Raw genomic sequence first — 72,089 nt, 5'->3', positions numbered from 1 at the left:
ATTGCACCATTTGATCATTTCATTTCAGAGAGCCCCCAGTCCATTTCATTTCAGGCCAGCATTGCACCATTTGATCATTTCATTTCACAGAGCCCCCAGTCCATTACATTTCAGGCCAGCATTGCACCATTTGATCATTTCATTTCACAGAGCCCCCATACCGTTTCATTTCAGGCCAGCATTGCACCATTTGATCATTTCATTTCAGAGAGCCCCCATACTGTTTCATTTCTGGCCAGCATTGCACCATTTGATCATTTCATTTCAGAGAGCCCCCATACTGTTTCAATTCTGGCCAGCATTGCACCATTTGATCATTTCATTTCAGAGAGCCCCCAGTCCATTTCAATTCTGGCCAGCATTGCACCATTTGATCATTTCATTTCACAGAGCCCCCATACCGTTTCATTTCAGGCCAGCATTGCACCATTTCACCTCTTTTCATTTCAGAGAGCCCCCACTCTGTTTCATTTCTGGCCAGCATTCCACCATTTCATCATTTCATTGCAGAGAGCCCCCAGTCCATTTCAATTCTGGCCAGCATTGCACCATTTGATCATTTCATTTCAGAGAGCCCCCAGTCCATTTCAATTCTGGCCAGCATTGCACCATTTGATCATTTCATTTCAGAGAGCCCCCAGTCCATTTCAATTCTGGCCAGCATTGCACCATTTGATCATTTCATTTCAGAGAGCCCCCAGTCCATTTCAATTCTGGCCAGCATTGCACCATTTGACCATTTCATTTCAGAGAGCCCCCATACCGTTTCATTTCAGGCCAGCATTGCACCATTTGACCATTTCATTTCAGAGAGCCCCCATACCGTTTCATTTCAGGCCAGCATTGCACCATTTGACCATTTCATTTCAGAGAGCCCCCATACCGTTTCATTTCAGGCCAGCATTGCACCATTTGACCATTTCATTTCAGAGAGCCCCCAGTCCATTTCATTTCAGGCCAGCATTGCACCATTTGATCATTTCATTTCAGAGAGCCCCCAGTCCATTTCAATTCTGGCCAGCATTGCACCATTTGATCATTTCATTGCAGAGAGCCCCCAGTCCATTTCAATTCTGGCCAGCATTGCACCATTTGATCATTTCATTTCAGAGAGCCCCCAGTCCATTTCATTTCAGGCCAGCATTGCACCATTTGATCATTTCATTTCACAGAGCCCCCAGTCCATTACATTTCAGGCCAGCATTGCACCATTTGATCATTTCATTTCACAGAGCCCCCATACCGTTTCATTTCAGGCCAGCATTGCACCATTTCACCTCTTTTCATTTCAGAGAGCCCCCATACCGTTTCATTTCTGGCCAGCATTGCACCATTTGATCATTTCATTTCAGAGAGCCCCCAGTCCATTACATTTCAGGCCAGCATTGCACCATTTGATCATTTCATTTCACAGAGCCCCCATACCGTTTCATTTCAGGCCAGCATTGCACCATTTCACCTCTTTTCATTTCAGAGAGCCCCCATACCGTTTCATTTCTGGCCAGCATTGCACCATTTGATCATTTCATTTCACAGAGCCCCCAGTCCATTTCAATTCTGGCCAGCATTGCACCATTTGATCATTTCATTTCACAGAGCCCCCATACCGTTTCATTTCAGGCCAGCATTGCACCATTTCACCTCTTTTCATTTCAGAGAGCCCCCATACCGTTTCATTTCTGGCCAGCATTGCACCATTTGATCATTTCATTTCACAGAGCCCCCAGTCCATTTCAATTCTGGCCAGCATTGCACCATTTGATCATTTCATTTCAGAGAGCCCCCAGTCCATTTCATTTCAGGCCAGCATTGCACCATTTGATCATTTCATTTCAGAGAGCCCCCATACCGTTTCATTTCAGGCCAGCATTGCACCATTTGATCATTTCATTTCAGAGAGCCCCCAGTCCATTTCAATTTTGGCCAGCATTGCACCATTTGATCATTTCATTTCACAGAGCCCCCAGTCCATTTCAATTCTGGCCAGCATTGCACCATTTGATCATTTCATTTCAGAGAGCCCCCAGTCCATTTCAATTCTGGCCAGCATTGCACCATTTGATCATTTCATTTCACAGAGCCCCCATACCGTTTCATTTCAGGCCAGCATTGCACCATTTCACCTCTTTTCATTTCAGAGAGCCCCCACTCTGTTTCATTTCTGGCCAGCATTCCACCATTTCATCATTTCATTGCAGAGAGCCCCCAGTCCATTTCAATTCTGGCCAGCATTGCACCATTTGATCATTTCATTTCAGAGAGCCCCCAGTCCATTTCAATTCTGGCCAGCATTGCACCATTTGATCATTTCATTTCAGAGAGCCCCCATACCGTTTCATTTCAGGCCAGCATTGCACCATTTGATCATTTCATTTCACAGAGCCCCCATACCGTTTCATTTCAGGCCAGCATTGCACCATTTCACCTCTTTTCATTTCAGAGAGCCCCCATACCGTTTCATTTCTGGCCAGCATTGCACCATTTGATCATTTCATTTCAGAGAGCCCCCAGTCCATTACATTTCAGGCCAGCATTGCACCATTTGATCATTTCATTTCACAGAGCCCCCATACCGTTTCATTTCAGGCCAGCATTGCACCATTTCACCTCTTTTCATTTCAGAGAGCCCCCATACCGTTTCATTTCTGGCCAGCATTGCACCATTTGATCATTTCATTTCACAGAGCCCCCAGTCCATTTCAATTCTGGCCAGCATTGCACCATTTGATCATTTCATTTCACAGAGCCCCCATACCGTTTCATTTCAGGCCAGCATTGCACCATTTCACCTCTTTTCATTTCAGAGAGCCCCCATACCGTTTCATTTCTGGCCAGCATTGCACCATTTGATCATTTCATTTCACAGAGCCCCCAGTCCATTTCAATTCTGGCCAGCATTGCACCATTTGATCATTTCATTTCACAGAGCCCCCAGTCCATTTCATTTCAGGCCAGCATTGCACCATTTGATCATTTCATTTCAGAGAGCCCCCATACCGTTTCATTTCAGGCCAGCATTGCACCATTTGATCATTTCATTTCAGAGAGCCCCCAGTCCATTTCAATTTTGGCCAGCATTGCACCATTTGATCATTTCATTTCACAGAGCCCCCAGTCCATTTCAATTCTGGCCAGCATTGCACCATTTGATCATTTCATTTCAGAGAGCCCCCAGTCCATTTCAATTCTGGCCAGCATTGCACCATTTGATCATTTCATTTCACAGAGCCCCCATACCGTTTCATTTCAGGCCAGCATTGCACCATTTCACCTCTTTTCATTTCAGAGAGCCCCCACTCTGTTTCATTTCTGGCCAGCATTCCACCATTTCATCATTTCATTGCAGAGAGCCCCCAGTCCATTTCAATTCTGGCCAGCATTGCACCATTTGATCATTTCATTTCAGAGAGCCCCCAGTCCATTTCAATTCTGGCCAGCATTGCACCATTTGATCATTTCATTTCACAGAGCCCCCATACCGTTTCATTTCAGGCCAGCATTGCACCATTTCACCTCTTTTCATTTCAGAGAGCCCCCACTCTGTTTCATTTCTGGCCAGCATTCCACCATTTCATCATTTCATTGCAGAGAGCCCCCAGTCCATTTCAATTCTGGCCAGCATTGCACCATTTGATCATTTCATTTCACAGAGCCCCCAGTCCATTTCAATTCTGGCCAGCATTGCACCATTTGATCATTTCATTTCAGAGAGCCCCCATACCGTTTCATTTCAGGCCAGCATTGCACCATTTGATCATTTCATTTCACAGAGCCCCCATACCGTTTCATTTCAGGCCAGCATTGCACCATTTCACCTCTTTTCATTTCAGAGAGCCCCCATACCGTTTCATTTCTGGCCAGCATTGCACCATTTGATCATTTCATTTCAGAGAGCCCCCAGTCCATTACATTTCAGGCCAGCATTGCACCATTTGATCATTTCATTTCACAGAGCCCCCATACCGTTTCATTTCAGGCCAGCATTGCACCATTTCACCTCTTTTCATTTCAGAGAGCCCCCATACCGTTTCATTTCTGGCCAGCATTGCACCATTTGATCATTTCATTTCACAGAGCCCCCAGTCCATTTCAATTCTGGCCAGCATTGCACCATTTGATCATTTCATTTCACAGAGCCCCCATACCGTTTCATTTCAGGCCAGCATTGCACCATTTCACCTCTTTTCATTTCAGAGAGCCCCCATACCGTTTCATTTCTGGCCAGCATTGCACCATTTGATCATTTCATTTCACAGAGCCCCCAGTCCATTTCAATTCTGGCCAGCATTGCACCATTTGATCATTTCATTTCACAGAGCCCCCAGTCCATTTCATTTCAGGCCAGCATTGCACCATTTGATCATTTCATTTCAGAGAGCCCCCATACCGTTTCATTTCAGGCCAGCATTGCACCATTTGATCATTTCATTTCAGAGAGCCCCCAGTCCATTTCAATTTTGGCCAGCATTGCACCATTTGATCATTTCATTTCACAGAGCCCCCAGTCCATTTCAATTCTGGCCAGCATTGCACCATTTGATCATTTCATTTCAGAGAGCCCCCAGTCCATTTCAATTCTGGCCAGCATTGCACCATTTGATCATTTCATTTCACAGAGCCCCCATACCGTTTCATTTCAGGCCAGCATTGCACCATTTCACCTCTTTTCATTTCAGAGAGCCCCCACTCTGTTTCATTTCTGGCCAGCATTCCACCATTTCATCATTTCATTGCAGAGAGCCCCCAGTCCATTTCAATTCTGGCCAGCATTGCACCATTTGATCATTTCATTTCACAGAGCCCCCAGTCCATTTCAATTCTGGCCAGCATTGCACCATTTGATCATTTCATTTCAGAGAGCCCCCAGTCCATTTCAATTCTGGCCAGCATTGCACCATTTGACCATTTCACTTCAGAGAGCCCCCATACCGTTTCATTTCAGGCCAGCATTGCACCATTTGACCATTTCATTTCAGAGAGCCCCCATACCGTTTCATTTCAGGCCAGCATTGCACCATTTGACCATTTCATTTCAGAGAGCCCCCATACCGTTTCATTTCAGGCCAGCATTGCACCATTTGACCATTTCATTTCAGAGAGCCCCCAGTCCATTACATTTCAGGCCAGCATTGCACCATTTGATCATTTCATTTCACAGAGCCCCCATACCGTTTCATTTCAGGCCAGCATTGCACCATTTCACCTCTTTTCATTTCAGAGAGCCCCCATACCGTTTCATTTCTGGCCAGCATTGCACCATTTGATCATTTCATTTCACAGAGCCCCCAGTCCATTTCAATTCTGGCCAGCATTGCACCATTTGATCATTTCATTTCACAGAGCCCCCATACCGTTTCATTTCAGGCCAGCATTGCACCATTTGATCATTTCATTTCACAGAGCCCCCAGTCCATTTCAATTCTGGCCAGCATTGCACCATTTGATCATTTCATTGCAGAGAGCCCCCAGTCCATTTCAATTCTGGCCAGCATTGCACCATTTGATCATTTCATTTCAGAGAGCCCCCAGTCCATTTCAATTCTGGCCAGCATTGCACCATTTGATCATTTCATTTCAGAGAGCCCCCAGTCCATTTCAATTCTGGCCAGCATTGCACCATTTGACCATTTCATTTCAGAGAGCCCCCATACCGTTTCATTTCAGGCCAGCATTGCACCATTTGACCATTTCATTTCAGAGAGCCCCCATACCGTTTCATTTCAGGCCAGCATTGCACCATTTGACCATTTCATTTCAGAGAGCCCCCATACCGTTTCATTTCAGGCCAGCATTGCACCATTTGACCATTTCATTTCAGAGAGCCCCCAGTCCATTTCATTTCAGGCCAGCATTGCACCATTTGATCATTTCATTTCAGAGAGCCCCCAGTCCATTTCAATTCTGGCCAGCATTGCACCATTTGATCATTTCATTGCAGAGAGCCCCCAGTCCATTTCAATTCTGGCCAGCATTGCACCATTTGATCATTTCATTTCAGAGAGCCCCCAGTCCATTTCATTTCAGGCCAGCATTGCACCATTTGATCATTTCATTTCACAGAGCCCCCAGTCCATTACATTTCAGGCCAGCATTGCACCATTTGATCATTTCATTTCACAGAGCCCCCATACCGTTTCATTTCAGGCCAGCATTGCACCATTTCACCTCTTTTCATTTCAGAGAGCCCCCATACCGTTTCATTTCTGGCCAGCATTGCACCATTTGATCATTTCATTTCAGAGAGCCCCCAGTCCATTACATTTCAGGCCAGCATTGCACCATTTGATCATTTCATTTCAGAGAGCCCCCAGTCCATTTCAATTCTGGCCAGCATTGCACCATTTGATCATTTCATTTCAGAGAGCCCCCAGTCCATTTCAATTCTGGCCAGCATTGCACCATTTGACCATTTCACTTCAGAGAGCCCCCATACCGTTTCATTTCAGGCCAGCATTGCACCATTTGACCATTTCATTTCAGAGAGCCCCCATACCGTTTCATTTCAGGCCAGCATTGCACCATTTGACCATTTCATTTCAGAGAGCCCCCATACCGTTTCATTTCAGGCCAGCATTGCACCATTTGACCATTTCATTTCAGAGAGCCCCCAGTCCATTACATTTCAGGCCAGCATTGCACCATTTGATCATTTCATTTCACAGAGCCCCCATACCGTTTCATTTCAGGCCAGCATTGCACCATTTCACCTCTTTTCATTTCAGAGAGCCCCCATACCGTTTCATTTCTGGCCAGCATTGCACCATTTGATCATTTCATTTCACAGAGCCCCCAGTCCATTTCAATTCTGGCCAGCATTGCACCATTTGATCATTTCATTTCACAGAGCCCCCATACCGTTTCATTTCAGGCCAGCATTGCACCATTTCACCTCTTTTCATTTCAGAGAGCCCCCATACCGTTTCATTTCTGGCCAGCATTGCACCATTTGATCATTTCATTTCACAGAGCCCCCAGTCCATTTCAATTCTGGCCAGCATTGCACCATTTGATCATTTCATTTCACAGAGCCCCCAGTCCATTTCATTTCAGGCCAGCATTGCACCATTTGATCATTTCATTTCAGAGAGCCCCCATACCGTTTCATTTCAGGCCAGCATTGCACCATTTGATCATTTCATTTCAGAGAGCCCCCAGTCCATTTCAATTTTGGCCAGCATTGCACCATTTGATCATTTCATTTCACAGAGCCCCCAGTCCATTTCAATTCTGGCCAGCATTGCACCATTTGATCATTTCATTTCAGAGAGCCCCCAGTCCATTTCAATTCTGGCCAGCATTGCACCATTTGATCATTTCATTTCACAGAGCCCCCATACCGTTTCATTTCAGGCCAGCATTGCACCATTTCACCTCTTTTCATTTCAGAGAGCCCCCACTCTGTTTCATTTCTGGCCAGCATTCCACCATTTCATCATTTCATTGCAGAGAGCCCCCAGTCCATTTCAATTCTGGCCAGCATTGCACCATTTGATCATTTCATTTCAGAGAGCCCCCAGTCCATTTCAATTCTGGCCAGCATTGCACCATTTGATCATTTCATTTCAGAGAGCCCCCAGTCCATTTCAATTCTGGCCAGCATTGCACCATTTGACCATTTCACTTCAGAGAGCCCCCATACCGTTTCATTTCAGGCCAGCATTGCACCATTTGACCATTTCATTTCAGAGAGCCCCCATACCGTTTCATTTCAGGCCAGCATTGCACCATTTGACCATTTCATTTCAGAGAGCCCCCATACCGTTTCATTTCAGGCCAGCATTGCACCATTTGACCATTTCATTTCAGAGAGCCCCCAGTCCATTACATTTCAGGCCAGCATTGCACCATTTGATCATTTCATTTCACAGAGCCCCCATACCGTTTCATTTCAGGCCAGCATTGCACCATTTCACCTCTTTTCATTTCAGAGAGCCCCCATACCGTTTCATTTCTGGCCAGCATTGCACCATTTGATCATTTCATTTCACAGAGCCCCCAGTCCATTTCAATTCTGGCCAGCATTGCACCATTTGATCATTTCATTTCACAGAGCCCCCATACCGTTTCATTTCAGGCCAGCATTGCACCATTTCACCTCTTTTCATTTCAGAGAGCCCCCATACCGTTTCATTTCTGGCCAGCATTGCACCATTTGATCATTTCATTTCACAGAGCCCCCAGTCCATTTCAATTCTGGCCAGCATTGCACCATTTGATCATTTCATTTCACAGAGCCCCCAGTCCATTTCATTTCAGGCCAGCATTGCACCATTTGATCATTTCATTTCAGAGAGCCCCCATACCGTTTCATTTCAGGCCAGCATTGCACCATTTGATCATTTCATTTCAGAGAGCCCCCAGTCCATTTCAATTTTGGCCAGCATTGCACCATTTGATCATTTCATTTCACAGAGCCCCCAGTCCATTTCAATTCTGGCCAGCATTGCACCATTTGATCATTTCATTTCAGAGAGCCCCCAGTCCATTTCAATTCTGGCCAGCATTGCACCATTTGATCATTTCATTTCACAGAGCCCCCATACCGTTTCATTTCAGGCCAGCATTGCACCATTTCACCTCTTTTCATTTCAGAGAGCCCCCACTCTGTTTCATTTCTGGCCAGCATTCCACCATTTCATCATTTCATTGCAGAGAGCCCCCAGTCCATTTCAATTCTGGCCAGCATTGCACCATTTGATCATTTCATTTCAGAGAGCCCCCAGTCCATTTCAATTCTGGCCAGCATTGCACCATTTGATCATTTCATTTCAGAGAGCCCCCAGTCCATTTCAATTCTGGCCAGCATTGCACCATTTGACCATTTCACTTCAGAGAGCCCCCATACCGTTTCATTTCAGGCCAGCATTGCACCATTTGACCATTTCATTTCAGAGAGCCCCCATACCGTTTCATTTCAGGCCAGCATTGCACCATTTGACCATTTCATTTCAGAGAGCCCCCATACCGTTTCATTTCAGGCCAGCATTGCACCATTTGACCATTTCATTTCAGAGAGCCCCCAGTCCATTACATTTCAGGCCAGCATTGCACCATTTGATCATTTCATTTCACAGAGCCCCCATACCGTTTCATTTCAGGCCAGCATTGCACCATTTCACCTCTTTTCATTTCAGAGAGCCCCCATACCGTTTCATTTCTGGCCAGCATTGCACCATTTGATCATTTCATTTCACAGAGCCCCCAGTCCATTTCAATTCTGGCCAGCATTGCACCATTTGATCATTTCATTTCACAGAGCCCCCATACCGTTTCATTTCAGGCCAGCATTGCACCATTTCACCTCTTTTCATTTCAGAGAGCCCCCATACCGTTTCATTTCTGGCCAGCATTGCACCATTTGATCATTTCATTTCACAGAGCCCCCAGTCCATTTCAATTCTGGCCAGCATTGCACCATTTGATCATTTCATTTCACAGAGCCCCCAGTCCATTTCATTTCAGGCCAGCATTGCACCATTTGATCATTTCATTTCACAGAGCCCCCAGTCCATTTCATTTCAGGCCAGCATTGCACCATTTGATCATTTCATTTCAGAGAGCCCCCAGTCCATTACATTTCAGGCCAGCATTGCACCATTTGATCATTTCATTTCACAGAGCCCCCATACCGTTTCATTTCAGGCCAGCATTGCACCATTTCACCTCTTTTCATTTCAGAGAGCCCCCATACCGTTTCATTTCTGGCCAGCATTGCACCATTTGATCATTTCATTTCACAGAGCCCCCCGTCCATTACATTTCAGGCCAGCATTGCACCATTTGATCATTTCATTTCACAGAGCCCCCATACCGTTTCATTTCAGGCCAGCATTGCACCATTTCACCTCTTTTCATTTCAGAGAGCCCCCATACCGTTTCATTTCTGGCCAGCATTGCACCATTTGATCATTTCATTTCACAGAGCCCCCAGTCCATTTCAATTCTGGCCAGCATTGCACCATTTGACCATTTCATTTCACAGAGCCCCCATACCGTTTCATTTCAGGCCAGCATTGCACCATTTCACCTCTTTTCATTTCAGAGAGCCCCCATACCGTTTCATTTCTGGCCAGCATTGCACCATTTGATCATTTCATTTCAGAGAGCCCCCATACCGTTTCATTTCAGGCCAGCATTGCACCATTTGATCATTTCATTTCACAGAGCCCCCATACCGTTTCATTTCAGGCCAGCATTGCACCATTTCACCTCTTTTCATTTCAGAGAGCCCCCACTCTGTTTCATTTCTGGCCAGCATTCCACCATTTCATCATTTCATTTCACAGAGCCCCCAGTCCATTTCAATTCTGGCCAGCATTGCACCATTTCATCATTTCATTTCACAGAGCCCCCAGTCCATTTCAATTCTGGCCAGCATTGCACCATTTGATCATTTCATTTCACAGAGCCCCCATACCGTTTCATTTCAGGCCAGCATTGCACCATTTCACCTCTTTTCATTTCAGAGAGCCCCCATACCGTTTCATTTCTGGCCAGCATTGCACCATTTGATCATTTCATTGCAGAGAGCCCCCAGTCCATTTCAATTCTGGCCAGCATTGCACCATTTGATCATTTCATTTCACAGAGCCCCCAGTCCATTTCAATTCTGGCCAGCATTGCACCATTTGATCATTTCATTTCACAGAGCCCCCAGTCCATTTCATTTCAGGCCAGCATTGCACCATTTGATCATTTCATTTCAGAGAGCCCCCATACCGTTTCATTTCAGGCCAGCATTGCACCATTTGATCATTTCATTTCAGAGAGCCCCCAGTCCATTTCAATTTTGGCCAGCATTGCACCATTTGATCATTTCATTTCACAGAGCCCCCAGTCCATTTCAATTCTGGCCAGCATTGCACCATTTGATCATTTCATTTCAGAGAGCCCCCAGTCCATTTCAATTCTGGCCAGCATTGCACCATTTGATCATTTCATTTCACAGAGCCCCCATACCGTTTCATTTCAGGCCAGCATTGCACCATTTCACCTCTTTTCATTTCAGAGAGCCCCCACTCTGTTTCATTTCTGGCCAGCATTCCACCATTTCATCATTTCATTGCAGAGAGCCCCCAGTCCATTTCAATTCTGGCCAGCATTGCACCATTTGATCATTTCATTTCACAGAGCCCCCAGTCCATTTCAATTCTGGCCAGCATTGCACCATTTGACCATTTCACTTCAGAGAGCCCCCATACCGTTTCATTTCAGGCCAGCATTGCACCATTTGACCATTTCATTTCAGAGAGCCCCCATACCGTTTCATTTCAGGCCAGCATTGCACCATTTGACCATTTCATTTCAGAGAGCCCCCATACCGTTTCATTTCAGGCCAGCATTGCACCATTTGACCATTTCATTTCAGAGAGCCCCCAGTCCATTACATTTCAGGCCAGCATTGCACCATTTGATCATTTCATTTCACAGAGCCCCCATACCGTTTCATTTCAGGCCAGCATTGCACCATTTCACCTCTTTTCATTTCAGAGAGCCCCCATACCGTTTCATTTCTGGCCAGCATTGCACCATTTGATCATTTCATTTCACAGAGCCCCCAGTCCATTTCAATTCTGGCCAGCATTGCACCATTTGATCATTTCATTTCACAGAGCCCCCATACCGTTTCATTTCAGGCCAGCATTGCACCATTTGATCATTTCATTTCACAGAGCCCCCAGTCCATTTCAATTCTGGCCAGCATTGCACCATTTGATCATTTCATTTCACAGAGCCCCCAGTCCATTTCAATTCTGGCCAGCATTGCACCATTTGATCATTTCATTTCACAGAGCCCCCATACCGTTTCATTTCAGGCCAGCATTGCACCATTTGATCATTTCATTTCACAGAGCCCCCAGTCCATTTCAATTCTGGCCAGCATTGCACCATTTCACCTCTTTTCATTTCAGAGAGCCCCCATACCGTTTCATTTCTGGCCAGCATTGCACCATTTGATCATTTCATTTCACAGAGCCCCCAGTCCATTTCAATTCTGGCCAGCATTGCACCATTTCATCATTTCATTTCACAGAGCCCCCAGTCCATTTCAATTCTGGCCAGCATTGCACCATTTGATCATTTCATTTCACAGAGCCCCCATACCGTTTCATTTCAGGCCAGCATTGCACCATTTCACCTCTTTTCATTTCAGAGAGCCCCCATACCGTTTCATTTCTGGCCAGCATTGCACCATTTGATCATTTCATTGCAGAGAGCCCCCAGTCCATTTCAATTCTGGCCAGCATTGCACCATTTGATCATTTCATTTCACAGAGCCCCCAGTCCATTTCATTTCAGGCCAGCATTGCACCATTTGATCATTTCATTTCACAGAGCCCCCAGTCCATTACATTTCAGGCCAGCATTGCACCATTTGATCATTTCATTTCACAGAGCCCCCATACCGTTTCATTTCAGGCCAGCATTGCACCATTTCACCTCTTTTCATTTCAGAGAGCCCCCATACCGTTTCATTTCTGGCCAGCATTGCACCATTTGATCATTTCATTTCAGAGAGCCCCCAGTCCATTACATTTCAGGCCAGCATTGCACCATTTGATCATTTCATTTCACAGAGCCCCCATACCGTTTCATTTCAGGCCAGCATTGCACCATTTCACCTCTTTTCATTTCAGAGAGCCCCCATACCGTTTCATTTCTGGCCAGCATTGCACCATTTGATCATTTCATTTCACAGAGCCCCCAGTCCATTTCAATTCTGGCCAGCATTGCACCATTTGATCATTTCATTTCACAGAGCCCCCATACCGTTTCATTTCAGGCCAGCATTGCACCATTTCACCTCTTTTCATTTCAGAGAGCCCCCATACCGTTTCATTTCTGGCCAGCATTGCACCATTTGATCATTTCATTTCACAGAGCCCCCAGTCCATTTCAATTCTGGCCAGCATTGCACCATTTGATCATTTCATTTCACAGAGCCCCCAGTCCATTTCATTTCAGGCCAGCATTGCACCATTTGATCATTTCATTTCAGAGAGCCCCCATACCGTTTCATTTCAGGCCAGCATTGCACCATTTGATCATTTCATTTCAGAGAGCCCCCAGTCCATTTCAATTCTGGCCAGCATTGCACCATTTGATCATTTCATTTCACAGAGCCCCCAGTCCATTTCAATTCTGGCCAGCATTGCACCATTTGATCATTTCATTTCACAGAGCCCCCAGTCCATTTCATTTCAGGCCAGCATTGCACCATTTGATCATTTCATTTCAGAGAGCCCCCATACCGTTTCATTTCAGGCCAGCATTGCACCATTTGATCATTTCATTTCAGAGAGCCCCCATACCGTTTCATTTCAGGCCAGCATTGCACCATTTGATCATTTCATTTCACAGAGCCCCCAGTCCATTTCAATTCTGGCCAGCATTGCACCATTTGATCATTTCATTTCACAGAGCCCCCAGTCCATTTCATTTCAGGCCAGCATTGCACCATTTGATCATTTCATTTCAGAGAGCCCCCATACCGTTTCATTTCAGGCCAGCATTGCACCATTTGATCATTTCATTTCAGAGAGCCCCCAGTCCATTTCAATTTTGGCCAGCATTGCACCATTTGATCATTTCATTTCACAGAGCCCCCAGTCCATTTCAATTCTGGCCAGCATTGCACCATTTGATCATTTCATTTCAGAGAGCCCCCAGTCCATTTCAATTCTGGCCAGCATTGCACCATTTGATCATTTCATTTCACAGAGCCCCCAGTCCATTTCATTTCAGGCCAGCATTGCACCATTTGATCATTTCATTTCAGAGAGCCCCCATACCGTTTCATTTCAGGCCAGCATTGCACCATTTGATCATTTCATTTCAGAGAGCCCCCATACCGTTTCATTTCAGGCCAGCATTGCACCATTTGATCATTTCATTTCACAGAGCCCCCAGTCCATTTCAATTCTGGCCAGCATTGCACCATTTGATCATTTCATTTCACAGAGCCCCCAGTCCATTTCATTTCAGGCCAGCATTGCACCATTTGATCATTTCATTTCAGAGAGCCCCCATACCGTTTCATTTCAGGCCAGCATTGCACCATTTGATCATTTCATTTCAGAGAGCCCCCAGTCCATTTCAATTTTGGCCAGCATTGCACCATTTGATCATTTCATTTCACAGAGCCCCCAGTCCATTTCAATTCTGGCCAGCATTGCACCATTTGATCATTTCATTTCAGAGAGCCCCCAGTCCATTTCAATTCTGGCCAGCATTGCACCATTTGATCATTTCATTTCACAGAGCCCCCATACCGTTTCATTTCAGGCCAGCATTGCACCATTTCACCTCTTTTCATTTCAGAGAGCCCCCACTCTGTTTCATTTCTGGCCAGCATTCCACCATTTCATCATTTCATTGCAGAGAGCCCCCAGTCCATTTCAATTCTGGCCAGCATTGCACCATTTGATCATTTCATTTCAGAGAGCCCCCAGTCCATTTCAATTCTGGCCAGCATTGCACCATTTGATCATTTCATTTCAGAGAGCCCCCAGTCCATTTCAATTCTGGCCAGCATTGCACCATTTGACCATTTCACTTCAGAGAGCCCCCATACCGTTTCATTTCAGGCCAGCATTGCACCATTTGACCATTTCATTTCAGAGAGCCCCCATACCGTTTCATTTCAGGCCAGCATTGCACCATTTGACCATTTCATTTCAGAGAGCCCCCATACCGTTTCATTTCAGGCCAGCATTGCACCATTTGACCATTTCATTTCAGAGAGCCCCCAGTCCATTACATTTCAGGCCAGCATTGCACCATTTGATCATTTCATTTCACAGAGCCCCCATACCGTTTCATTTCAGGCCAGCATTGCACCATTTCACCTCTTTTCATTTCAGAGAGCCCCCATACCGTTTCATTTCTGGCCAGCATTGCACCATTTGATCATTTCATTTCACAGAGCCCCCCGTCCATTACATTTCAGGCCAGCATTGCACCATTTGATCATTTCATTTCACAGAGCCCCCATACCGTTTCATTTCAGGCCAGCATTGCACCATTTCACCTCTTTTCATTTCAGAGAGCCCCCATACCGTTTCATTTCTGGCCAGCATTGCACCATTTGATCATTTCATTTCACAGAGCCCCCAGTCCATTTCAATTCTGGCCAGCATTGCACCATTTGACCATTTCATTTCAGAGAGCCCCCATACCGTTTCATTTCAGGCCAGCATTGCACCATTTGATCATTTCATTTCACAGAGCCCCCATACCGTTTCATTTCAGGCCAGCATTGCACCATTTCACCTCTTTTCATTTCAGAGAGCCCCCACTCTGTTTCATTTCTGGCCAGCATTCCACCATTTCATCATTTCATTTCACAGAGCCCCCAGTCCATTTCAATTCTGGCCAGCATTGCACCATTTCATCATTTCATTTCACAGAGCCCCCAGTCCATTTCAATTCTGGCCAGCATTGCACCATTTGATCATTTCATTTCACAGAGCCCCCATACCGTTTCATTTCAGGCCAGCATTGCACCATTTCACCTCTTTTCATTTCAGAGAGCCCCCATACCGTTTCATTTCTGGCCAGCATTGCACCATTTGATCATTTCATTGCAGAGAGCCCCCAGTCCATTTCAATTCTGGCCAGCATTGCACCATTTGATCATTTCATTTCACAGAGCCCCCAGTCCATTTCATTTCAGGCCAGCATTGCACCATTTGATCATTTCATTTCACAGAGCCCCCAGTCCATTACATTTCAGGCCAGCATTGCACCATTTGATCATTTCATTTCACAGAGCCCCCATACCGTTTCATTTCAGGCCAGCATTGCACCATTTCACCTCTTTTCATTTCAGAGAGCCCCCATACCGTTTCATTTCTGGCCAGCATTGCACCATTTGATCATTTCATTTCAGAGAGCCCCCAGTCCATTACATTTCAGGCCAGCATTGCACCATTTGATCATTTCATTTCACAGAGCCCCCATACCGTTTCATTTCAGGCCAGCATTGCACCATTTCACCTCTTTTCATTTCAGAGAGCCCCCATACCGTTTCATTTCTGGCCAGCATTGCACCATTTGATCATTTCATTTCACAGAGCCCCCAGTCCATTTCAATTCTGGCCAGCATTGCACCATTTGATCATTTCATTTCACAGAGCCCCCATACCGTTTCATTTCAGGCCAGCATTGCACCATTTCACCTCTTTTCATTTCAGAGAGCCCCCATACCGTTTCATTTCTGGCCAGCATTGCACCATTTGATCATTTCATTTCACAGAGCCCCCAGTCCATTTCAATTCTGGCCAGCATTGCACCATTTGATCATTTCATTTCACAGAGCCCCCAGTCCATTTCATTTCAGGCCAGCATTGCACCATTTGATCATTTCATTTCAGAGAGCCCCCATACCGTTTCATTTCAGGCCAGCATTGCACCATTTGATCATTTCATTTCAGAGAGCCCCCAGTCCATTTCAATTCTGGCCAGCATTGCACCATTTGATCATTTCATTTCACAGAGCCCCCAGTCCATTTCAATTCTGGCCAGCATTGCACCATTTGATCATTTCATTTCACAGAGCCCCCAGTCCATTTCATTTCAGGCCAGCATTGCACCATTTGATCATTTCATTTCAGAGAGCCCCCATACCGTTTCATTTCAGGCCAGCATTGCACCATTTGATCATTTCATTTCAGAGAGCCCCCATACCGTTTCATTTCAGGCCAGCATTGCACCATTTGATCATTTCATTTCACAGAGCCCCCAGTCCATTTCAATTCTGGCCAGCATTGCACCATTTGATCATTTCATTTCACAGAGCCCCCAGTCCATTTCATTTCAGGCCAGCATTGCACCATTTGATCATTTCATTTCAGAGAGCCCCCATACCGTTTCATTTCAGGCCAGCATTGCACCATTTGATCATTTCATTTCAGAGAGCCCCCAGTCCATTTCAATTTTGGCCAGCATTGCACCATTTGATCATTTCATTTCACAGAGCCCCCAGTCCATTTCAATTCTGGCCAGCATTGCACCATTTGATCATTTCATTTCAGAGAGCCCCCAGTCCATTTCAATTCTGGCCAGCATTGCACCATTTGATCATTTCATTTCACAGAGCCCCCATACCGTTTCATTTCAGGCCAGCATTGCACCATTTCACCTCTTTTCATTTCAGAGAGCCCCCACTCTGTTTCATTTCTGGCCAGCATTCCACCATTTCATCATTTCATTGCAGAGAGCCCCCAGTCCATTTCAATTCTGGCCAGCATTGCACCATTTGATCATTTCATTTCAGAGAGCCCCCAGTCCATTTCAATTCTGGCCAGCATTGCACCATTTGATCATTTCATTTCAGAGAGCCCCCAGTCCATTTCAATTCTGGCCAGCATTGCACCATTTGACCATTTCACTTCAGAGAGCCCCCATACCGTTTCATTTCAGGCCAGCATTGCACCATTTGACCATTTCATTTCAGAGAGCCCCCATACCGTTTCATTTCAGGCCAGCATTGCACCATTTGACCATTTCATTTCAGAGAGCCCCCATACCGTTTCATTTCAGGCCAGCATTGCACCATTTGACCATTTCATTTCAGAGAGCCCCCAGTCCATTACATTTCAGGCCAGCATTGCACCATTTGATCATTTCATTTCACAGAGCCCCCATACCGTTTCATTTCAGGCCAGCATTGCACCATTTCACCTCTTTTCATTTCAGAGAGCCCCCATACCGTTTCATTTCTGGCCAGCATTGCACCATTTGATCATTTCATTTCACAGAGCCCCCAGTCCATTTCAATTCTGGCCAGCATTGCACCATTTGATCATTTCATTTCACAGAGCCCCCATACCGTTTCATTTCAGGCCAGCATTGCACCATTTGATCATTTCATTTCAGAGAGCCCCCATACCGTTTCATTTCTGGCCAGCATTGCACCATTTGATCATTTCATTTCACAGAGCCCCCAGTCCATTTCAATTCTGGCCAGCATTGCACCATTTGATCATTTCATTTCACAGAGCCCCCATACCGTTTCATTTCAGGCCAGCATTGCACCATTTCATCATTTCATTTCAGAGAGCCCCCATACCGTTTCATTTCTGGCCAGCATTGCACCATTTGATCATTTCATTTCACAGAGCCCCCAGTCCATTTCAATTCTGGCCAGCATTGCACCATTTGATCATTTCATTTCACAGAGCCCCCAGTCCATTTCATTTCAGGCCAGCATTGCACCATTTGATCATTTCATTTCACAGAGCCCCCAGTCCATTTCATTTCAGGCCAGCATTGCACCATTTGATCATTTCATTTCAGAGAGCCCCCAGTCCATTACATTTCAGGCCAGCATTGCACCATTTGATCATTTCATTTCACAGAGCCCCCATACCGTTTCATTTCAGGCCAGCATTGCACCATTTCACCTCTTTTCATTTCAGAGAGCCCCCATACCGTTTCATTTCTGGCCAGCATTGCACCATTTGATCATTTCATTTCACAGAGCCCCCCGTCCATTACATTTCAGGCCAGCATTGCACCATTTGATCATTTCATTTCACAGAGCCCCCATACCGTTTCATTTCAGGCCAGCATTGCACCATTTCACCTCTTTTCATTTCAGAGAGCCCCCATACCGTTTCATTTCTGGCCAGCATTGCACCATTTGATCATTTCATTTCACAGAGCCCCCAGTCCATTTCAATTCTGGCCAGCATTGCACCATTTGACCATTTCATTTCAGAGAGCCCCCATACCGTTTCATTTCAGGCCAGCATTGCACCATTTGATCATTTCATTTCACAGAGCCCCCATACCGTTTCATTTCAGGCCAGCATTGCACCATTTCACCTCTTTTCATTTCAGAGAGCCCCCACTCTGTTTCATTTCTGGCCAGCATTCCACCATTTCATCATTTCATTTCACAGAGCCCCCAGTCCATTTCAATTCTGGCCAGCATTGCACCATTTCATCATTTCATTTCACAGAGCCCCCAGTCCATTTCAATTCTGGCCAGCATTGCACCATTTGATCATTTCATTTCACAGAGCCCCCATACCGTTTCATTTCAGGCCAGCATTGCACCATTTCACCTCTTTTCATTTCAGAGAGCCCCCATACCGTTTCATTTCTGGCCAGCATTGCACCATTTGATCATTTCATTTCACAGAGCCCCCAGTCCATTTCAATTCTGGCCAGCATTGCACCATTTGATCATTTCATTTCACAGAGCCCCCAGTCCATTTCATTTCAGGCCAGCATTGCACCATTTGATCATTTCATTTCACAGAGCCCCCAGTCCATTTCATTTCAGGCCAGCATTGCACCATTTGATCATTTCATTTCAGAGAGCCCCCAGTCCATTACATTTCAGGCCAGCATTGCACCATTTGACCATTTCATTTCACAGAGCCCCCATACCGTTTCATTTCAGGCCAGCATTGCACCATTTGATCATTTCATTTCAGAGAGCCCCCAGTCCATTACATTTCAGGCCAGCATTGCACCATTTGATCATTTCATTTCACAGAGCCCCCAGTCCATTTCATTTCAGGCCAGCATTGCACCATTTCACCTCTTTTCATTTCAGAGAGCCCCCATACCGTTTCATTTCTGGCCAGCATTGCACCATTTGATCATTTCATTTCAGAGAGCCCCCAGACCATTTCAATTCTGGCCAGCATTGCACCATTTGACCATTTCATTTCACAGAGCCCCCATACTGTTTCATTTCAGGCCAGCATTGCACCATTTCACCTCTTTTCATTTCAGAGAGCCCCCATACCATTTCATTTCTGGCCAGCATTGCACCATTTGATCATTTCATTTCAGAGAGCCCCCAGTCCATTTCAATTCTGGCCAGCATTGCACCATTTGATCATTTCATTTCACAGAGCCCCCAGTCCATTTCAATTCTGGCCAGCATTGCACCATTTCATCATTTCATTTCACAGAGCCCCCATACCGTTTCATTTCAGGCCAGCATTGCACCATTTGATCATTTCATTTCAGAGAGCCCCCAGTCCATTACATTTCAGGCCAGCATTGCACCATTTGATCATTTCATTTCACAGAGCCCCCATACCGTTTCATTTCAGGCCAGCATTGCACCATTTCACCTCTTTTCATTTCAGAGAGCCCCCATACCGTTTCATTTCTGGCCAGCATTGCACCATTTGATCATTTCATTTCACAGAGCCCCCAGTCCATTTCAATTCTGGCCAGCATTGCACCATTTGATCATTTCATTTCACAGAGCCCCCAGTCCATTTCATTTCAGGCCAGCATTGCACCATTTGATCATTTCATTTCACAGAGCCCCCAGTCCATTTCATTTCAGGCCAGCATTGCACCATTTGATCATTTCATTTCAGAGAGCCCCCAGTCCATTACATTTCAGGCCAGCATTGCACCATTTGACCATTTCATTTCACAGAGCCCCCATACCGTTTCATTTCAGGCCAGCATTGCACCATTTGATCATTTCATTTCAGAGAGCCCCCAGTCCATTACATTTCAGGCCAGCATTGCACCATTTGATCATTTCATTTCACAGAGCCCCCAGTCCATTTCATTTCAGGCCAGCATTGCACCATTTCACCTCTTTTCATTTCAGAGAGCCCCCATACCGTTTCATTTCTGGCCAGCATTGCACCATTTGATCATTTCATTTCAGAGAGCCCCCAGACCATTTCAATTCTGGCCAGCATTGCACCATTTGACCATTTCATTTCACAGAGCCCCCATACTGTTTCATTTCAGGCCAGCATTGCACCATTTCACCTCTTTTCATTTCAGAGAGCCCCCATACCATTTCATTTCTGGCCAGCATTGCACCATTTGATCATTTCATTTCAGAGAGCCCCCAGTCCATTTCAATTCTGGCCAGCATTGCACCATTTGATCATTTCATTTCACAGAGCCCCCAGTCCATTTCAATTCTGGCCAGCATTGCACCATTTCATCATTTCATTTCACAGAGCCCCCATACCGTTTCATTTCAGGCCAGCATTGCACCATTTGATCATTTCATTTCAGAGAGCCCCCAGTCCATTACATTTCAGGCCAGCATTGCACCATTTGATCATTTCATTTCACAGAGCCCCCATACCGTTTCATTTCAGGCCAGCATTGCACCATTTGATCATTTCATTTCAGAGAGCCCCCAGTCCATTTCAATTCTGGCCAGCATTGCACCATTTCATCATTTCATTTCACAGAGCCCCCATACTGTTTCATTTCTGGCCAGCATTGCACCATTTGATCAATTCATTTCAGAGAGCCCCCAGTCCATTTCATTTCAGGCCAGCATTGCACCGATTGATCATTTCATTTCAGAGAGCCCCCAGTCCATTACATTTCAGGCCAGCATTGCACCATTTGATCATTTCATTGCAGAGAGCCCCCAGTCCATTTCATTTCAGGCCAGCATTGCACCATTTGTTCATTTCATTTCAGAGAGCCCCCATACCGTTTCATTTCAGGCCAGCATTGCACCATTTGACCATTTCATTTCAGAGAGCCCCCATACCGTTTCATTTCAGGCCAGCATTGCACCATTTGATCATTTCATTTCAGAGAGCCCCCATACCGTTTCATTTCAGGCCAGCATTGCACCATTTCACCTCTTTTCATTTCAGAGAGCCCCCACTCTGTTTCATTTCTGGCCAGCATTGCACCATTTCATCATTTCATTTCACAGAGCCCCCAGTCCATTTCAATTCTGGCCAGCATTGCACCATTTCATCATTTCATTTCACAGAGCCCCCAGTCCATTTCAATTCTGGCCAGCATTGCACCATTTGATCATTTCATTTCAGAGAGCCCCCATACTGTTTCATTTCTGGCCAGCATTGCACCATTTGATCATTTCATTTCAGGCCAGCATTGCACCATTTGATCATTTCATTTCAGGCCAGCATTGCACCATTTGATCATTTCATTTCACAGAGCCCCCATACTGTTTCATTTCTGGCCAGCATTGCACCATTTGATCAATTCATTTCAGAGAGCCCCCAGTCCATTTCATTTCAGGCCAGCATTGCACCATTTGATCATTTCATTTCAGAGAGCCCCCACTCCGTTTCATTTCAGGCCAGCATTGCACCATTTCATCATTTCATTTCAGAGAGCCCCCACTCTGTTTCATTTCTGGCCAGCATTGCACCATTTGATCATTTCATTTCACAGAGCCCCCAGTCCATTTCATTTCAGGCCAGCATTGCACCATTTGATCATTTCATTTCACAGAGCCCCCATACCGTTTCATTTCAGGCCAGCATTGCACCATTTCACCTCTTTTCATTTCAGAGAGCCCCCACTCCGTTTCATTTCTGGCCAGCATTCCACCATTTCATCATTTCATTTCAGAGAGCCCCCATACCGTTTCATTTCAGGCCAGCATTGCACCATTTGATCATTTCATTTCACAGAGCCCCCATACCGTTTCATTTCAGGCCAGCATTGCACCATTTCACCTCTTTTCATTTCAGAGAGCCCCCATACCGTTTCATTTCTGGCCAGCATTGCACCATTTCATCATTTCATTTCACAGAGCCCCCAGTCCATTTCATTTCAGGCCAGCATTGCACCATTTGATCATTTCATTTCAGAGAGCCCCCAGTCCATTTCATTTCAGGCCAGCATTGCACCATTTGATCATTTCATTTCACAGAGCCCCCATACCGTTTCATTTCAGGCCAGCATTGCACCATTTGATCATTTCATTTCAGAGAGCCCCCATACTGTTTCATTTCTGGCCAGCATTGCACCATTTGATCATTTCATTTCAGAGAGCCCCCATACTGTTTCATTTCTGGCCAGCATTGCACCATTTGATCATTTCATTTCACAGAGCCCCCAGTCCATTTCATTTCAGGCCAGCATTGCACCATTTGATCATTTCATTTCAGAGAGCCCCCATACCATTTCATTTCAGTCCAGCATTGCACCATTTGATCATTTCATTTCAGAGAGCCCCCATACTGTTTCATTTCAGGCCAGCATTGCACCATTTGATCATTTCATTTCAGAGAGCCCCCATACTGTTTCATTTCTGGCCAGCATTGCACCATTTGATCATTTCATTTCACAGAGCCCCCAGTCCATTTCATTTCAGGCCAGCATTGCACCATTTGATCATTTCATTTCAGAGAGCCCCCATACCGTTTTATTTCAGGCCAGCATTGCACCATTTGATCATTTCATTTCACAGAGCCCCCAGTCCATTTCATTTCAGGCCAGCATTGCACCATTTGATCATTTCACAGAGCCCCCAGTCCATTTCATTTCAGGCCAGCGTTGCACCATTTGATCATTTCATTTCAGAGAGCCCCCAGTCCATTTCATTTCAGGCCAGCATTGCACCATTTGATCATTTCATTTCACAGAGCCCCCAGTCCATTTCATTTCTGGCCAGCATTGCACCATTTGATCATTTCATTTCAGAGAGCCCCCATACTGTTTCATTTCTGGCCAGCATTGCACCATTTGATCATTTCATTTCAGAGAACCCCCACTCCGTTTCGTTTCTGGCCAGCATTGCACCATTTCATCATTTCATTTCACAGAGCCCACACTCCATTTCAATTCTGGCCAGCATTGCACCATTTGATCATTTCATTTCAGAGAGGCCCCATACCGTTTCATTTCAGGCCAGCATTGCACCATTTGATCATTTCATTTCAGAGAGCCCCCATACTGTTTCATTTCTGGCCAGCATTGCACTATTTGATCATTTCATTTCACAGAGCCCACACTCCATTTCATTTCAGGCCAGCACTGCACCATTTGATCATTTCATTTCAGAGAGGCCCCATACCGTTTCATTTCTGGCCAGCATTGCACCATTTGATCATTTCATTTCACAGAGCCCCCATACCGTTTCATTTCAGGCCAGCATTGCACCATTTGATCATTTCATTTCAGAGAGCCCCACTCCGTTTCATTTCTGGCCAGCATTGCACCATTTCACCTGGTCTCATTTCAGAGAGCCCCCATACCGTTTCATTTCAGGCCAGCATTGCACCATTTGATCGTTTCATTTCAGAGAGCCCCCAGTCCATTTCATTTCAGGCCAGCATTGCACCATTTCACCTGGTCTCATTTCAGAGAGCCCCTACACCGTTTCATTTCTGGCCAGCATTGCACCATTTCACCTGGTCTCATTTCAGAGAGCCCCCAGTCCATTTCATTTCAGGCCAGCATTGCACCATTTGATCATTTCATTTCACAGAGCCCCCAGTCCATTTCATTTCAGGCCAGCATTGCACCATTTGATCATTTCATTTCAGAGAGCCCCCATACTGTTTCATTTCTGGCCAGCATTGCACCATTTGATCGTTTCATTGCAGAGAGCCCCCATACCATTTCATTTCAGGCCAGCATTGCACCATTTGATCATTTCATTTCAGAGAGCCCCCATACTGTTTCATTTCTGGCCAGCATTGCACCATTTGATCATTTCATTTCAGAGAGCCCCCAGTCCATTTCATTTCAGGCCAGCATTGCACCATTTGATCATTTCATTTCACAGAGCCCCCAATCCATTTCATTTCTGGCCAGCATTGCACCATTTGATCATTTCATTTCAGAGAGCCCCCAGTCCATTTCATTTCAGGCCAGCTTTGCACCATTTGATCATTTCATTTCACAGAGCCCCCAGTCCATTTCAATTCTGGCCAGCATTGCACCATTTGATCATTTCATTTCAGAGAGCCCCCATACTGTTTAAATTCTGGCCAGCATTGCACCATTTGATCATTTCATTTCAGAGAACCCCCACTCCGTTTCGTTTCTGGCCAGCATTGCACCATTTGATCATTTCATTTCAGAGAGCCCACACTCCATTTCAATTCTGGCCAGCATTGCACCATTTGATCATTTCATTTCAGGCCAGCATTGCACCATTTGATCATTTCATTTCAGAGAGGCCCCATACCGTTTCATTTCTGGCCAGCATTGCACCATTTGATCATTTCATTTTAGAGAGCCCCCATACCGTTTCATTTCAGGCCAGCATTGCACCATTTGATCATTTCATTTCAGAGAGCCCCACTCCGTTTCATTTCTGGCCAGCATTGCACCATTTCACCTGGTCTCATTTCAGAGAGCCCCCATACCGTTTCATTTCAGGCCAGCATTGCACCATTTGATCATTTCATTTCAGAGAGCCCCCAGTCCATTTCATTTCTGGCCAGCATTGCACCATTTCACCTGGTCTCATTTCAGAGAGCCCCTACACCGTTTCATTTCAGGCCAGCATTGCACCATTTCACCTGGTCTCATTTCAGAGAGCCCCCACACCATTTCAATTCTGGCCAGCATTGCACCATTTGATCATTTCATTTCAGAGAGCCCCCAGTCCATTTCATTTCAGGCCACCATTGCACCATTTCACCTGGTCTCATTTCAGAGAGCCCCCATACCGTTTCATTTCAGGCCAGCATTGCACCATTTCACCTGGTCTCATTTCAGAGAGCCCCACACCAGTTCATTTCAGGCCAGCATTGCACCATTTCACCTGGTCTCATTTCAGAGAGCCCCCACATCGTTTCATTTCAGGCCAGCATTGCACCATTTCACCTCTTGTCATTTCAGAGGGCCCCCACACCACTTCATTTCAGGCCAGCATTGCAACATTTCACCTCTTGTCAGTCCAGAGAGCCCCCACAACCAGTTCATTTCAGGCCAGCATTGCTCCATTTCACCTGGTCTCATTTCAGAGAGCCCCACACCACTTCATTTCAGGCCAGCATTGCACCATTTCACCTGGTCTGATTTCAGGGAGCCCCACACCATTTCATTTCAGGCCAGCATTGCAACGTTTCGTCTTTTCGTTTCAGAGAGCCCCGCATCGTTTCGTCAACAGAAAATCCTGCTAAAAATACCTGCTTTTTCTGTGGATAGTCAAGAGTATTACCAATTGCTACATAAGAAGCTTTGCAATTGCCCCCGTTGGATCTGTCCTGTTAAATACCAAGGCTTCCGTAATGTAAAAACGAATTCCAAATACAGTAACGCACGGCTTGAAAACATCTATGAAATGTGTAACGATTGCTCAGGAACGGGGGGTCTTCCTTTGTGCCGCGAGGGTCGTCGCTTTGCTTTGGGCTTTTTTACGTCATCTGGGATTTTTTGGCTCCTTAGTTTACATGCCGATAGGAACCGTTTTCCCCCTCGCCCGCCGATTGCGCAACACATACCCTACGACTGAAAACCGACTGAAAAAATAAAACAACTGTTTACATCGACAGGAAAGAATGGGATCGATTGCTAAGTAGATACTTCGCAGCCGCCGAGCCGCGCCGAGCCGAGCCGCCGAGCCGAGCCGCCGAGCCGCGCCGCGCCGCCGAGCCGCGCCGCGCCGCCGAGCCGAGCCGCGCCGCCGAGCCGCGCCGCGCCGAGCCGAGCCGCGCCGCCGAGCCGAGCCGCGCCGCCGAGCCGAGCCGCGCCGCCGAGCCGAGCCGCGCCGCCGAGCCGAGCCGCGCCGCCGAGCCGAGCCGCGCCGCCGAGCCGAGCCGCGCCGCCGAGCCGAGCCGCGCCGCCGAGCCGAGCCGCGCCGCCGAGCCGAGCCGCGCCGCCGAGCCGCGCCGCGCCGCCGAGCCGCGCCGAGCCGCGCCGCCGAGCCGAGCCGAGCCGCGCCGCCGAGCCGAGCCGAGCCGCGCCGCCGAGCCGAGCCGAGCCGCGCCGCCGAGCCGAGCCGAGCCGCGCCGCCGAGCCGAGCCGAGCCGCGCCGCCGAGCCGAGCCGAGCCGCGCCGCCGAGCCGAGCCGAGCCGCGCCGCCGAGCCGAGCCGAGCCGCGCCGCCGAGCCGAGCCGAGCCGCGCCGCCGAGCCGAGCCGAGCCGCGCCGCCGAGCCGAGCCGAGCCGCGCCGCCGAGCCGAGCCGAGCCGCGCCGCCGAGCCGAGCCGAGCCGCGCCGCCGAGCCGAGCCGAGCCGCGCCGCCGAGCCGAGCCGAGCCGCGCCGCCGAGCCGCCCTTTTAGGGGAAGAAAACCCTCTCGTTTGCCTGAGAGCGCCGAGGCGACTCGCCCCGAGACTATATATCCAACTACAATCCTCTCCTCTCTATAGAGATATTCAGGAATGGTATTCATTGCGACGGTAAAGAGGCTCTGAAGTTACCCCCCCCACACCGGATCTCCTCTCTGAGATGCAAGTGATGCCGGAACGGAAAAGCGATTTGCGCGTAGAGCAAAGCCAATTTTGGTAACGTACCTACCAAAGGGGAATCGATTGAAAGCGGCGGACTTACGCTGAGCGGTCGGGGGGGCGTCTCTTGCCGCCGCGCGTGGGAAGCGCCCCGCCGGCCTCCGCTCGGCAGGTTTTCCGTTGCGAGAAAAACCAACCCGACGCCGAAACCGGTGAGTGTTCAAAAACCCTACAACGCAAAGGAAAATCCGTGAGCTGTTGTGTACTAGAGATACGCACTGTAAGTTTACGTCTTTCAGAACCCCATGCAGCGCATTTCAAAGCCTCTTTTCAGACAAATTAATACCAGACTGCTGCGCCTAGTTAAACAGCAGAGCTATGAAGTTGCAAGAGAGGGGTGTCAGGGTTAGCTGGCCTCTTAGGGATTTTAATCCCCTCCGAGAAGGTGCAAGCGTTTCAAACGAGCTGCTACGTAAGAACCCCCGAGAGCGGCAGAGGCTGGCGCTTACCTGGAAGGGAGCCCGAGGAAACCGGGAAGAATCTGAGCGAGGAGCTGAGCCCCGCCAAGCCCCCAACGTGCCGGTTCCTTCCGCCTCGCCTCGGGGAGCCCCGCGCCGGTTCCGTCCGATTCCGTTCGCCTCGGTTCGCCTCTCCTCGTCTCGGGGGGCCCCGTGGGTGAGCTGCCGCGGGGAGTTTGAGTCGCCGCCGGCTGAGGCGAGGAAAAATCTTTTCCTTCGCTGAAAGCGCTATGCCGACTCACCCTAAAACTGAAACTTTCCTGTGTACATGGATAGTAAAGAAGAGGGTCAATTGCTATATGAAAACCTTTCCAGTCTCCCCCATTGGAATGCTTAGTGGAACCCCCTGGTTCCACCCCGAGGGCTCTTACCTGTGGCAGCGACTTGCCTTTCTCCCTTGTGGGACGCCCCCTTAGGGCTTACACGTTACCCCTTTCCCTTGCCAGCAGTCCTTTTCCTGCCTGAAGGCTCTTGTCTCTTCCTGGGGTGATCTGAGTTAAAAGAGCTCTGCCTGAGAAGCCTCTAAGGGGGCGCCCGGAGAGGTCCTGCGCCTCGGCGGGCCCCGCGGCCCGACGGAGAGGGGTCCCGCCGCGGTCCTCGGAAACCGATCTGGGGGAAAAGACGAACGCCACGGCTCGGGTAACTGCCGGAGTTCTATAGGGCTCGCTACAGCCCTGGACGGCTGTGGGATCTCTCCTAAAGGTCTTGGAGCCGAGCGGTTTCACAAACTCACCTTACTTCTGTGAAAGAGGAGGTTGGACTATTTCCCAGAAGTCTGCTGCACGTTTTCCTGGTTTCTGCAGATAGTTTTCCTCCTTTTCTTACCAGCGACTTATGTGAAGTCTTAGGGCTTTTAATCCCCTCCTAGAACATTCAGGCGTATCGAACCTTCAGAGCACCTACACGGGAACCGCGGACAGCGACAGAGGCTGGCACTAACCTGGTGCGGAGCTCAGCCGGACGAAGGGAACCCACGGAAGCTAAAGGAAGACGAGCTGAGAGCAGACCTCGGCGGAGCCGGCTGGCGCCCGGGGGAGCCGAGCCCCGGCGCGCCTGGTGAGAGGCAGCCCGGCTGGGCGGAGCCGCCGTCTGTTCGGGGGAAGGAAATCCTCCGGCTTCACAGAGAGCCGAGCCGACTCGCCCTAAGACTGCCAATCTCTCCTGTTCATATAGGTAGTCAGGACTGGCACTAAGTGCCAGGTAACAAGGCTCTGAACTCACCCCCGCTGCGTCTCTTCCGTTACACGCAAAGGCTGCTAGCAGGTAGAAGCCGATTGCAAGCAGAGCAAAGCAGTTTGAAAACAGAACTACGAAATGGGTCTCAAGGAATTAAAGAGGGGGAACCCTCCTCAGTGTGTGTTGGGGGGGGGGATCCTTTGTTTCTTTTGCCTTTATTCTTTGTCCTGAGGTTTCTTTGGGTTTTGGTCTCTTTAATTTGAATGGAAGTAACCTCTGAGGAGAGCCCAGCGAAGCCTCCCCCCACACACAGGGGTGAGAATCCCCTACCTGGTCAGTGCTGCCCCCACTCTTAAGGGGCCTGCTAGCATCTAAGGTGGATCTGGGGGTATCAAAGGGGAATTCGGGCACACAGAGAGGTATATGGGGAGGCTCTGGAGGGGCTCCAAAAGGACCTTTCAGTTGGATCCAACTGAGGCCACTGCCACCAAGCCACGCCCCCCAAACTGAGGCCGCCACCAAGCCAGCCCCCCCACCCACCCAAACACATAGGCCGCCGGCAAGACAAGCAACCCCCCCACCCCCCCCCCCCAGCAACAGAAGCTGCCGCCAAGCCAGCCAAACCCCCACCCCAGCAACAGAAGCTGCCGCCGCCAAGCCGGCCACCCCCCAACCCCCCCCAAACCACAGAGGGCGCCGCCACCAAGCCAGCCACCCCCAACCCCCACCCAATAACAGAGGCCGCCGCCAAACCAGCCACGCATCCCACCCACCCCAGTCACAACAGAGGCCGCCGCCACCAAGCCAGTCCCCCCCCCCAAACACAGGCCACCGCCGCCAAGCCAGACCCCCCCCAACCACAGAGGCCACCGCCGCCAAGCCAGCCCCCCCCCAGCCACAGAGGCCACCGCCGCCAAGCCAAGCCAGCACCCCCCCACGGCCCACCCAGTAACAGAGGCCGCTGCCAAAAAGCCAGCCACCCCCCACACACCCAAAAACATGGGCTGCCGCCAAATCAGCCACCACCCCTATCCCCCACCCAACAACAGAGGCCACTGCCAAGGCAGCCACGCATCCCACTCCCCGCCCAACAGAGGCCGCTGCTGCCAAGCCAGCCAAACCCCCAACCAACAAAAAATGCTGCTGCCGCCAGGCAGCCAGCCCACCACCCCATAACAGAGGCCGCTGCTGCCAAGCCAGCCACCCCCCCACCCACCCAACGCCAACAGAGGCCACCGCCAAAAAGCCAGCCACCACCCCCAACCACATAGGCCGCCGCCGCCAAGACAGCCACCCCCCCACTCCCCCACCCAATAACAGAGGCTGCCGCCAAACCAGCCACGCATCCCACCCCTCCCACCCAATAACAGAGGCCACCACCGCCAAGCCAGCCACCCCCCCACTCCACCACCCAATAACAGGGGCCGCCGCCAAGCCAAGCCAGCCCCCACCCCACGGCCCACCCAGTAACAGAGGCCACTGCCAAAAAGCCAGCCACCCCCCTACCCACCCACAATCAACAGAGGCCACCGCCAAAAAGCCAGCCACCCCCCCAACCAACCACAGAGGCTGCTGCCGACAAGCCAGCCAACCCCCCCCCCACCCCAGCAACAGAAGCTGCCACTGCCGCACCAGCCACCCCTCAACCCCCCCAAACCACAGAGGGCACCGCCACCACGCCAGCCACCCCCCCAACCCCCACCCAATAACAGATGCTGACACCAAACCAGCCACGCATCCCACCCACCCCAGTCACAACAGAGGCCGCCGCCGCGCCAGCCACAGCCCCCCCACCCAGCCACATAGGCCGCCGCCAAGACAAGCAACCACCCCATACCCCCCAGCAACAGAAGCTGCCGCCAAGCCAGCGACGCATCCCACCCCAGCAACAGAAGCTGCCGCCACCAAGCCGGCCATCCCCTAACCCCCCCAAAAAACAGAGGCCGCTGCCACCAAGCCAGCAAATTGCCCCACACCCCCCAGCAACAGAAGCTGCCGCCGCCAAGCCGGCCATCCACTAACCCCCCCAAAAACCAGAGGGCGCCACCACCACGCCAGCCACCCCCCCAACCCCCACCCAATAACAGAGGCCGCCGCCAAACCAGCCACGCATCCCACCCACCCCAGTCACAGAGGCCGCCGCCACCAAGCCAGTCCCCCCACACCCAACACAGGCCACCACCGCCAAGCCAGCCCCCCCCCCCAACCACAGAGGGCACAGCCACCAAGCCAAGCCAGCACCCCCCCACGGCCCACCCAGTAACAGAGGCAACCGCCAAAAAGCCAGCCACCCCACACACACCCAAACACATGGGCTGCCACCAAACCAGCCAACACCCCTACCCCGTACCCAACAACAGAGGCCGCTGCCAAGGCAGCCACGCATCCCACCCCCCGCCCAACAGAGGCCGCGGCTGCCAAGCCAGCCAAACCCCCAACCAACAACAGACGCTGCCGCCGCCAAGGCAGCCAGCCCACCACCCCATAACAGAGGCCGTCGCTGCAAAGCCAGCCACCCCCCCACCCACCCAACACCAACAGAGGCTGCCGCCAAAAAGCCAGCCACCCCCCCCAACCACAGAGGACGCTGCCGCCAAGCCAGCAAATCCCCTCATGCCCCCCAGCAACAGAAGCTGCCGCCAAGCCAGCCAACCCCCCCACCCCAGCAACAGAAGCGGACGCTGCCAAGCCAGGCAGCCCCCAAGCCCCCCAAAACACAGAGGCCGCCGCCACCAAGTCAGCCACAGCCCCCCCACCCAACCACATAGGCCGCCGCCGCCAAGACAGACACCCCCCCACTCCCCCACACCCCCACCCAATAACAGGGGCCACCGCCAAGCCAAGCCAGCCCCCCCTCACGGCCCACCCAGTAACAGAGGCCACTGCCAAAAAGCCAGCCACCCCCCTACCCACCCACAACCAACAGAGGCCGCCGCCAAAAAGCCAGCCAACCCCCCAACCAACCACATAGGCCGCTGCCGCCAAGCCAGCCAACCCCCACACCACCCCAGCAACAGAAGCTGCCGCTGCTGCACCAGCCACCCCTCAACCCCCCCAAACCACAGAGGGCGCTGCCACCACGCCAGCCACCCCCCCAACCCCCACCCAATAACAGAGGCCGCCAACAAACCAGCCACGCATCCCACCCACCCCAGTCACAGCAGAGGCCGCCGCCACCAAGCCAGACACAGCCCCCCCACCCAGCCACACAGGCCGCCGCCAAGACAAGCAACCACCCCATGCCCCCCAGCAACAGAAGCTGCCGTCGCCAAGCTGGCCACCCCCCACCCCCCCCAAAAAACAGAGGCCACTGACAAGCCAGCCACGCATCCCACCCACCCCAGTCACAACAGAGGCCGCTGCTGCCAAGCCAGCCACCCCCCAGCCCCGCAACAGAAGCTGCCGCCACCAAGCCGGCCATCCCCTAACCCCCCCCAAAAAACAGAGGCCGCTGCCACCAAGCCAGCAAATTGCCCCACACCCCCCAGCAACAGAAGCTGCCGCCGCCAAGCCGGCCACCCACTAACCCCCCCAAAAAACAGAGGGCGCTGCCACCAAGCCTGCCCCCCAAACTCCCACCCAATAACAATGGCCGCCGCCAAACCAGCCACGCATCCCACCCACCCACCCCAGTCACAACAGAGGCCACCGCCACCAAGCCAAGCCAGCACCCCCCCACGGCCCACCCAGTAACAGAGGCAACCGCCAAAAAGCCAGCCACCCCACACACACCCAAAAACATGGGCTGCCACCAAACCAGCCAACACCCCTACCCCCCACCCAACAACAGAGGCCGCTGCCAAGGCAGCCACGCATCCCACCCCCCACCCAACAGAGGCCGCCGCTGCCAAGCCAGCCAAACCCCCAACCAACAAGAGACGCTGCCACCGCCAAGGCAGCCTGCCCACCACCCCATAACAGAGGCCGTTGCTGCAAAGCCAGCCACCCCCCCACCCACCCAATGCCAGAGGCCGCCGCCAAAAAGCCAGCCACCCCCCCAACCACAGAGGACGCTGCCGCCAAGCCAGCAAATCCCCTCATGCCCCCCAGCAACAGAAGCTGCCGCCGCCGCGCCAGCCACCCCCCAACCCCCCCAAACCACAGAGGGCGCCGCCACCATGCCAGCCACCCCCCCAAGCCCCACCCAATAACAGAGGCCGCCGCCAAACCAGCCACGCATCCCACCCACCCCAGTCACAACAGAGGCCGCTGCCACCAAGCCAGTCCCCCAAACTCCCAACACAGGCCACCGCCGCCAAGCCAGCCCCCCCCCCAACCACAAAGGCCACAGCCACCAAGCCAAGCCAGCACCCCCCCACAGCCCACCCAGTAACAGAGGCTGCCGCCAAAAAGCCAGCCACCCCACACACACCCAAACACATGGGCTGCCACCAAACCAGCCAACACTCCTACCCCCCACCCAACAACAGAGGCCGCTGCCAAGGCAGCCACGCATCCCACCCCCCGCCCAACAGAGGCTGCCGCTGTCAAGCCAGCCAAACCCCCAACCAACAAGACACTGCCGCCGCCAAGGCAGCCTGCCCACCACCCCATAACAGAGGCCGTCGCTGCAAAGCCAGCCACCCCCCCACCCACCCAACGCCAACAGAGGCCGCCGGTAAAAAGCCAGCCACCCCCCCAACCACAGAGGACGCTGCCGCCAAGCCAGCAAATCCCCTCATGCCCCCCAGCAACAGAAGCTGCCGCCGCCGCGCCAGCCACCCCTCAACCCCCCCAAACTACAGAGGCCGCCACCAAGCCAGCCACAGCCCCCCCACCTAGCCACATAGGCCGCCGCCAAGACAAGCAACCACCCCATGCCCCCCAGCAACAGAAGCTGCCGCCAAGCCAGCGACGCATCCCACCCCAGCAACAGAAGCTGCCTTCGCCAAGCTGGCCACCCCCCACACCCCCCAAAACACAGAGGCGGCTGACAAGCCAGCCACGCATCCCACCCACCCCAGTCACAACAGAGGCTGCCGCTGCCAAGCCAGCCACCCCCCAGCCCTGCAACAGAAGCTGCCGCCACCAAGCCGGCCACCCCCTAACCCCCCCAAAAACCAGAGGGCGCTGCCACCAAGCCTACCCCCACACAATAACAGAGGCCACCGCCAAAAAGCCAGCCACACCCCCACACCCAAAAACATGGGCTGCCGCCAAACCAGCCAACACCCCTACCCCACACACACAACAGAGGCCGCTGCGGAGGCAGCCACACATCCCACCCCCCACCCAACAGAGGCTGCCACTGCCATGCCAGCCAACCCCCCAAACAACAACAGACACTGCCACCACCAAGCCAGCCACCCCCCCACCCACCCAACACCAACAGAGACCGCCGCCAAAAAGCCAGCCACCCTCCCCAACCAACCACATAAGCCACTGCCGCCAAGCCAGTCAACCCCCCCACCCCAGCAAGAGAAGCTGCCGCCCCCAAGCCAGGCACCCCCAAAGCCCCCAAAAAAACAGAGGCCGCCGCCGCACCAGCGAATCCCCCCATACCCCCCAGCAACAGAAGCTGCTGCAGCCAGCCACCCCCCAACCCCCCCAAAAAATGGAGGGTGACGCCGCCAAGCCAGCGACCCCCCCATCCCCACCCAATAACAGAGGCCACCGCCAAACCAGCCACGCATCCCACCCCCCCAACCAATAACAGAGGCCACCGCCAGGCCAAGCCCCCCCCCCCACACCCCACCCAATAACAGAAGCTGCCGCCAAAAAGCCAGCCACCCCCCCCCCACACACCCAAAAACATGGGCTGCCACCAAACCAGCCAACACCCCCCACCCAACAACAAAGGCTGTGGCCAAGCCAGCCACGCATCCCGCCCCCCACCCAACAGAAGCCGCCGCTGCCAAGCCGGCCAACCCCCCAACCAACAACAGACGCTGCTGCCGCCGCCAAGCCAGCCAACCCCCCCGCCCAATAACAGAGGCCGCCGCTGCCAAACTGGCCAACCCCCCACACACACCAGAGGCTGCCAGCAAGCCAGCCCCCACTCCCCCCCCCCCCAACTAACCCTAACCATCCAACTGAAGTGCCCCCAGGTGACCCTCCATTGGCTCCCACATGTCCCTGAATTCCTCTTTGATACCCCCCACACCCACCATAGATGCCCACAAACCCCCTGAAGTGGGGGGGGACGCTGACCGGTCAGGGGGGGCATCTCCTCCGGGTGCGTGGGGAGCGACTCACCTGGCCTCTCTTCAGAGGCCTTTCCATTCAAATTAAACAACTGAATATAAAACCAGTGGGGTCTCCTTTGTGTGTGTTGTGCGGTTTTAATTTGCCGCTCAGGGCCATTGGAAACCTTTTGGCGTACACGTTACTACTGCTCTGCAACCTCTGGAGGAACAGCATGGCTTTTCCTCCGCTACAATACCTCACGCTAATACTTACGTTTTGTCATGGGTTTCCGTCCCCTCCGGGAACGTTCGGGCAAGCAGTCCGCCGGCAGCGTTTGGGAGAGGCTGCCCCCGCCCCTCACTCGCCCGCTCCTCGGCTGTGTCGTTGCTGCAGCGATTTGACCCTTACCTGGGAGCTCAGAGCTTGGATGGTGTCGAGGCTGAGAATCTCTCTCCTGCTCCCCCCCTCCTCCCTCCCAACAGAGGGGGGAAAAAAAAAAAAAGGACCAAATCCAGCAAGAAATAATTTGGAGTCAGCTGGGAAGCAGAGAGTTTAGTAGAACACTCGCAAGCCCTCCACCCTGTCTTCAGAATGGGCGTTCACCCGCCACAAGCCACCCCTCCATTCCCCTCCCGCTCCCCTGTCACAGCCCTGTCATCCACTCTTGGCACGTGGTATTCGACTCCTCAAGGCGAGTCCCTGGTTATCCCGGCTCGTTCTCTCTCAGGGCAGTCTCTCTGGTGCTGGAACTGGGCAGGGATGTGGAGAAGAATCAGGAATCAGTCTGACTTTGAAAGGAAAAGAGAAAAAAAAAAATCAGGAACAGTCCATTGCTGCAGGGACAGCAGGAACAAGTACAGGTGGGATGACCCAGGAGCTCTGTGGGTTGCTGTGCAGTGCGTATGTTGAGTCCTGGACGCCAGGCTGGTGTTAAGCCAGGAGGGAAAGAGGTTAGACCGACTTCTAACTATTCACACAGTGACTATAATGCATTGATGTGTGTTGCCCCCTCTGAGTTCATCCTCTCTCAGCCGGAGTCCCATTCTGCTGCGGGATACGCTGAATGTCCCCAGTTTCCAACATGCTCCGCTAGGTGTGACCAGGCCTCTTGGCAGCAGCCGCCCCTGGGGTTGGTTTGCCCGGCGCTGGCAAGCCCTCCGCCCTGTTTTTGCAATGGTCTGTAACCCCCCCACAATCGCCCACCCCCACGTGGCATCGCGGTAGGAAAGACAGAGACAGCTGAGGGGCTGCCCTGCTTCTGATAGCCCCGACCCACGGATGCCCTTCTTGGTAGGGTTTGCGCCTTCGGGACGCAGCTGAGTTTTTGCTGCGCCTCTCTGTGAGAGCTGTTGCGTGGCTCTGCGTCTCCGAGCGTGTTCCCTGTTCCCCAGGATTTACTATGCCCCCATTGCCTTGCAGTCAGTGCATTTCTCCCTGGCCATCAACCAACCTCTAATGCCTGTTGCTCTCTAATTAAATCTTTCGATGGTTTCAGCTTTCTGAGCCTGTGTTGGTACGACTCCTGCTCAGGGCACCGCGAGAGAGACAAACCCTCCTTCTGTCCTGTGGTTCCAGGAAGGGTCCTGGCACTCGCAGGCAGGCACCAACGGGGTAGCGACTGTGAAGTGACATCAGCCTTGCTTGGTCGACCAAGTGGAAAGCAAAGAGTCAAACGGTAAGGAGTGGAGCAAAAAGCAAAGCTTAGCTCTCAGTTACTCACGTTGTAAAGCTGTGAGTAGGTTTCCCTGCACCCTAGAAAAACACTGCACAGGCATCTCATTTTTCTCTGGCATTCATTTAACTCGCAGAGCTGTGGGGGAGTTACTGGGAGACTTGGAAAGGCAGTGAGAGCACTAGGAAGGGAATTTGGAGTTACGGGGAGGAACACAAAGACGACAGGTGCCACGCTAGAAGAGCACTTACTGTTACCGGGAGAAGACCCCTCCTGACTCTTCCTGACTGCTGCTCGCCCCGGCCCTCCCGCTCGCTCGCTCGCCCCGGCCCGCCCGCCCGCTCGCCCCGGCCCGCCCGCCCGCTCGCCCCGGCCCGCCCGCCCGCCCCGGCCCGCCCGCCCGCTCGCTCGCCCCGGCCGGCCCGCCCGCCCGCTCGCTCGCCCCGGCCGGCCCGCCCGCCCCGGCCCGCCCGCTCGCCCGCCTCGGCCCCAGCCCCGGCCGGTAGTGCGCGAGTCCCCTGCCCCGTCGCGGCTCCCAAACGGTCCCGGCTCGGCTCCGGGAACCCCCCTGCAAGCAAAGCCAGAGTGCGGTCCTGCAGCTGCCAGAGAAAAGCCCCGGAGAGCTGTGGAGGCAGGCACTCACCTAGCACGGAGCGAGCAGGAACCCGATAGCCCCGGCGGGCCAGTGAGCGCCGTTTTAAAGCCGCCAGCCCCGTGCGCGCGAACAACCCTCGCTGCGACGCATGCGCTGAACCCATGGCAACGATCGCGACGCTATCGCCCTGGCGGGACTGGAGCTTCGCTGCGGCGCAGGAGTTGTACCCATGTCAGCGATCGAGTCAGGCTCTCTCTCCCTTTTCCCTTCTCCCCCTAACAACTTTCCAGCATTTCAAGCGTTCAGCGCGGTTCGCTGCAGCGCTGAGCGCCCTCGGGGCGGCACGCGCCGCGGCACGGCGGCGGTGCCGCCCGTGACGCACGCGGGGGCGGCCCTGAGCACTGCCCTGGGCGTGGGCAGCAGCTCGGCCCGGCCCCGTTCGGGATGTTTTGGCATTTAAATCGAAACCCTACACCGCGCGCAGGTAAAAGCCTCTGTTTATGATGGGTACGGCCGCAGGCTGTGCTTATAGCTCAAGCCCCTGTGTGACTTCATTACGATTCTCACAGCCTTTAAAACAGAGAGGGGAGACGGGGGGTCGTTTCCAAAGTTTTGTGACACAGCAGTCGCTCCAACTCCTCCATCTCCAGCTGGAGAGGGTCTGCTCCGCATCGCCTCTCACGGCACTGACGCTGTGAAATGTTCTGTGGTCCCCTCCGAGACTTGTCAGCGGTTTAGGGGGGTGCCCCCAGCCCTCACCTGCTCCTCTGCTGCAGCATCCCCCTGCCCCATGTCCGCCCAGAATCCCCCCGCTCCCTTTGATTCTCCCCCCAAAAGGCAGAATGTGAAGCAAACTGCCCGGCCAGCAGCTCGGTCCTTTCCTAGTCAGTTGTGTACACATCCCCTCTCCCCCCGAAGGGGAGCTCTGCTGCAGCAATGAAGGGGGGCAGGGAAGGGTCCCCCACAAACAGCTGCAGCTACTCCAGCCCCCGTGCTGCCGGCTGGTGGCTGCCCCACAGTGGGGAATGTGCCAGAGGTAGATGTCTCTCACACCCAGTTTGGGTTGGACCCCTGGGCAGCGATGCTCCACCCGAGGCCTCCATCGGAGGCCGCAGGCAGGTTCCTCACTGCTGCCTTTGTGCCTCAGACGCAGCCGCCCTTGGATCCTCCTGAAGCCATGCGGCCTGCTGCGGTGCTCCGGTGCCCCACAGGCTACCCCGAAAGCTACTTCCTAGACTGACATGGAGCAGAAAGAGAGCAGAGTTTTCTCCTGCTAGGCACAGGAGACTCCCGTGTGGGAATGCATGCAGGGACCCCCCTGGTGCAGCAGGAATCATTTATTGGTGCAGCAGGAATCACTTACTGGTGCAGCAGGAATCATTTACTGGTGCAGCAGGAATCATTTATTGGTGCAACAGGAATCACTTACTAGTGCAGCAGGAATCATTTATTGGTGCAGCAGGAATCATTTATTGCTGCAACAGGAATCATTTATTGGTGCAGCAAGAATCATTTATTGGTGCAGCAGGAATCATTTATTGCTGCAGCAGGAATCACTTATTGGTGCAGCAGGAATCACTTACTGGTGCAGCAGGACTCATTTACTGGTGCAGCAGGAATCATTTATTGGTGCAGCAGGAATCACTTACTGGTGCAGCAGGAATCATTTATTGGTGCAGCAGGAATCATTTATTGCTGCAGCAGGAATCACTTATTGGTGCAGCAGGAATCACTTACTGGTGCAGCAGGAATCACTTACTGGTGCAGCAAGAATCATTTATTGGTGCAGCAGGAATCATTTATTGGTGCAGCAGGAATCATTTACTGGTGCAGCAGGAATCATTTATTGGTGCAGCAGGAATCACTTACTGGTGCAGCAGGAATCATTTATTGGTGCAGCAGGAATCATTTATTGGTGCAGCAGGAATCACTTACTGGTGCAGCAAGAATCATTTATTGGTGCAGCAGGAATCATTTATTGGTGCAGCAGGAATCATTTATTGCTGCAGCAGGAATCACTTATTGGTGCAGCAGGAATCACTTACTGGTGCAGCAGGAATCATTTACTGGTGCAGCAGGAATCATTTATTGCTGCAGCAGGAATCATTTATTGGTACAGAACAGGCAGTTTACAGAAGGGAAATCCAGCAGCCCGAGCACTTCCCTGGCACTCCTGCACCACTGCTGCTCTCTGAGTTTGCTCCATCGTTATCTTCATCCCGTATCAGGTTGATCTTCTCCAGCAGGGAGGCAAGCGTCCCCCTGCCTCACGCTTCAGGCTGTGTACTGCAGTCCGCTCTTTTTTATCACCAGGCCATCCTTCCAGTATCAGCAGCCTGTTGTTCTCCCTTGTCCTGAAACCCTCCTGGGACCCTTTCTGCTTTCCTACGCTCCCAGTGCCCTTCACCCCTCCCCCGGAGGCACTGCACAGAGCCGGCGCTCGGTTCCAGAGAGACTGTAGAGCACAGCTGGATGGAAGATGCACCGCAACACACCCAGCACTCCTTTCTCTGCAGGAACAAGCAACAACCTCTCGGCAAGACTCAAGATGCTTACACAAGTGGCTCCACGACGTGTCTCAGATCCATCTCACCTCATCACCTGACCTGTGGAGTCCTTGTGTGAGCCAGAAAGAGAACCAGCCTTGGCCAGGGAGAGCGAGAGCGTCTCTTTCCCCCCGGAGCGGACGGCGGCTTGCAGGCATCAGGGCTGCTCAGCAGCCTGCCAGGCATCCAGGCCTGGGCTCTGAGAAGGAAAGGGGAAGGGAGAGGAGAAGAGGGGAAGGGAGGGGAGGGGAGGGGGCCTCAGGGATCGGCCAGTTCCAACCCCCCTGCCATGGGCAGGGATGCCTCACCCTGGATCGGGCTGCCCAGAGCCACCTCCAGCCTGGCCTCCAAATCGCCCATGGGTGAGGCTACCACCACCTCCCTGGGCAACCTGTGCCAGAGCCTCACCACCCTGATGGGGAAGAGCTTCCTCCTGGCATCCAATCGGAACCTCCCCCCTTCTGGGTTTTGTTCCATGCCCCCCAGCCCTGTCACTCCCTGACACCCTTGAAGTCCCTCACCTGCCCCACTTCCCCTCTTCATCCCCTCAAACCATCGGCACCTGGGCTCAGCTGGAGTCTCCTCCCACCCCAGGTGTGGCCACCTGGCCCCTCCCACCCACTCCCCTATTTAATCCCCTCCCCCAGGAAGAGCAGCTCCCCTAGGATGAGCCTGCCTGGGCTGAGGATCCTCCTTGCATCCCTGGTGAGTGTCTCTGGTGCACGCTGAGTGATGGTGGTGGTGACAGAAGGTTGGGGTCCTGGCAGCCCCCTGGCTGTCAGGTCCAGGGCTGATGACCGCCCCAATCCCATCCAGGGGTGCTGGCTGGGGCTTCCTGCTGGGGCTGAGCTCCTCTGGGTGGTGTCCTGGCTGGTGAGGGCCTTGCCCCTAGTGCTGGGCTGGGGGCAGAAGTGGTGGTGGTGGTGATGGAGCAGGAGCTGTGATGTTAACCGCACGGCTCTGACCTGGAGGCCCCTGGAGTCTGCTCTCCTCCCTCCATAGCCCTCTGCTGCTGCTGTGCCTCATCTGCAGAGCCTCTCCTCCCCCTCACTGCCTCCCTCCAGAAAGAAGGGAAGGAGGGAACAGCCGTGAGGCAGATCTGGAACTGCTTCCCCTCACCTGTCAGCTCTGAGCAGGCAGCCCCCAGGAAGGGGCAGGGTGGGCAGGGAGAAGCACAATGCCGGCGAGAACAGCCAGGACAGGACTGCATCTCCCCCCCTGTGCTTCTGTTCAGGGGGGCAAATGCAGAGGGGGAAATAGTTCAGGCTGGCTGGGAAGCCTCTCTCACACCTCTGAAGAGGAGGAATCCCTGAGCAGAGAGACTGAGCAGGGAATCCCTGTCCTGAACACGCAGAAGCAGCACGAACCAGGCTGGGACGGGCCTCGGGGAGCGTCAGGTCCAACCTCCCACCCAGGGGAAGATGAAATAGGATGGGAAGAGAATTAATGAGGTTGGAAAAGGCCTCAGAGGTCCTCGAGTCCAACCTCCCACCCAGCCCCATCTGATCAACTCGACCATGGCACCAAGGGCCCCACCCAGGCCCCTCCTGGACATCTCCAGGGAGGGAGACTCCACCACACCCCCCTGGGCAGCACATCCCCAGGGCCAACCTCTCTTGCTGGGAAGAACTTCCTCCTCACCTCCAGCCTAAACCTCCCCTGGCACAGCTTGAGGCTGTGTCCTCTTGTTCTGGTGCTGGGTGCCTGGGAGGAGAGCCCAACCCCCACCTGGCTACGGCCTCCCTTCAGGTAGGTGTAGAGAGCAAGAAGGTCTCCCCTGAGCCTCCTCTTCTCCTGGCTAAGCAACCCCAGCTCCCTCAGCCTCTCCTCACAGGACTCTGTGCCCCAGCCCCCTGCCCAGGACTCTGTGCCCCAGCCCCCTCCCCAGCCCTGCTGCCCTGCTCTGGACCCCTTCACCTGCACCCTGCTTACCGTGGCACCCCGCAGAAGGCTCTCTGGTGGAAGACTCCTGGGGGGATGGCTCCCAGCTGGTGAAGAGCATCTACAGCCCACACAGCTCCAGGCCTCTCAGGCTGTGCCTCTCTCTCTCCAGGAGTGAGGGCATCCTGTCCCCTAGGCAGGGAAGGAAACACAGCTGTGAAATCAGAGCAGTGGGGTCTGAGATCCCCAGGAGAACCCAAACCGAACCTTGGAGCTGGCCTCAGAGCTCCTCTGGGGGAAGCTGTCGCTGCTAGGAGCGCAGAGCCCCCCCGGCGCGGCTCAGCCCTCGGCCTCCTGGAGGCAGCACTCGCCGCTGCCCATCTGCAGTGCCGACCGTGACGCGCGGGGACAGCACTGAGCCACCGGGCGGCGGCACAGCTGCGCTGCTAACCGCTCGCGATGTGGCTGGGGGGGGCCCAGGGGGAGAGAGGGGTCCCGGGGGGGTCCCGGGGCTGCAGGGACGCCGAAAACCACAGTGAGACCTCCCCGAATCCTGCAGGACCCCAAAACCTCAAACCCCAGAGACCCCTAACCCTCACAGCCCCTCCCCAGCTCCTTTGGGACCCTCCAGAGGGCCCCCCCCAATTCCCCTTTCACGCCCCCGGGACCCCGGCGCCGGCATCCCCGGGAGCAGTGCCCATCCCACCTCCCCCCCTCTGCCCTCTCCCTTTTGGGGGTCCCTAAAGGACCGTGGGGGTCCTGAGGGGTCCCCAAGGGTCTGTCAGGGTCCTTGGCTGTCCGCAGGGTTCTGGGGGGGTCCGCAGGGTTCTGGGGGGGTCTGCAGGGGTCCCCTAGGGTCTGGAGGGATATGTGGGGGTCCCCAAGGGTCTGCAGGGGCCCGTAAGAGACCCCCGCGGACCCCTATGGACTCTTAAGGACCATTCCAGACCCCTGGGGACCCCCGTGGAGTCTGGCGGACCCCTGCAGACCCTTACAGACCTCCCAGAGCCCCCCTAGACCCAGCCCCTCCCCCCAATTCCCATCCCACCTTTTTCTGCCCTTCTGGGATCCCCTTCAGACCCTCCTGGGACCCCTCCCCAACCCTTAGGAGCCCCTCCTGGACCCCCTCAAACCCTTTTGACCCTCCCCCGCGGCCCCCCCACCAAAAACCATCCTCCTGCCCCTCCCCTCGCTGGGGTCCTCAGGGGTCCGCTGCAGCCAGCGAGCCAATGGGAGAACCCCAGGGGCTGCACCCCTGCCCCACCCCACGGGGACCCTGCCCCACGGATCCCCGCCCCCTAGCTCCTGGCCCTGCCCCCTAGCTCCTGGCCCCTCCCCTTCCTGCCCCCCGCCCCCCTCATTCACTGGCACCAGTTCGAGGCACTGGGAGCCGCTGGGAGGTACAGGGATGGGCTGGGAGGGGGATCAGGGGGACTGGGAGTGCTGGGAGGGGGACTGGGGGGGACTGGGAGCCCCTGGGGGGGTGGGGAGGGGGGACTGGGAGCACTGGTCCTAACCCCAACCCCCTAACCCCCTAAACCCTAACCCCTAACCCTCGGGTACTAACCCCACCCCCAAGCCCTGCCCCTAACCCCCCACCCTAACTCCCTAACCCCTAAGCCTAACCCCTAACCCCCTAACCCTAACCCCCCCAACCCTACCCTAACCCCCTAACCGTTAACCCCAACCCTAACCCCAACCCCAACCCCCCCACCCTAACCCAACAGAACAGTTGCTTTTTTCAAAGTTTCATCCTACTTACTCCCTTACTTCAAAGAACTTACTTCTTTGTTAACTGCTTAATCTGTCAACGACTTAGATCTTACTAGTTCAAGTTTTCACACTTCACTCCTCTTACCAACAGAGATGACTTCATCAGGCCCAAATACGTCATACACAAGGATCAAGACACAATGATCTACAAACACAGCAAACCCTATCCTCACCACTGTCTTTTACAATATGCTTTAAAGGTATGTTACATCTTCTCTTGTCTAAGACGCTCAAAAATCCTAAGTTGTTTTATGTTAGCAAGATTCTCCTTGATCTATAAAGATAAAGCTGGCCAGGCTCCATCTCCATAAGTAAAGAAAAATCTTGCACGTAAACAGCAAAAGTGAAAAGGCTTCTTTGCCGGGTCAAAGGTGACATCTTGACTATTCACGGTTCTGCCCGGTATAAAATTGACCGTAACCTAACAATCCATCCTTACTCATCCTAACAATGCTGCTCTTTTGATACTTTGGTTTTGCTAAGGCACCGAGTCCTATAGATACTATCTTTGGCCTAATGTTGTTTGTTCTTCTTTCAAATTTCTCCTAGCTAAAACTTCCAGAATTCTTATATCCTCCATAAACTTTGTTAAATCACGCTTGAAACCGCACATGAAATGAAAGTTTGAGAATGTAGTATACTTTAGCCATTTTTTTGGGGGGGATGTAACACCTGAATTCTCCCTTGTTTTTTATAACCTAAAATGCAAATGTATTTTGTGTTATAATCAGACTAACTATTTAAAATTAATACAAACTGGTGAGTTAACATACAAGTCCATGACAACATATTCTCTAACCACACAACAATTAAGCAATTGTGATATTCAGTCCTAATACACATAGCTTTATGGTACATTCTCCCGATTGATGCTTTTGATCTCAGATTATCGTAACAGACATTGTGACCTGTTAGGTAGGTCTGCTGATTTTCAGCTTCATGTGAAATGCTATTTGTCCCATCCTTGTGATTCTTGTGCTGTTGTTTGTTGAGATGATTGCGGTACTGCGTTGCAGAAGTGATGTTCCCGGGTGTTGACATGGGTTAGCTATTTTTTGCTGGCATTACTAAAACCTTAGTTATAAAATATGCATCCTTTTTGTTTTAATATATAATCCCTCTCTTAAAACGATTTTGAATACAAACAAAAAAAAATCTCATTCTATAATATCCCTATATCAAACTCTTATGCTAACACCAAAAATCTCTAAAGAACTGAAAGAACTATGTTAAAATTAAATTATCAAATCAATGTCTAAAAAGAAACTAATAAAAAGTTAGAGCTCTTTCAAAATGCCATGGCACGAAAAAAAAAAAAAAGGTTTGAACCAAAAGTTAAAATTTGAACTCACAGAAAAACGAAAGTTTGAGCTCATTACTAAATGCTTATACCTTGGTACAATCACTAATTACTTAATACTTATAAATACTAAATACTTACTATTCATTATGCTTACAGGTAAAACAACTATTGAAAACAGAAAAAAAAAAAATCTCTAAAACACATCACAATCAGAAATAATGAAATAATGAAATAATCATTGTTGCTTTAAATCAGAACACAACTTTCATAGACTAGAGAGGTTATCAGAAGGGGGGGGGGAGAAATGGGGGGGGGGGAGGTGGCTGGCTAGCAAAGGCACCATAGGGACAAAGAGAGGGGGGGAAAAGGGGGGTGGGAAGAAAGCCACCGAATTCACACCAGCTGCCCTTCCAGGCAGCCTCCAGGTCAAATGTAGGATTCGCTGAAGGCATGGAGACTTCCATAGGAGGTGATAGCAGCAATTTTGAGCTACATTGATGTTTTTGAGCCTAAAACTCGAGGTGCTTGTAACAGATGCCACTGTCTCTTCTCCACTCCATATTGCTGGATGTCAGTGCATACAACTTACAGCAGCAGTTCCTAAAGTACACAAAAGTATCTGGCAATCAGTGTTTCTTACAGGCTTCTAGGACAGTCATCCTCTCCCAAGTCATGCTTTTTGCCTAAAGTGTCCCTTCTGTCCACAATTGTGGTGGGTTTGGAAGGGTAAGGCCGAGAAGCCTCCTCCCTTCCCCCTTGTAAGGTAAAAGGGGAAAAAAAAATTGAAGGGAAAGGAAAAAAAACATCACAAGCTGAATTAGCAAAGCAGTGGAGCTATATTTACAAAGCAATGTAAGGTATGCAGGGGAATGTTTACAAATTTACAATATCTACAATATATACAAAGATATACAACAGAGTAACACAGAAATGAGAGTAACCCCCCTCGGCAGAGAGGGGGTTCCCCACCTCCGCTCTCCCCTCTCTCCCCCCCCCCCTTCCCAGAGTGGGATAGAAAGAGAGAGAAAAGAGAGGAAAAAAAAAAATGTTAGAAGCAGTTTGTGTTAATTGGAAAGGAGTTAATACAGGCCTGGTATCTGGACTTCAAGGCCGAGGCCTTGGCAGAAAGCCCAGCACAGAGACAGAGAGCTGCACAGTTTCCCTATGTTCCATGAGGCGGTAGTTGGAACTCTCCTTAGCAGCTTGGATCCCCACAAGTCCATGGGACCAGATGGGATTCATCCTAGGGTGCTGAGAGAGCTGGCAGATGAGCTGGCCAAGCCACTCTCCATAATTTTCCAGCAGTCCTGGCTCACTGGCGAGGTCCCAGAGGACTGGAAGCTGGCCAACGTGGTGCCCATCCATAAGAAGGGCCGGTTGGATGAGCCAGGGAATTACAGGCCTGTCAGCCTGACCTCAGTGCCAGGCAAGATCATGGAACAGGTCATCCTGAGTTCAATAACACAACACTTACAGGATGGCCAAGGGATCAGGCCTAGCCAGCATGGATTTAGGAAGGGCAGGTCCTGCCTGACCAACCTGATCTCCTTCTATGATCAGGTGACCCGCCTAGTGGATGTGGGGAGGCCTGTTGATGTAGTCTACCTGGACCTCAGCAAGGCCTTTGACACCGTCCCCCATAGCAAACTGCTGGCCAAGCTATCAGCCCATGGCTTGGACGGGAGCACACTGCGATGGGTTAGGAACTGGCTGGAGGGCCGAGCCCAGAGAGTGGTGGTGAATGGTGCCACATCCAGCTGGCAACCAGTCACTAGTGGTGTGCCCCAAGGATCAGTGCTGGGCCCTGTGCTCTTTAACATCTTTATTGATGATCTGGATGAGGGCATTGAGTCCATCATCAGTAAATTTGCTGACGACACCAAGCTGGGGGCAAGAGTTGATCTGCTGGAGGGTAGAGAGGCTCTGCAGAGAGACCTGGACAGGCTGGACAGATGGGCAGAATCCAACGGCATGAGATTTAACACATCCAAATGCCGGGTTCTGCACATTGGCCACAACAACCCCATGCAGTGCTACAGGCTGGGGTCAGAGTGGCTAGAGAGCAGCCAGGCAGAGAGGGATCTGGGGGTGCTGGTTGATGGTAGGCTTAACATGAGCCTGCAGTGTGCCCAGGCAGCCAAGAGGGCCAATGGCATCCTGGCCTGCATCAAGAACAGTGTGGCCAGCAGGAGCAGGGAGGTCATTCTGCCCCTGTACACTGCACTGGTTAGGCCACACCTCGAGTACTGTGTCCAGTTCTGGGCCCCTCAGTTTAGGAAGGATGTTGACCTGCTGGAACGAGTCCAGAGAAGAGCAACAAAGTTGGTGAGGGGTTTGGAACACAAGCCCTATGAGGAGAGGCTGAGGGAGCTGGGGCTGCTTAGCCTGGAGAAGAGGAGACTTAGGGGTGACCTTATCACTCTCTACAACTACCTGAAGGGAGGTTGTAGACTGGCTGATGATGGTCTCTTCTCCCAGGCACCCAGTACCAGAACAAGAGGACACAGTCTCAAGCTGCGGCAGGGGAGGTTCAGGTTGGATGTTAGGAAGAAGTTCTATACAGAAAGAGTGATTGCGCTATGGAATGGGTTGCCCGGGGAGGTGGTGGAGTCGCCGTCATTGAAGGTGTTCAGAAGGAGACTTGACGGGGTGCTTAGTGCCATGGGTTAGCTGTTTGGGTGGGTTGGATTGGTTGATGGGTTGGACACGATGATCTTGAAGGTCTCTTCCAACCTGGTTTGGTTTATTCTAATAAAGGTTTATTCTAATAAAGAGAGCTGCTGCACCGTGGAAAGGCGGAAGCAAGACTGATAGAAAAGTCCTGGAAATGTCCAGTTCACTCCCAGTTCAGAAGGTGCTTCCTCCCACTCTTCCAATGAAATTAGTTTAGACTATTCCTTCCGTTTACCAACTTCCGTCCACCATATTCCCTTTCTTAAGGGGGCAGCGTCAACCGGCCACAGTCCACCCCTTCTAAACAATTTCATTGGCTGTTCACACTGTCCATCCAATCCAAAATGATATTTACAGTTCGTGAGTAAAGTTCATAGTCCATTCCGGCTATGCTCAGATGTAGATGATTCAAAAGTCCAAGAAAATCAGAAAATGAGAAAAATGGAAAACAGTTCATTTCTTCACCGACGAAGCGAAGAAAAGGGAAACGGGGATTCTCAGGGTCTCTTAGTTGACTCAGGGCTCTCAGGGATCTCAGGGTTCGTGCACCGTAGATTCCTCGTTGATTCTTCCTTTGGACGCAATGTAGCTGTACAACAGTTTGAAATTAACCTCTTTCAGCTAAAGTTAAATTTCTTTGTGGAATACACTGAATTTCACCATTCTCTTGCATTACCCAATAAGTGTGACCCGGACCTTCAGCTGAAACCACCCCTCGGACAGGTTTAGCCTCTCCTGAGGGTGAAAATACCCAAACAGTTTTACCTAACAGATTCTTTTCTCTAACAACAGGAACTCTATCACCTTCTACTTTCCGTAGCAAATCTGAATGTGCAGGTCCAGCTCGGTTCACTGAACCTCTACTATTTACCAGCCAGGTTGCTTGTGCTAAATGTTTTTCCCGGTTTTTCAAAGATCCACCCCCCATGGCTTTAAGAGTGGTCTTCAACAAACCGTTGTAGCGTTCAATCTTCCCTGAAGCTGGTGCACAGTAGGGAATGTGGAATATCCACTCAATACTGTGCTCTTTTGCCCAGCTCTTTACAAGGTTGTTCTTGAAATGAGTTCCGTTGTCTGACTCGATCCTCTCCGGAGTTCCGTGTCTCCACAGGATCTGTCTCTCCAGACCGAGAATGGTGTTGCGTGCAGTTGCATGTGGAACTGGATAAGTTTCCAACCATCCAGTGTTTGCCTCTACCATAGTAAGCACGTATTGCTTACCAGAACGAGAATGTGGTAGAGTGATGTAGTCAATCTGCCAAGCTTCACCATACTTGTACTTGGACCATCTGTCACCATACCACAAGGGCTTAAGTCGTTTTGCCTGCTTAATAGCGGCACAAATGTCACAGTCATGGATGACTTGTGTGATAGCATCCATGGAAATGTCTATGGATCTGTCACAAGCCCATTGGTATGTCGCATCTCTGCCTTCATGTCCTGACGAATCGTGAGCCCACCGAGCTAAGAATATCTCACCTCGGTGTTTCCAGTCGAGATCAAGATTAGAGTCCATGTCTACTTGAGAAACTCTTGCAGCTAGATCTGCCTGATGGTTGTGTTGCTGTTCCTCAGTAGCTTTGCTCTTAGGAATGTGAGCATCGATGTGTCTCACTTTCACTGGAATTCTCTCGATTCGATCAGCAATGTCCTGCCATAGGTCGGCTGCCCAAATGGGTTTTCCTTTTCTCTGCCAACCACTCTTCTTCCAGTTCTTTAGCCAAACCCATAGAGCATTGGCTACCATCCATGAGTCGGTGTAGAGATAAAGCTTTGGCCATCTCTCACGTTGACCTACGTCGAGAGCTAGCTGGACAGCTTTTACCTCTGCGAACTGACTGGATTCTCCTTCTCCATCTTTCGCTTCTGCAACTCGGCGTGTTGGACTCCACACTGCAGACTTCCACCTTCGCTTGTTTCCAACAAGACGACAGGAACCGTCTGTGAACAAAGCGTATTTCTTTTCGTCATCAGAGAGGTCATTGTAAGGAGGAGCTTCCTCAGCACGAGTTACTTTCTCCTCCGGAGGTTTAGCACAGTTGATACCTTCAGGCCAACTTGAGATCACCTCCACTAGACCAGGTCTTTCAAGATTTCCCATTCGAGCTCTCTGTGTTATCAGAGCCATCCACTTAGACCATGTTGAGTCTGTGGCATGATGTGGTGTGGAGCCTTTGCCTTTGAACATCCAATTCAAAACTGGTAATCTGGGAGCTAAGAGAAGTTGTGATTCAGTTCCAATCACTTCAGAAGATGCTTTCACTCCTTCATAGGCAGCTAAAATTTCTTTCTCTGTTGGAGTATAGTTAGCCTCTGAACCTCTGTAACCTCGACTCCAGAAACCAAGAGGTCGTCCACGTGTCTCACCTGGAGCTTTTTGCCACAAGCACCAGGTTGGACCATTGTCACTTGCAGCCGTGTACAAAATGTTCTTAATGTCTGGACCATCTCGGACGGGTCCCAGACCCATTGCTTGAATCACCTCTTGCTTTATCTGGTCAAAGGCTGCTTGTTGTTCAGGTCCCCAGTGGAAATGGTTTCTCTTTCGAGTCACATCATACAGAGGTTTCACACTCTGACTGTATCCAGGAATGTGCAGTCTCCAAAATCCCACTATCCCTAAGAAACGTAGGGTCTCTTGCTTGTTTGTGGGACTTGCCATGGTGGAGACTCTATTTACCACATCCACTGGAATGTGTCGACGTCCATCCTGCCAGCGCTCTCCCAGAAACTGAATCTCTGTGGTAGGTCCTTTCACCTTGTCTCGCTTGATGGCAAAACCTGCATTCAGAAGAATGTCAATGATTTTGTTACCTTTCTCGAAGACTTCCTCAGCAGTTTTACCCCAGACGATGATATCATCGATGAACTGGATGTGTTCTGGAGCACCGCCTTTCTCCAGAGCATCGTGGATCACTGCATGACAGATGCTTGAGCTGTGGATCCAGCCCATTGGCAGCCTGTTGAAAGTGTACTGGATTCCTCTCCAGGTGAAAGCAAACTGAGGCCTGCATTCTTCTGCTATGGGAATAGAGAAAAATGCATTAGCAATGTCTATGGTAGCATACCATTTGGCCTCTTTGGATTCCAGCTCATACTGTAGCTCCATCATGTCTGGTACTGCTGCACTCATAGGTGGTGTCACTTCATTCAGGGCTCGGTAGTCTACCGTCAGACGCCAGTCTCCATTCTGCTTCCGCACAGGCCACACTGGACTGTTGAAAGGCGAATGAGTTTTGCTGACGACTTTCTGACTCTCCAACTGACGAATCAGATTCTGAATGGGCAACAAAGAGTCACGGTTGGTTCTGTATTGTCTGTGATGCACAGTCTGAGAAGCAACCGGCAATTTAATGTCCTGTATCTTATGTTGTCCCACAACTGCAGATTCATCAGAAAGTTCAGGTCTGGCAGACAGCTTCAGTTTTTGTCCATCAATTTCTATAGAAGCTACTCCAAAAGCCCATTTGTAACCTCTAGGGTCTTTGAAACGCCCTTCTCTCAGAAAATCAATTCCCAAAATACAAGGTGCGTCAGGTCCGGTCACAACTGTATGCTTCCTCCATTGTTTACCAGTTAAACTTATGTTAACCTCTACCTTACTTAACTCTTGAGATCCACCAGTGACTCCCAGAATAGTTATAGACTCTGATCCCTGATAATTTGATGGTATTATGGTGCACTGAGCTCCTGTGTCAACCAAGGCCCTGTACTTCTGAAATTGTGAAGTGCCAGGCCACTGGATGTACACATCCCAATAGATTCTATTATCTCTGTTATCCCTCTCCTCCCCCTGGCGGGAGGCAGGGCACCCCTAGTTATGGGGAACATGCGCACATGTGCATTGCACAGTTTGCAGGGTTATAACTTTGCATGTTATAACTGGAGCCACTGTTGGAGCCATAAGAGTCGTTCTGGGGAACTGTGGAAGTAACAGCTACCCTTCTGGTATTGCTACCTTGGCTTCTGCCACTTTGCAATTCCCTCAGTCTCCTGAACAGATTAGAAGTTGGTTGGCCATCCCAGCGGTTCATGTTCTCACCAAACTGATCACGCAGAGTTATCCAAATAGTTCTACGTGATTGCCTTGGTGGTCTGTTTTGGAATGACCTGTTTTGGAATAACCTGTTTTGGAATGACCTCCTTGGAGGACGTGTATTCCTCACAGATGAAACTTGTATCCACCTGGAGGAAGAATTGAAATTATCCTTCTGTGCCAATTGGTATATGGAATCTTTCAGATCCTTCATGCAATTCTCAATTTTTCCAGACAGAGTTTCAATGGCTGAAACCAAAGAACCACGTGTCATGCTATCCTCCAATTGTCTCATTTGATCACTGAATTGGCCAACCGTAGGAGAAGCTCCACCATAACTTCTTGACACAATTCTGCTTGCCAGAATGTTTGTATAATTAGAAGGAGCAAGTTTGATGATCTTTTTAGCAAGACCAATACCCACAGGAATGTCATCAGGATTCAGAGTTTCATGTTCACCATAGAGTAGCTCTCTAACAGCAAATTCTCTCAAGCGCTTAATTCCCTCATCTATGGTAGTCCAGGGTTTAGGGTTCCATGGAAGGTCATCGCGGGAAGGGTATCTCAGGGCAACCGCCATTAAAAGGCGTATCCACAGATTAACCTTACCGAGAGCTTCGCCTAGATGTCTATCTATTCCATTGTCCCTTGAGAGAGTTCCTAACTGAGCTGCTGACTTGTCTCCAACTGTTAGAGCTGAAGCACCTGTATCATAACACCTACTAAGCCAAGCTAGAACTGGCTCCTTATCTGCCCTGGTGAAATCTTTACGGACATTTCGCAATTCCTCCCATGGTGATGAACAGTCTGTAATATCATCTTGTTCCTCATCTCCTTGAATTCTTTGTCCATATAATCCTGCTGTCATTCTCCTAAGGATCTCTTTAAGCTGAGAACCACCTTTGCCAGCTGCCTTCCTAACTTCATCTCTATCCTGCTTTGATCTCACTAGGTTAGCTAGATCTTTAAAACAAACCTTCTCTTCCTCCTGAGCAGGATCTTTTAGAGTAGAGGGCCCCTCACCAGGATCAGTCTCCTCCTCTTCTTCTCCATCGTTGGCCTTTCCACCTCTAGTCTTTAAAGGAGCCACCTTAACTGGAGCTGTGTTTGAATTTACAGCCACCTTAATAGAAGCTGACAGGTCCTGAGATAAATCAGCTGATGGGGCAGTGACTTCCGGTCCCACCGAGGGAGTGGGCGGAAGTGATGTTGCTCCGTTAATGGCCAACGGAGAAGAAGAAGAAGGAGAAGGAGTAGGTGCCATGTTGATAGCAGCCGATGCCCTTGGCTGCTTGCTAGAATCAGCAAAGTCATTTAGAGCTGCTTTACCAATTAACTTTTTAGCCTTCTTTTTAGCTGACACAGATTCTCCACAGTCCTCGTCACTAGATGACTCTGGGACTGATCGAGAGCCATGGCGTTTTCTTTTTGATCTAGTTTTAATAACAAAACAAGCTCTGGACACCTTTCTCTCCCGACACCAGGAATACAGAGAATACACATTAGTTATCACCAGCAGCAGAATTATACACATGAAATAAATCACCTTTGGATCCCAGGCATCACCTAAAGTTACTCTTTCCTACGGTGGAATCTTAAAACCCTTTATCTCAAGTGGGAGAGTGGTGGAGGTAACATTCCTGTATCTCACTGGCCATAGGAAATTAATACATTTTCCATACCATAATTTAACTCTATACATAACCCACATATAAATTGTCCGCACCAAATATTTGCCCAGGTAATCCAAAATCAAACCCAAACAATATCTGTAAACCAGAGCCCCAAAAATTGAAAAGAATAATCGCTCCACAAACCACAATACCTTCATGTTTGCTAATTCAGCTAGAAAACACTAAATCAATCAAGTAATAAATTAAACTAATTATCTGCCGCACGTTGGGTACGCCAATAAAAAAATGTAGTGGGTTTGGAAGGGTAAGGCCGAGAAGCCTCCTCCCTTCCCCCTTGTAAGGTAAAAGGGAAAAAAAATTGAAGGGAAAGGAAAAAAAAACTCACAAGCTGAATTAGCAAAGCAGTGGAGCTATATTTACAAAGCAATGTAAGGTATGCAGGGGAATGTTTACAAATTTACAATATCTACAATATATACAAAGATATACAACAGAGTAACACAGAAATGAGAGTAACCCCCCTCGGCAGAGAGGGGGTTCCCCACCTCCGCTCTCCCCTCTCTCCCCCCCCCTTCCCAGAGTGGGATAGAAAGAGAGAGAAAAGAGAGGAGAAAAAAAAATGTTAGAAGCAGTTTGTGTTAATTGGAACGGAGTTAATACAGGCCTGGTATCTGGACTTCAAGGCCTAGGCCTTGGCAGAAAGCCCAGCACAGAGACAGAGAGCTGCTGCACCGTGGAAAGGCGGAAGCAAGACATAGAAAAGTCCTGGAAATGTCCAGTTCACTCCCTGTTCAGAAGGTGCTTCCTCCCACTCTTCCAATGAAATTAGTTTAGACTATTCCTTCCGTTTACCAACTTCCGTCCACCATATTCCCTTTCTTAAGGGGGCAGCGTCAACCGGCCACAACAATTAAAACACATGGAAAAACTTTTAAGAGTTAGTGGGGGGGTGTCCAGCAGCAGGGGGGGAGTGGGCTGCTGTTGCTATTGGCCAGGTGCCAGTGACTGCAGCTCCACGGGAGCAGGTGAGCTTAGTGGCCATGGTGGGGGAGGGGGGCTGGGGGGCGTAGATGTCAAAGAGCTTTGTTCTGGTGAAATGGCATTACTATTGTAACAGCTTTATAATGCTCTGCTAATTGATCTAAAGAATCTTTAATTAGTCCCTGTGTTGTAAGGGAAGATGTAACAATTTTGTTTACTTTTGTTGCTGCCATGAACGATGCCATCCCTCCCTGCTCCCATGTCTTTTCATTCTACTTTTTTTTTCCCTCCAAGATGTAAGTAAATGACTTCTTTTGTTCTTTGATTACCCATACGTGCTCCTCAACAGGAGGCACCGACCCTCAGTTTCCCCTGTCGCTTACCTCTGTCCGGGGTGACCATTTGTTGTAGTATCGATGTTTTACTTCGAGCAATGCTTTTTGGGCCAGATGTAAGCAGCTGAAGACATTTATTACATTATACAGCAAAGTTATATAGTCTAATCAGAAGGCACACGTGGCACATCTCAATTGGGCATTTTCTACTGGCATACATGTAATTAAGGCATACAGTAGGTCGTAACAACAAAACTATTTTAACACGTCCAACCAAACTCTGCCCAGTTTCTCTCCTTCGGTTCCAAAGTGTTTACATTACTCTCAGAGTCAAAGGCAAAACATAGCTTTCTCTGACTCGAGCAAAGGCAAATCTTCCCCGTAGTCTTCCAAAGCTATCCCAAAACACCTTCCCACATCATACTATTCTTCTACATCCACTTAAACAGGAGAGCTTCTGGAATGTAAAAGCAAATTCTAGGGAGAGCAAAAAGGGTTTCAAAGCATAAATATAACATGTGTACCACATAAAAACAGTAGACCTTCCTTTTTGTCTGTCATGGGGGGGGGGGGGTTGCCCTTCTTTGTTCCTTTGGGGTTTTTTTCTTTTTGTTTTTTAGTTTTCAATACAAATGGAAAAACCTTCAAAGAGGGCCGCACTCAGCTGCTCCCCACACACAGGGGCAAGAGAAGCCCCTAACTGGTCAGTGTTGCCACCCCTCTTAAGGGGATCGGTTGGCACCTAAGGTGCACCTGGGAGTATCAAAGGGGAATTTGGGGGCACATAGAGGGATGAGGAGGGCCTCTGGAGAGTCTCCCAAAGGATTAGTTGGATATTTAGGGTTATTTGGACCCCCGCCACAAAGGCCACTACTGCAAAGCTTTCCCCCCACCACCACAACTAACCCTAACCATCCAACTAAAATACCCACAGGAGACCTTCCATTGGTCCCCACATGCCTCTATATTCCCCTTGACTTCCCATTCAAATTAAGAAACTAAAAATAAAACCAGTGATGTTTCTTTTGTGTGTCTTGTGGGGTTTTTTAGTTTGCAAATAAGAGTCATTTCAAAGCCTTTTTGTCATCCACATTACTACTGTTCTGCAATCTCTCGATTAAGAGCACAGCTTTTTCTCTGCTGGAATACCTCAGACTAACATTTTTTTCATGGGTTTTCATCCCCTCTGAGAGCATTCAGGCAGCTTTTTTGGGCAGCATCCCCCGCCCCTCACTCACCTGCTCCTCTCCTGCATCATCACCCACCCCCATATGGTATCATGGAAGGAAAGAGACAGCTGAGGGGCTTTTTATCACCCTGACCCACGGACACCCTTCTGGGTAGGATTTGCACCTTCAGCACACAGCTGAGTTTTTGCTGCGCTTCCCTCCTCTGTGACAGCTGCTGCGCAGGTCTGCATCTCCAAGCGTGTCACACCTTCTGGGATTTACTACCCCAAAATCACCTTGCAGTTGGTGCATTTCTTGCTGGCAATCAACCCATCTCTTCCATCTGTTGCTCTCATTGTTTTGTTTCAGCTTTCTGAGCCTGTGTCGGTACAAGTCCTTCTCAGGGCACTGCAAACAGAGACAGACAAAGCTTCCTTTTCTCCAATAGTTCCAGGAAGATTTCTGGCATTCCTAGGCAAACACCGACAGAGTGACGGCTGTGAGGTGACATCAGCCTGGCACTGGAGCTGGGCATTCTGAGCAGATGAGGAACCCTGGGCAACACCTGCAGAGAAATCTTGGTTCCTCTGCAGAGAAGCACTGGCCTTAGAGACAAAGCTGTCTTTGATCTGGGCACCAGCTGCAGCCCAGAGTTCCAGGTATCTCTGGGTACAGTTGAGGCAGCAGCCGCCACCCCCACAGAGCCCCGCCAGCCGAACCCGGACACCCCCCGCCGGCCGCCACCTCCCCAAAGCCCCGCGCTACCCCGCTGGCAGCCACCCCCAAAGCCCCGCGCAGCTCCAGCAGCTGCTATAGAGAAACCCCACAAAGCAGCAGAGACTAGCACTGACCTGGGACACAGAGGAGGAGCTCCGACCTCTACCAGCCACAACCCTGCACTGAGCCGTTTTAAAGCATCCGGCGCCATGTTGTTGAGGGCGGCGCTGCCACGCTGGGGGGGGCGGTGCCTGCGTTGTCACCTCACGCTCAGCTTTCCATGAGTTTTATTCCCCGCCAAGGCAACATGTTGAGTTCTGAGCACCTGAGGAGCCCTGGGGAACACCTCTACAGAAATGTTCCTCCAAGAGCTGTCAGAAAAACGTTCGTTCCCCCAGCAGGCAGCTCTGGCTTCAGAGAAAAAGCCTTCTGTGATCATTCTGTTTAGCTCAGCACCAGCTGCAGCCGTCAGTATTACCAAACTACACAGTAATGGCCTCCTCCCGGTCCCAACAGTTTCCTCCCACCAAAGGACTGGGAGAGAACTGGAAGCAACTGGGAAGAAACTGGGAGGGACTGGGACGGCACGAGGTGGAATCTGGGAGGGAAGGAGGAGGAAACTGTCAGAGACTGAAAGAAAACTGGGAGGAAACTGGTAGAGACTGAGAGGTAGTGGAGGCTCAAGTGGGAGGCACTGGGGAGAACTGTGAGAGAGCTCCAAAGGAACTGGAAGGGACTGGGAACAACTGGGGAAAAAGTCCCAAAGAGGATCCTAAATGGGCCCAAATGGCCCCAAAGTAAACAGAGCCCAAACTGGGGCGATCTGGACCAATGGAGCCAGTGGAAGCACTTCCCACCTAAACTGTACTGACCAAAGGGAGCGCGGCTCTGCTTTCCCACTCCGGGAAATCTGCCACGCTGCAAGATGAGAAGGAGACTGGGAGGGATTGAGAGGAACTGGGAAAGGACTAGGAGAGACTGGGAGGGGACTGGGAGTGACGGGGATGGGACTGGGAGGAGACTGGGAGAGGATTGGGAGGGATGGGGATGGGGACAGGACTGAGAAGGGACTGGGAGAGACTTGGAAGGGACTGGAAGGAGATTGGGAAGGACCGGGAGGGACTGTGAGGAATTCCAAAGGGAATGGGAGGGAATGGGAAGGAAACGGGAGGAACTGGGATGGAAATTGGAAGGACTAGGGGTGACTGAGAAGGACAGGGAAAGAACTGGGAGGGACTGAGATACCACTGGGACCCTCAGAAGTCTATGGCACCAGATGGGATCCATCCCAGGGCAGAGAGCTCTGGCAGATGAGCTCCTAGCCACTGTCCAACATTTGCCACCAGTCCTGCCCTAAAGGCTCGGGCCTTTGATCTAATCCTCAACAGCCACCAGTGACACCAGAATGGTGAGAAATGCCATTTCCCCAATAGATGGAGTCACCTGCTCAGACAGCAAAAAGCAGTCTCGGGGACAGGAGGCTCTTGGCAACAGCCAGCCTGCTCTTCTGACCCGAGTGCCACAGAAGGGTATAAGAGTAGATCACCTTGAAGGCCACCGCACGGACCGCAGAGGACATTCAGGTGCTCGTGCCTAACAGAAAAGATGTGTGAAAAGCAGGTGTTGCATCACTAACCTAATGTCCCTCTGTGACCAGGGGACCTTCATCCCAATCCCATCATGGGGTGGAAAAGATTTCCTGCTGGTCGCTGTAAGGCAGGACTTTAACGCTTTCCCTAGCAAGTTTCTCTGAAAAGAAAATGGGGAATGAGACTTGAAGGAGTAAGGAGGAGATGAAGAAGATGGACTGTAGCACAGGCCATCTCACCAGCTACAGACATTTTCCCCTGCCCATGTGCTCTGTGGACTAAGAAGAGTTCCCTTCTTTTGGCGTGAAAGCACTGGCTTCAATGAAAGAGCTGGCTCCTCCTGAAGGGCAAGTATGAATGGAGCTCTCAAAGTACCACACTTCAGAGCCTCCTACTTGCTAGCACTAAGACAACTGTTCATGTAGAACGACTGGCCACTCACTTCAACAAACCCCACAGAACTGGCTCCTATCAACTCTCCAGAAGACACTGCTGCACTAGCTTGGCTGCCTGACCGGCTCAGTTCAGGTGGCTTAGGATCTCACAGAGAGTACCACAAGAACTGAGTGCCGCAAGAAGGGGCCGCTTATTCGACCAATTTGATCAGCGGAATCCAACTTTATTGAGCATCAGACACATCTTATATACAGTCTGCTATAATTATGCCCACTTGGCAACATACTATTGGTTGCTCTCTAAAAGGTTACATCATTGTTTTCACAACTCGGTGGAATTCTTCTATCCGGTCTAATTGCTCTCTTCCCCAGATCTCGCCTCCTCCTTATCTTGCTTGCCTCCCATCTCAGAGGCAGCTGGACTTCAGCATACCAAGCAATCAGCACTTTCTCACATCTCTTACTCCGCCACTATATTATCACAGAGAATTCTTCAAGGCCTGAATTGCACAGGCGTTCCTGGGACCCAAGGCCCCTCTTGCTCAAAACAATCCTCAACAACTGAGGGGACTGCAATCTTTGCAGCTTCAACTTTCCTTCTCTGCTACTTCTTTTTTCAGATGGATTTTTTTTCAAAGGGACTGCTGGACAGCAGAACAGGATGGATGGCTGGGCCCCAAGAGCAGTGGGGAACAGAGTTAAACCCAGCTGGTGGCTGGCCCGGCAGAAGTGGTGTTCCCCAGCACACAGAGGTGAGAGAGTGTCCCCAGAGAAGGGCCACAAAGCTGGTGAGGGGTCTGGATAACAAGTCTTATGAGGAGTGGCTGAAGGAACTGGGACTGTTTAATCTGCAGAAGAGGAAGCTGCGGGAATTAAGGTGTGGTCTGGCTTCAGCTCTCAACTAGTTCCACGTTGAACAAGAACAGCTTGTACTCACAGAAGGCACTGGCTGCTTGGGTTCAAGGTTCCTGTAGAGCTCAGGCTATCTCTCTTCTTTAGTGAGGTCATTCTCTCACCTAGGCAGAGAGAAGAAAATGCAGCTATAAAATTAGACCGCTGGAATCGTGAGACTCGTTCTGTGTGCGACTCCAGGAGAATCCAAACCTAACCTTGGAGCTGCCCTTAAGAGCTCCTCTTTGGAAAACTCTCGCTGCCGGGCCCCACAAACCCCACACCCTCTGTCAGCAAACCGGATGTACGAGCTGAAGAGTGTCAACAGAAACTGTACGTGGACAGCTCAGGAAAATCCTGCCAGTCCCAGCACACCAGACCTGGAATGATCAAAGAAAGTCTGTTAACAACTGTCTGTGTGTCTGCTCATAGCTTGAGGAGTAACAGAGCAGGAACAATTCTCAAAAGGTTTTCACTGCATTCCTAGGGCACTTGAAGGATTGCCCTGGCTGTAGTTAATACCTAGAAATTCCTATCAAAATCTTTGCAGCACAGCAAGGAAACTAAAACAACCAACAAAGCACAGACTGCTTTATATTATCAAGCAGGAACTTGAAATCCTACTGGAATTGTGGGGTTTTTATGACAAATTGTGATGAATATACTGGTGATCTATGTTTAAAATTATAAGACTTAGAGTGCCCTGGGATTAAGGGTCAGGATCTTGTGAGGCCTGTTTTGAGAGCAAAGGGAAAGAAACATATCTTGCAGACTTGCAAGGATACTGTCTGGTTAGTTGGAGACATCACGGCTGAGGCGGAGCTTATCTTAAAGATAAACATTCAGACCTAGGAATTTGTTTTCTTCAGATAAGAAGCCTGCAAAATTGTGCACGTGAGAAAATGGATACATTGACCCTTACCACCCGAATGTGGGGAGAAGGGATTTGATCGCCTACTCTAAGACTCATTATCACATGCCTGCCTTCTGTTTAGCATAAGTTTGCTTATGTAGATGATGTAACTATAGAAGATGAAGAAAACTATTGTAAGGCTGCTGTGGAGGTGGAGTTTTGTCCCCTCTCAAGCCCAGCGCGCTGCTTTGCTTGCCTTTTATTGCACTTTATTCCCTTTTTATGATCTTTTAGTGCCAATAAAACTGTTACCAAAAACTTTTACCTGGAGTCATCTATAACGCAAATTATTCCTGTTCTTTTTTCCTTCTTTTGGTGTCGTACCACCTAGTACACATTCACCACCTAACCGAACGTCACAGTTGTGATTCAAAGCCAAGCAAGACAAAGTGTATCGAGGGAAAGAAAAGAGAGAGAAAGCTAAAGAGTTCTCCTCCTCTTCACTTTTCCCCTTGAGAGATCCAACACTACAGGAAGGCAGGCCTGAATTTCATGAGCTCTGGGATTCAGATGAGTTCGGGAAATCATTTGGTTTGCACTTCACGGCTGTACACACACAGCTGTGTTCAGCTGTAGAACAACCTCCTTGCAACATGAAATACAGGCTTCCGAAACTGGAGTGTCTGTCCCACTGAGACTTCCACGACCCTGTGTCCAAACCCTACTGACATGTCAATTCAATTGTTCACAGCTTTTACCACAGGTCACTCTTAGCACCTGAGTTTCTGAGCCTAGATGAGACATCCTGCTGTCTGGCTCTGAGCTCAGGAGAACATGCCAAGCTGCTGGCTACCTGCAGACATCACATTGCTAGGACTGAATTGGCTCACCTTTATCTTTCCAACAGGCAGCGCCTCTCTGAATGCTGGATTCACATGAGTGTGCCTAAGGCAGATGACACAAGCAGGGTCTGTGGCCGGCACAGCCCTGAGGGCACTCGCCAGCTAGCAAACAAGCATCACACAGCAGGATGTGGGGGGAAGACAACTGGAAGGGGGAAAGTGAGAAAACTCAGGGGTAGGAATAATAGTAATACCAATAATAAGAGCAATAATAACAATAGCAGAAGTCCTAAGGAGGATAAGGAATGGAAATTAAGGCTATTGCTCACCATCAGCTGAGTGAGGTCAATCCAGTCCTGGAGAGTAGTCCACCGGCCAACCTGCCCTCCAGTCTTCTGGCTGAGCATGTGACATAGCCTTGCTAAATTAGAAAATCCTTGCTGAATATGCAATGCGCTCAGTGGGAATTAAAACGTCCCTGCATTATCAACGCTGTTTGCAGCACAAACCCAAACCCAAACCCACCCCGAGACACCCCCAGCTCCCACGGGAGCCTGCAGAGACCTCCCAAAGGGTCCGTCGGAGGTGCCCAGCTGCCTCTCCACGACCCTTGATCCTTTCAGATGGCCCCACCAGAACTTTACATATCCCCAGACCCTTTTAGGTGCCCCCAGACCTCCTCCGTCACCCCCAAAAGCCCTGCCGATGGCCCCAGACCACCTTCAGATGCCAGAAGGAACACACCTGGGAGTCCCGGGCCGGCAGCGACACCGGAAACCGCACTGCAAGCTCCCTGAATGCGCCAGGACCCCTTGCCCCGCCAAAGGACGGCGGTTCGCAGGCACCCTGGGGCACAGAACGGCATCATGCGCCGAATCAGGGCTCTCCGCGACCGGTCCGGCTCCAAAGCTGCTCTGCACGGCGCCCGCCCCCCCGGCCAGAAAAGCGGGGCGCAGCCCGCGAGGAGGGCGCGTGCGCGGGACCGGACCCGCTGCGGCGCAGGCACCGTATCCATAGCGACCACCGGGACGCTGCCCCCCTGGCGCGAGCAGAGCCGGGCTAGGGCGTAGGCGCTGGATCCATAGCGACGCTCGAGTCAAGCTCTCCGCTCTCCGCTCTTCCCCTAAGAATTTTCGAGCATTCAGCGCAGTTAGGCTGCAGAAATTAGCTCCCCCGGGGCGGCACACGCCGCGGCACGGCAGCACTGGCCTTAGAGACAAAGCTGTCTTTGATCTGGGTACCAGCTGCAGCTCTCAGCAGTGCCTAGCTGCAGAGCAATGGCCTGCACCTTCATCCTGATCCAGGTGGAGAGAGAACTGCCAGGAACACAGCTTCTCTGCTACGGTTGCAGCATCCCCAGGGGCCGAGCGCAGCCTTGCTGTTAGTGAGGAACACAGCCCCTGTGAGAAGCTTCTGGGGTCAGGGGACAAACAAGGGGTTTTCCACACTGGAAACAAGGGAAGTCTCTTTGCCACCCCCTTTGCCACCACCCCTAACCCTAACCCCCTAACCCCAACCCCCTAACCCTACGTCTGCCGGCCCCTGCACCCTCACCCTGGTGCTGTCCACGACGCAAACCCTAAACCCCCTGACCACCACACTATCGTTAACCCCGACCCCAAACGCAATCCTCACCCGGACCCTAAGTTGCCCATCCGCCCCTTTGCCCATCCGCCCCTTCCCCTAATCTCCGCCTGAATAATCTCTCCTCCCTACCTCCGTACTCACAAATGCTATTACTGGGCATTTAGAAAGCTTTAGCTAGCACCCCTGTCCTTCTCCTCACTTACCTGCAAAGGCTTCTAGCATGTAAAAACAAATTGCACATACTACAACACACAGTTTAGAAATATGCCATGTTCTTCCCTTAGGCAGGGGACCTTCCTTCATTTGTTTTCAGAAGGATGTTGCTACTTCCTTGCCCTGCTTTTGTTTCTTAGTTTATTAGTACTAGAAACCATATACGCATCCTACACCAAACCACAATGAAGTGCAACAAGGACTAATGCTGCAGATTCCGTGACTGGCCGTGCTCCCATTGACACCTTTCGCTTTGTCCGTCTCTGGCCACGCTCCTCGCGAAGACGTGGAACCGCAGATCGGGACTCCCGCTCGCTTCGTAGCTATTTTCTACGTCTCAGTCATGCCCGCTCTCACTCGCACGCTCAAAGCATCAACAGAGTGTCAAACATAGGAGGAACCTCCCCTGCCTCCACACAAGCCATCCTACAATTCATTACGTCCCTAAGGGACACAGGGTTTAGGACCAACACAGTCAGTTTACAAGGTTCAGTGGCAACACTGTCAGTTCACAGGGTTCAACAGCAACACCATGAGTTTACAGGTTTCAGCAGCAACACAGACCGTTTACAGAGTTCAGCGGCAACACTTTCACTTTACAGAGTACAACGGCAACACAGTCTGTTTACAGAGTTCAGCGGCGACACTGTCAGTTTACAGAGTTCAGCGGCGACACTGTCAGTTTACAGAGTTCAGCGGCGACACTGTCAGTTTACAGAGTTCAGCGGCGACACTGTCAGTTTACAGAGTTCAGCGGCGACACTGTCAGTTTACAGAGTTCAACCGCCACACAGTCCACTTACAGAGTTTGGCGGCAACACAGTCCGCTTACAGAGTTCAACAGCAACACTGTCCGCTCACAGAGTTCGGCAGCAACACTTTCAGCTTACAGAGTTCAGCGGCAACACAGTAGACTTACAGAGTTCGACGGCAGCACAGTCCGCTTACAGAGTTCAGCGGCAACGCTTTCAGTTTACAGAGTTCGGCGGCAACACAGTAGACTTACAGAGTTCGGCGGCAACGCTTTCAGTTTACAGAGTTCGGCGGCAACACAGTTTGTTACCGCTGAGCGTGGGAAGGAGCTTAGCCAGCTTCTGTTCAGATGGCTTTCCATTCTAATAAAAGACAGAAAACCAGACACGCCCAAGTCAGTGAATACTTAATAACCCTACAACGCATGCAAAGGAAAAAGCGTTCCTTGCATATTAGACAGACATGCTGCAAGCTTACGTATTCCGCAACCCCGTGGAGCTCGTTTCAAAGCCCCTTTTCGGGCAGATGAATACCACACTTCCACACCTCTTAAACAAGAGGGCCTTGGAGTTGGAGGAGAGGGGTCAGGGTTAGCTGGCCTACTAGGGGTCATAATCCCCTCCAAGAACATACAGGCATTTCAAACCTTCTAGGTTGATACAGAAGAACCCCAGAGAGCAGAAGAGGCTTGGACTTACCTGGAGGGGAACCCAAGGACATCCAAAAAGCCGAGCAGAGAGCCAACCTCAACAGAGCCGCCGAGGGGAACTGAGCCCGGCCGAGCCCAGTCTAAAGTAGCCGGGCTTGACGGAGCCGACATCCTTCTAGGGAAAGAAAATGCTCTCTCTTTACTGACCAGTCCTACGCATACAATTACTAGCCACACACCCATTCACAACTTTCGCTTCGTCCGTCTCTGGCCACGCTCCTCACGAAGACGTGGAACTGCAGATCGGGACTCCCGCTCACTTCGTAGCTATTTTCTATGTCTCAGTCTTGCACACGTTCCCATTGACAACTTTCGCTTCGTCCGTCTCTGGCCACGCTCCTCGCAAAGACGTGGAACCGCAGATCGGGACTCCCGCTCGCTTCGTAGCTACTTTCTACGTCTCTGCCGTGCCTGCTCTCACCCACACGCTCAAACATCAACAGGGTGTCAAACATAGGAGGAACCTCCCCTGCCTCCACACAAGCCATCCTACAATTCATTACATCCCTAAGGGACACAGAGTTCGGCAGCCCCACAGTTTGTTAGCTTACAGCGTTCGGCAGCCCCACAGTGAGTTTACAGCGTTCGGCAGCAACACAGTTTGTTACCGCTGTGCATGGGAAGGAGCTCAGACAGCTTCTGTTCGGAAGGCTTTCCAGTCTAATAAAAGAAAGAAAAACAGACACGCCCAAATCAGTAAATATTTAATAACCCTACAACACACGCAAAGGAAAAAGCACTCCTTGTGTATGACACGGACGCGCTGTAAGCTTACGTATTCCAGAACCCCGTGTAGCTCATTTCAAAGCCTCTTTTCAGACACATGAATACCACACTTCTACACCTCGTTAAACAAGAGAGCTAGAGAGTTGGAGGAGAGGGGTCAGGGTGACCTGGCCTCCTAGGGGTCTTAATCCCCTCCAAGACCATGCAGGCATTTCAAACATTCCAGGTTGATACAGAAGAACCCCAGAGAGCAGCAGAGGCATGGACTTACCTGGAGGGGAACCCAAGGACATCAAAAAAGCTGAGCAAAGAGCCAACCTTGGCAGAGCTTGGCACCACCAAGCCCCACCGAGCCCGGTCTAAAGTAGCCAGGCTTGACGGAGCCACCATCCTTCTAGGGAAAGAAAATTGTCTCTCTTTACTGACCGGTCCTACACATACAATTACTAGCCACACGCCCGTTGACAACTTTCGCTTCGTCCATCTCTGGCCACGCTCCTCGCGAAGACGTGGAACCACAGATCAGGACTCCCGCTCGCTTCGTAGCTATTTTCTACGTCTCAGTCGTGCCCGCTCTCACTCGCACGCTCAAAGCATCAACAGGGTGTCAACCATAGCAGGAACCTCCCCTGCTCCACACAAGCCATCCTACAATTCATTACGTCCCTAAGGGACACAGGGTTTAGGACCAACACTGTCAGTTTACAAGGTTCAGCGGCAACACTGTCAGTTCACAGGGTTCAACAGCAACACCATGAGTTTACAGGTTTCAGCAGCAACACAGACCGTTTACAGAGTTCAGCGGCAACACTTTCACTTTACAGAGTTCAGCGGCAACACTTTCACTTTACAGAGTACAACGGCAACACTTTCACTTTACAGAGTTCAGCGGCAACACAGTCTGTTTACAGAGTTCAGCGGCGACACAGTCTGTTTACAGAGTTCAGCGGCGACACAGTCTGTTTACAGAGTTCAGCGGTGACACAGTCTGTTTACAGAGTTCAGCGGCGACACTGTCAGTTTACAGAGTTCAACTGCCACACAGTCCACTTACAGAGTTTGGCGGCAACACAGTCCGCTTACAGAGTTCAACAGCAACGCTGTCCGCTTACAGAGTTCGGCAGCAACACTTTCAGCTTACAGAGTTCGGCAGCAACACTTTCAGCTTACAGAGTTCGGCAGCAACACTTTCAGCTTACAGAGTTCGGCGGCAGCACAGTCCGCTTACAGAGTTCAGCGGCAACGCTTTCAGTTTACAGAGTTCGGCGGCAACACGGTTTGTTACCGCTGAGCGTGGGAAGGAGCTTAGCCAGCTTCTGTTCAGAAGACTTTCCATTCTAATAAAAGACAGAAAACCAGACACGCCCAAGTCAGAGAATACTTAAAAACCCTACAACGCACGCAAAGGAAAAAGCGTTCCTTGCATATTAGACAGACACGCTGCAAGCTTACGTATTCCGCAACCCCGTGGAGCTCGTTTCGAAGCCCCTTTTCGGGCAGATGAATACCACACTTCCACACCTCTTAAACAAGAGGGCCGTGGAGCTGGAGGAGAGGGGTCAGGGTTAGCTGGCCTACTAGGGGTCATAATCCCCTCCAAGAACATACAGGCATTTCAAACCTTCTAGGTTGATACAGAAGAACCCCAGAGAGCAGAAGAGGCTTGGACTTACCTGGAGGGGAACCCAAGGACATCCAAAAAGCCGAGCAGAGAGCCAACCTCAACGGAGCCGCCGAGGGGAACTGAGCCCGGCCGAGCCCAGTCTAAAGTAGCCGGGCTTGACGGAGCCGACATCTGTCTAGGGAAAGAAAATGCTCTCTCTCTTTACTGACCAGTCCTACACATACAATTACTAGCCACACACCCATTCACAACTTTCGCTTCGTCCGTCTCTGGCCACGCTCCTCGCGAAGACGTGGAACTGCAGATCGGGACTCCCGCTCGCTTCGTAGCTACTTTCTACGTCTCTGCCGTGCCTGCTCTCACCCACACACTCAAACATCAACAGGGTGTCAAACATAGGAGGAACCTCCCCTGCCTCCACACAAGCCATCCTACAATTCATTACATCCCTAAGGGACACAGAGTTCGGCAGCCCCACAGTTTGTTAGCTTACAGCGTTCGGCAGCCCCACAGTGAGTTTACAGCGTTCGGCAGCAACACAGTTTGTTACCGCTGTGCATGGGAAGGAGCTCAGACAGCTTCTGTTCGGAAGGCTTTCCAGTCTAATAAAAGAAAGAAAAACAGACACGCCCAAATCAGTAAATATTTAATAACCCTACAACACACGCAAAGGAAAAAGCACTCCTTGTGTATGACACGGACGCGCTGTAAGCTTACGTATTCCAGAACCCCGTGTAGCTCATTTCAAAGCCTCTTTTCAGACACATGAATACCACACTTCTACACCTCGTTAAACAAGAGAGCTAGAGAGTTGGAGGAGAGGGGTCAGGGTGACCTGGCCTCCTAGGGGTCTTAATCCCCTCCAAGACCATGCAGGCATTTCAAACATTCCAGGTTGATACAGAAGAACCCCAGAGAGCAGCAGAGGCATGGACTTACCTGGAGGGGAACCCAAGGACATCAAAAAAGCTGAGCAAAGAGCCAACCTTGGCAGAGCTTGGCACCACCAAGCCCCACCGAGCCCGGTCTAAAGTAGCCAGGCTTGACGGAGCCACCATCCTTCTAGGGAAAGAAAATTGTCTCTCTTTACTGACCGGTCCTACACATACAATTACTAGCCACACGCCCGTTGACAACTTTCGCTTCGTCCATCTCTGGCCACGCTCCTCGCGAAGACGTGGAACCACAGATCAGGACTCCCGCTCGCTTCGTAGCTATTTTCTACGTCTCAGTCGTGCCCGCTCTCACTCACACACTCAAAGCATCAACAGGGTGTCAACCATAGCAGGAACCTCCCCTGCCTCCACACAAGCCATCCTACAATTCATTACGTCCCTAAGGGACACAGGGTTTAGGACCAACACAGTCAGTTTACAAGGTTCAGCAGCAACACTGTCAGTTCACAGGGTTCAACAGCAACACCATGAGTTTACAGGTTTCAGCAGCAACACAGACCGTTTACAGAGTTCAGCGGCAACACTTTCACTTTACAGAGTACAACGGCAACACTTTCACTTTACAGAGTACAACGGCAACACAGTCTGTTTACACAGTTCAGCGGCGACACAGTCTGTTTACAGAGTTCAGCGGCGACACTGTCAGTTTACAGAGTTCAACTGCCACACAGTCCACTTACAGAGTTTGGCGGCAACACAGTCCGCTTACAGAGTTCAACAGCAACGCTGTCCGCTTACAGAGTTCGGCAGCAACACTTTCAGCTTACAAAGTTCGGCAGCAACACTTTCAGCTTACAGAGTTCGGCGGCAGCACAGTCCGCTTACAGAGTTCAGCGGCAACGCTTTCAGTTTACAGAGTTCGGCGGCAACACGGTTTGTTACCGCTGAGCGTGGGAAGGAGCTTAGCCAGCTTCTGTTCAGAGGCTTTCCATTCTAATAAAAGACAGAAAGCCAGACACGCCCAAGTCAGAGAATACTTAAAAACCCTACAACGCACGCAAAGGAAAAAGCGTTCCTTGCATATTAGACAGACACGCTGCAAGCTTACGTATTCCGCAACCCCGTGGAGCTCGTTTCGAAGCCCCTTTTCGGGCAGATGAATACCACACTTCCACACCTCTTAAACAAGAGGGCCGTGGAGCTGGAGGAGAGGGGTCAGGGTTAGCTGGCCTACTAGGGGTCATAATCCCCTCCAAGAACATACAGGCATTTCAAACCTTCTAGGTTGATACAGAAGAACCCCAGAGAGCAGAAGAGGCTTGGACTTACCTGGAGGGGAACCCAAGGACATCCAAAAAGCCGAGCAGAGAGCCAACCTCAACGGAGCCGCCGAGGGGAACTGAGCCCGGCCGAGCCCAGTCTAAAGTAGCCGGGCTTGACGGAGCCGACATCTGTCTAGGGAAAGAAAATGCTCTCTCTTTACTGACCAGTCCTACACATACAATTACTAGCCACACACCCATTCACAACTTTCGCTTCGTCCGTCTCTGGCCACGCTCCTCACGAAGACGTGGAACTGCAGATCGGGACTCCCGCTCACTTCGTAGCTATTTTCTATGTCTCAGTCTTGCACACGTTCCCATTGACAACTTTCGCTTCGTCCGTCTCTGGCCACGCTCCTCGCAAAGACGTGGAACCGCAGATCGGGACTCCCGCTCGCTTCGTAGCTACTTTCTACGTCTCTGCCGTGCCTGCTCTCACCCACACGCTCAAACATCAACAGGGTGTCAAACATAGGAGGAACCTCCCCTGCCTCCACACAAGCCATCCTACAATTCATTACATCCCTAAGGGACACAGAGTTCGGCAGCCCCACAGTTTGTTAGCTTACAGCGTTCGGCAGCCCCACAGTGAGTTTACAGCGTTCGGCAGCAACACAGTTTGTTACCGCTGTGCATGGGAAGGAGCTCAGACAGCTTCTGTTCGGAAGGCTTTCCAGTCTAATAAAAGAAAGAAAAACAGACACGCCCAAATCAGTAAATATTTAATAACCCTACAACACACGCAAAGGAAAAAGCACTCCTTGTGTATGACACGGACGCGCTGTAAGCTTACGTATTCCAGAACCCCGTGTAGCTCATTTCAAAGCCTCTTTTCAGACACATGAATACCACACTTCTACACCTCGTTAAACAAGAGAGCTAGAGAGTTGGAGGAGAGGGGTCAGGGTGACCTGGCCTCCTAGGGGTCTTAATCCCCTCCAAGACCATGCAGGCATTTCAAACATTCCAGGTTGATACAGAAGAACCCCAGAGAGCAGCAGAGGCATGGACTTACCTGGAGGGGAACCCAAGGACATCAAAAAAGCTGAGCAAAGAGCCAACCTTGGCAGAGCTTGGCACCACCAAGCCCCACCGAGCCCGGTCTAAAGTAGCCAGGCTTGACAGAGCCACCATCCTTCTAGGGAAAGAAAATTGTCTCTCTTTACTGACCGGTCCTACACATACAATTACTAGCCACACGCCCGTTGACAACTTTCGCTTCGTCCATCTCTGGCCACGCTCCTCGCGAAGACGTGGAACCACAGATCAGGACTCCCGCTCGCTTCGTAGCTATTTTCTACGTCTCAGTCGTGCCCGCTCTCACTCGCACGCTCAAAGCATCAACAGGGTGTCAACCATAGCAGGAACCTCCCCTGCTCCACACAAGCCATCCTACAATTCATTACGTCCCTAAGGGACACAGGGTTTAGGACCAACACTGTCAGTTTACAAGGTTCAGCGGCAACACTGTCAGTTCACAGGGTTCAACAGCAACACCATGAGTTTACAGGTTTCAGCAGCAACACAGACCGTTTACAGAGTTCAGCGGCAACACTTTCACTTTACAGAGTTCAGCGGCAACACTTTCACTTTACAGAGTACAACGGCAACACTTTCACTTTACAGAGTTCAGCGGCAACACAGTCTGTTTACAGAGTTCAGCGGCGACACAGTCTGTTTACAGAGTTCAGCGGCGACACAGTCTGTTTACAGAGTTCAGCGGCGACACAGTCTGTTTACAGAGTTCAGCGGCGACACAGTCTGTTTACAGAGTTCAGCGGCGACACTGTCAGTTTACAGAGTTCAACTGCCACACAGTCCACTTACAGAGTTTGGCGGCAACACAGTCCGCTTACAGAGTTCAACAGCAACGCTGTCCGCTTACAGAGTTCGGCAGCAACACTTTCAGCTTACAGAGTTCGGCAGCAACACTTTCAGCTTACAGAGTTCGGCAGCAACACTTTCAGCTTACAGAGTTCGGCAGCAACACTTTCAGCTTACAGAGTTCGGCGGCAGCACAGTCCGCTTACAGAGTTCAGCGGCAACGCTTTCAGTTTACAGAGTTCGGCGGCAACACGGTTTGTTACTGCTGAGCGTGGGAAGGAGCTTAGCCAGCTTCTGTTCAGAAGACTTTCCATTCTAATAAAAGACAGAAAACCAGACACGCCCAAGTCAGAGAATACTTAAAAACCCTACAACGCACGCAAAGGAAAAAGCGTTCCTTGCATATTAGACAGACACGCTGCAAGCTTACGTATTCCGCAACCCCGTGGAGCTCGTTTCGAAGCCCCTTTTCGGGCAGATGAATACCACACTTCCACACCTCTTAAACAAGAGGGCCGTGGAGCTGGAGGAGAGGGGTCAGGGTTAGCTGGCCTACTAGGGGTCATAATCCCCTCCAAGAACATACAGGCATTTCAAACCTTCTAGGTTGATACAGAAGAACCCCAGAGAGCAGAAGAGGCTTGGACTTACCTGGAGGGGAACCCAAGGACATCCAAAAAGCCGAGCAGAGAGCCAACCTCAACGGAGCCGCCGAGGGGAACTGAGCCCGGCCGAGCCCAGTCTAAAGTAGCCGGGCTTGACGGAGCCGACATCTGTCTAGGGAAAGAAAATGCTCTCTCTCTTTACTGACCAGTCCTACACATACAATTACTAGCCACACACCCATTCACAACTTTCGCTTCGTCCGTCTCTGGCCACGCTCCTCGCGAAGACGTGGAACTGCAGATCGGGACTCCCGCTCGCTTCGTAGCTACTTTCTACGTCTCTGCCGTGCCTGCTCTCACCCACACACTCAAACATCAACAGGGTGTCAAACATAGGAGGAACCTCCCCTGCCTCCACACAAGCCATCCTACAATTCATTACATCCCTAAGGGACACAGAGTTCGGCAGCCCCACAGTTTGTTAGCTTACAGCGTTCGGCAGCCCCACAGTGAGTTTACAGCGTTCGGCAGCAACACAGTTTGTTACCGCTGTGCATGGGAAGGAGCTCAGACAGCTTCTGTTCGGAAGGCTTTCCAGTCTAATAAAAGAAAGAAAAACAGACACGCCCAAATCAGTAAATATTTAATAACCCTACAACACACGCAAAGGAAAAAGCACTCCTTGTGTATGACACGGACGCGCTGTAAGCTTACGTATTCCAGAACCCCGTGTAGCTCATTTCAAAGCCTCTTTTCAGACACATGAATACCACACTTCTACACCTCGTTAAACAAGAGAGCTAGAGAGTTGGAGGAGAGGGGTCAGGGTGACCTGGCCTCCTAGGGGTCTTAATCCCCTCCAAGACCATGCAGGCATTTCAAACATTCCAGGTTGATACAGAAGAACCCCAGAGAGCAGCAGAGGCATGGACTTACCTGGAGGGGAACCCAAGGACATCAAAAAAGCTGAGCAAAGAGCCAACCTTGGCAGAGCTT

General features: G+C 51.0%; 3 long non-coding RNA genes across 6 annotated transcripts; all 3 read right to left on the bottom strand.

The window, feature by feature from the left end:
* Positions 1-26,935: 26,935 nt before the first annotated feature.
* LOC137451283 (uncharacterized) lies at positions 26,936-29,299 on the bottom strand. Its single transcript, XR_010989764.1, has 4 exons — positions 28,381-29,299; positions 28,019-28,256; positions 27,639-27,907; positions 26,936-27,358 (listed from the first exon to the last, which is right to left on the bottom strand). It is a non-coding gene; the product is annotated as an uncharacterized lncRNA (long non-coding RNA).
* A 6,151-nt stretch (positions 29,300-35,450) lies between these two features.
* LOC137451282 (uncharacterized) lies at positions 35,451-37,579 on the bottom strand. 4 transcript variants are annotated; one of them, XR_010989761.1, is made up of 3 exons: positions 37,265-37,579; positions 36,400-36,802; positions 35,451-35,737 (listed from the first exon to the last, which is right to left on the bottom strand). It is a non-coding gene; the product is annotated as an uncharacterized lncRNA (long non-coding RNA). The 4 variants fall into 4 exon arrangements; XR_010989762.1 differs by having other exon boundaries at positions 36,400-36,589; XR_010989763.1 differs by having other exon boundaries at positions 36,400-36,585.
* A 21,472-nt stretch (positions 37,580-59,051) lies between these two features.
* Positions 59,052-61,342, bottom strand: LOC137451281 (uncharacterized). Its single transcript, XR_010989759.1, has 4 exons — positions 61,164-61,342; positions 60,883-60,937; positions 59,358-59,519; positions 59,052-59,264 (listed from the first exon to the last, which is right to left on the bottom strand). It is a non-coding gene; the product is annotated as an uncharacterized lncRNA (long non-coding RNA).
* Positions 61,343-72,089: the final 10,747 nt, after the last annotated feature.

This window comes from Melanerpes formicivorus, unplaced genomic scaffold, assembly GCF_026170545.1.
Source record: "Melanerpes formicivorus ecotype bairdi unplaced genomic scaffold, bMelFor1.0.p_v2 SCAF_41, whole genome shotgun sequence".
Classification (NCBI taxonomy): domain Eukaryota; kingdom Metazoa; phylum Chordata; class Aves; order Piciformes; family Picidae; genus Melanerpes; species Melanerpes formicivorus.
This window is presented reverse-complemented; position numbering and strand designations above follow the sequence as displayed.